The sequence below is a fragment of the Cydia amplana genome, chromosome Z (assembly GCF_948474715.1).
Source record: "Cydia amplana chromosome Z, ilCydAmpl1.1, whole genome shotgun sequence".
Taxonomy (NCBI): Eukaryota; Metazoa; Arthropoda; class Insecta; order Lepidoptera; family Tortricidae; genus Cydia; species Cydia amplana.
The window spans coordinates 30,440,883-30,501,830 of record NC_086096.1 but is presented as its reverse complement, the minus strand read 5'-3'; the positions used below and the strand labels follow the sequence as shown (position 1 = coordinate 30,501,830).

The following is a 60,948-nucleotide window of genomic DNA, read 5'->3' as shown; positions in this document are numbered from 1 at the left end:
CATGTTACATGGGTACATTATATCTATGGTTAATAAGTTAATTTATTTCTTTATAATTTAATAATTTTCATTTATATGTATTTTATCTTAAATTTTACAATAACACGTCATTTTTAATTATTCGTTAGCAATATCTTCCGATTTACGAAAGAAATTTCAGACGTTCGGGTAATTCTGTTTACACTACTGGCAACACAGGATAGCGCTGTCACATTTGACAATCCGCCATTTTGTCCCTGACCGACCGTCCTTGTCGAACGCGTGTTAATTGTTATTTCCTTCTCGCTCAGTGTCAGCAGTCGCAGTGTTTTCCAAACTTTTCACGTCGTAAGCTTCGTAATTAATGTTTTGTTACGAAAATGGTTGGCTGCTCTATTCGGAACTGTAAGAGTAGGAGTGAAAAGTGCAGTATAGATTTGTTTTATTTTACTATGTTTCTACATGAATAACTTAAAATTAATGCCGTTAAAATAATTTTCACTGTTGGTTAAAATTCTCCCACATTTTAAAGTTTGAGAACCTGTAAACAGCATGATGACGTAGGCAAGTGCCAGTTAGGTCATTCGCGAATCTCGGAAGAGAGTACCAGGCGGAGTATATTATTATACCATGCCCTCCATGAAAATAAAACTATGGAATTTTATTTCAGGATCCTGATGCCTATGCCACTTGCCTATCTACATGTAGGTACCCTAATATGTGCCTATATTTTTAACTGTGCTGTGTGTAAATAGAAGTACAAAGTCTAAGAAAAAATGTTTGAGAGCCGAAGTAAATGGCGCTATGCGGCACCATTATTATTTTGTGGTAACTTATTGTTGAACGTCAACTTATGACTGCCAAAATTACAGCATAATGTACCTACGGAGTCGTACAGCGCCATCTACATTACTGTAAAATCCGAAAACGAATCCGGGTTTCTCTTAGACTTAATACGACATTATTAATAAGTATAAACTAAACATTTGTGAAGAAATCGGCGTAAAATGAAGCTGATTATGTATTTAAGTACGTGATATCAAAAGTTTTAAATACATAACACTTAGATACAAGGTAAGGTCATACAACTTAGTACACGCTAGGAAAATGGTAAAAAGGTAGACAATCTCACTATATTTAGTAAACTAGCGACCCAAAACTTCCTCTTGAATCACTCTATCTATTAAAAAAAACCGCATCAAAATCCGTTGCGTAGTTTTAAAGATCTAAGCATACATAGGGACAGACAGACAGCGGGAAGCGACTTTGTTTTATACTATGTAGTGTAGTGATATAATATCCATGCCGAATACCCTAAATATAGCATAATACCTAATTTGGGTATCAGATACAATGTGCCTTGGTCTCACACGTAGGTACCTACCTATTTGTAAGTTATTAGCACTTAAACTCACTCAAGGATATCACTTGTCCCCTTATCGGATTTATCTAATTTTGGAGGACGAGTGTCTGGATGTCATTGGCATTTCAAACAAATGCGTAAGGACAGCTTATCGGCAATTTGTGAAACAAAGGCCCTTCAGCGGGGGTTAATCGGTTTTCCGAATCCCCGCGGCGCGCGTTGTTGGGTGTAGTACTAGATAACTCGAGTGTCGACATAAAACCACTTGATTTCGAAACTAGACATACTTAACGATTGTTTATATCTAATTAGGCGATCGACAGTCTTATCCCATTACAAGTAGCACCTACCTACGTCTTTAAAAACCCTTGGAGCAAAGATGCGCAGCGCAGTTTGGTTGGTAGCGTTACGTTAGTCACTTCTTTTCTTTCAGTCGAATTTGTACCCACTGAAAATGAAGCTGTTCATCTTTGTAGGCTTACTAACAGTCGTAGCCAATGCTGCACCTATACAGGAGAATATCAATAAGGGCGGTGAGTGTCATTGCAAAAAAAATAATTCAAAACTCTCGTAAGACTCGGACATACTGAACATATTATGTCACTATCGTTTTTTCGAAAATTGCTCGACATGTTTCATTTTAATGCGTAGCGTTCATTTTAGTTAATCAACGCAGAAGATGTTGAGCAATTTTTACCCGACTGCGTCAGAAGGAGGGTACCTAATGTTTTTGAGATAAATAACGTGAACTGTTTCTATACGTTCAATAAATAACAATTTAATAAAACGAGTACCTACTCAGTACCTACATACCTATGTAGGTACGGAATAACGAAATTTGACCAATTGAGATGCAGTAGGTTCAGCCAGCAATGTTTTTGAAAAATCGCGATTTTTTACGGTTGCCAAATATTTAAATAACAATATAGAGGCTTTGTTCTAGTAACTTTATCGATTCAAAACCTGATTTTTTGACTTTAAAATAAATTATTAACTCATCGATAACTTTTTATTTATTTTAAACTCACAAAAGTTAAAATTTCTAAAACTAGATATATAATCCGCAATACCCGGGCACGCACAGCCGTCTCGATGACGCTTAATTACGCTCAGTGAGAGTTGCTTCAAAAATATGGGCCATCCATCAGAAAGTATGAACCGTAGACCTTTTACCTTAAATACAATAGGATTTAACTTACTCCACTCTTATATATCACGATTTTAATTTTTTTAAGTAAAAACATAAAAATCACAACAAAATTGCTCCTCCTACTATGAGCTCATCTGTAAGTATTCGGTGGACCCCACACAAACACGGTAGGTACGGGTACGGGATCATTACAACGAACACTATTTGAATTGACAGAGGAATTCGGCGAGCACTTCGAAGGTGACATGGTGCTACTGCCTTGGCAGCAGCGGGCAGTGTCAACGGCTATCGACGCCCGCAACGGATTGAGGGGTGCCGCCAAACGGTGGCCGGATCGCACCGTCGTCTACCATATAGAGGAGGATGATTTTGGTGTGTAAACTCTATCTGTATTCTGTAGATAGGATTATTTTCAATTCGTTTGCAAAACTGAACTGAATGATGCAGTATATATTACGACTTGGCGGGGGCACTGCCGTGCCCCCAGATGATGATATCGAGCTGATGTTGTAGACCGATGGTGTGAGAATCAAGGCAACGTAATTAACCTTGGGTTCTTTAAAATCGGCGTGTAGTACTTACTGAAATAGGCTGTTTAAAGAAAAGTACAGTCAACGATAAAAAATTGTGATTATACAATATTTGACATTAGTAAACTGAAATTAGTGACGCGACGTTTCTTCCTATAAATGTGAGTTGATTAACTTAAGGTCTCATACTCAGATGAAGACCAAGTCAAACTGATCGAAGAAGGCATGGCTGACATAGCAAGAAAGTCTTGCATTAAGTTCCGACCCAGAAAAAAAGACGATGAACACGCAGTTGTTATACAGGTAACCTACAAACATATTGTTGCACTTTCCAAAATTGCATGATTGCATAATTTGTATAGGGCACTTTACCCAACTTAAATTGTTTTTCATAGGGATCAGCGAATGGATGTTTCTCTAACGTAGGCTTTAGCAGCCAGGACGACGAAGGCGATGTCAGCCAAGTTCTTAATCTTTCCAACGGATGCTTCAGGCACGGAACCGTGGTACATGAGATGCTTCACACGCTCGGCTTTTATCACATGCAGAGTACCTACGACAGGGACGAATTTGTCAAAGTCGTTTGGGAAAACATCAGGGCAGGTAATAATAATTGTAATTCCGTCCGAGTAAGTTAGATAGTGCAGCTCCTTAGCTCGATTTAGTATGGAGGTAAGTATGGCCCCATCCGGCAGAAAGCACGAAACTTGGCACGCATTTGTGTTTATAAGAATAAACGAGTAATAAACAGACGTAGAAACACGCCGAGCAGGTATTGTTTCTCTCCCTCCCCCCACTTCTATATATATCTCCAATTTTTTGTTTTATAAATTTTCATGAAAACTGATTTTCCATAAAATTCTCTACAATATTGTACATGAAAAAGTTAAAGCCAAAGGATCTATCTTCGGACGTGTGCGTGGATATTGTGAGTGTTGCGTGTCGGACTATTGACAATAATTAACATTATGTGTAGTGGGTGGTTTGAAAATGTGATGTCTACCCCAAACTTTTTCATACACTTTTCGTCGGGTAGTTGCACAAATCTCTGTTTTGACATTTTGCTGAGACTCTAGTTGGCCGCGACCATGACCAGTGAAACCTGTACGGATATGATGGTCGTTCTTGTCTACGTGACAGCGTGATAAAACGGTGTCCGTCACTTTCTTTCCCACGGTGTTAAACAGTGACAGTTATTTTATCACGTGGATAAAGATGGATAAAGCTATCCATAATAGGCTGGCTGTGTCGAAACGTCGGTATATAAAGGTAATTGAATAAATTTCGCGTTAGACCCGTCTATAAATGTGAGTTAATATTATGTGTTCAAAACGCGAAGGTTTTAAATATTATAGAGCACTTGATGTACAAATAACTAGGTACCCTTATGGACATGGTACGTATGTCTATATGTGGTACAGAACTGTACATGTTCGAGAACTCGACCGTACTACCTTCTATGCCAAACATTCGGGCTTGAAAATTCAGTGATTTTCTACCAAACAGCTATCTATATTTAATTTACCCTTGGCCGGGTAGTGACATAATATTAATGCGTAGTATTTATTTGTCCAGGTACAGAGCATAATTTTGCAAAATACACGAATGATACGGTAACCGATTTTGGTGTGCCATACGACTTTGAAAGTGTAATGCACTATCCGGAAACTGCATTCTCCAAAAATGGAAACAAGACGATAATACCGCTACAGGTAATGTATTTATTAAATAATGTTCCTACTTTGTTTGTTGGTTTACGTAAGTCGAGGGTCAATCAGCTTCCAATGGATCCTGTTTGTGGCATGCACGGTGACAGTGCTTTTTTTTGTGAGAAAAGCTTTAATCTTGTACCCAGTCTGTAAATTTATATTTTTTATGTGCAAAGGACTACTATGGTAGAAAATTACAACATACATTCGTAGTAGGTATTATAATTTTAATAAAATAACTTTAACTTGAATAAAAGCCGGACAAATGCGAGTCGGACTCGCCCACCGAGGGTTCCGTATTTTTTAGCATGTGTTGTTATAGCGGCAACAGAAATACATAATCTGTGAAAATTTCAACTTTTCAATCACGGTTCATGAGATACAGCCTGGTGACAGACAGACGGTGGAGTCTTAGTAATAGGGTCCGGTTTTTACACTTCGGGTACGGAACCTTAAAAAAAGGAATGTGTCAAAAACTTTCGGCAACACCGGCTTTTGTTGTATGATGCCCACGGTATGAAGTCGCATAACCTGGAACTCATAAGTACCTACCTACTAAAAAGTTTTTGACCCGAATCTGTTGTAAGTAGTTATTACCTATCGCTCATACTGTACTGTACTTATACCTACCTATAATTATTGTATTGTTTTAGGAGAACGTCAAAATTGGACAACGGGATGGATTGTCTGAAAGCGATATCCTGAAGTTGAATAAAATGTACTGCGACGAAACAAATACGCTAAAAATTACACATCGTTCCAAATAAAAAACTTTAAAGCCTTGAATGAAGTGGAAATCTGGAAATCTTAAAGCGTCTTTTGTATTTAAGTAGGTAAGTACCTAATTGACATTTAACCTTGTAATCGTTTCGTTGCGGATTTATCTTAATAGTCGTAATTATTATTTAGCTACCTAATGTAAACAATGTAATAATGTACATGTAAATAATATGTCATAAACTTTTTGAATATTTACTGCAATTAATGTCTAGGGCATTTTTTTTCTCTCTTTCATCCTAATACGTCTCGTATATTAGTACAAGCTTTTATTTAAATATTTAACTAGCTGTGTTGGTTAGTTAGTATCATTTAGTATGTAGGCAGGTAAGTACCTATTATGTGTATGTCAAATCTTGGAAGATAAAATAATACCGCCTCCTGAAGTTTGACTGGACCCCAATTTTATCACTGATACTTTTCAAATGCCGACAATTCTATATTATGTTTACATCGAGCTGATCTGATTGAATCGAGGGCATGGCATGAGTGGTGGGGATAACTGACAGAACGGGATAGTCTTATGTATCTTTCACTAGGAGTAGCAGAGAAAGCGCTATTACTGTTTGTCTTTGTCAGAGTCTCATATTTTTTTATTCCCCACCGTAGTTTATGGTGGGATACAAACAATGCGTAAACGTCAAATTGGTGTGAAACATATGAACAGTGCAAAGATTATCAGGAAAAATATTGAAATCAGTGTTTCGTGTGCATGTACTTAACAATTCAACAAATATGGTGAATTGCTCAGTTTTGCGCTGTACAAGTGACTGCAGGCAAAAACAGGACAACGTAATATTTCACAGGTAAATACAGTATTTTATACTTCGGTCACATTATCATGCTTAGTAACAGCATCCTACAATCTATATCAATTAAAATCTGAGTAGAAAAAGCATTTACAGTAAATAATAACTCGGGTAAAAAAATTAACCTATAAATATTTCCTGATAAATTTATTAATTAATTTATTTAATTAACCGACCAAATTACGTACGCATATTGACAATAAGCCGTCACCCTTTTAATAACGTGTATTCAATTTAGTCGCATTGCTATTATTCGAGGGATACCAGCCCGTGATGCATACAATTACCCCAAAATTCGGGTATTTTGTATTTTAATAACATTTTTATAAATAATTTTGCTGTAGAACTGGACATATACGAACAATAAAATTGAACTGTGTTTAAATTAGAATGTAAATTATATTTATTTAAGCATTACGGATTCTTTCTAACGTTATTGGGGGTTTTGCCACGACTCAGAGAATCTAATTCTATGATATGCTGCAGGCACTAATTCTTAATTTTGCAATAAGAGTGACAGATTACAAAATGAATATTTCGTTTATTATCTCCAGATTTCCACAAGATGCAGGCACGCGTGCTAAATGGATTTTAGCAACCGGAAGGAGAAACTGGGCACCGACGCAAAACTGCCGGATATGCTCAAAGCATATTACGAAAACCTACCTTTTCTATTTCTTCCTGTGGCAAACAGTATGCTAAAAATTCTTTCTTTAGGCGTACTTGTAATATGTATAATGAATCGCTTAATGATATAGACATTTTTGTTCATAGTTTGTCCGTTTTCAAGAACAAAGTTCGGCATATTTTGTTTACTAGTAATTGAAAAATAGTTTCAAGTAAATACTTTGCATTGTTTTCTTACTTTATTTGCGTGTTGTACTCACAACTATACCTACGGGTAATTTATAATTAAGTAACCTAGAGTAAGACCAAAGAAAGTCTGCAGCGCTAGATTAAAAGTAGTTTTTAAAAATCAGTATGCGACAACACCACAGAAAATGGATTAAATAGTCTTGATACTTGTGAAATTTCTACCATATTTACCGTCTATGAAAAAATTAAGCTGTATGCACAGCTTAATTTTTATGGTAAAATAAATTTCATTCCAACAATAGATGTCACTATTAATATGTAGACATATACTAATATTGATAAATAATATTGGGAGAATGTGACATTTGGCTTCATCAAAATTAATAATCTTTTGTAATATCCGCGACGGCGGTAAATAGGTACAGAGGGCCTACCGCGAACACCGAAGTTCTCAATATGCGAGCATAGAGATGGGCGGCGGGTAAATACCCGGGGTAGATATCGGGTATTTATCTGGTATTTACCCAATCTACCCGGTATTTACCTTTTCTACCCAAATGAGTGGGTATAAATAAAAGTTGGAAACGGAGTAATAAATTGAATTGAGATAATGTAAATAACAGTTTTTTTGATACTCATGTAGTTCTAGAAAATGTATAATATTTGTATTGACTAAGGAATTTGTCAAATGTTTAATATCTTAATACATACATTCTACAATACGTGTGTTTGTCACTATACTCCTCTTAAACGGCTGGAACGATTGGGATGAAATTTTGTGTGTATATTTCAATGGGCTCCTGAAGGGTTGGGAAAACAAATGAACCCGGTAGGTGGCGCTGCTATCGGTATATAGCCAATTTCGATTTACTGTAACCGATTTGGGTGAAATTTTGTGTATATGTATATTTCAACGGATACCTGGATTGTTTGAAATAACTATTGGACCCGGTAGGTGGCGCTGCTGTCGGTATATCACCTAATTTTATTTAATGAAACCGATTTGGATGAAATTTTGTGCATATATTTCAACCGGTACCTGGATTGTTTGAAAACACTATTGGCTATAGATATGAGCGCCACGCCGGCGCGCCGCCGCCTCCTACAAAATTTTCGCGCCGCCGCCGCCGACAAAATTTTCGCGCCGCCGCCGCCGACAAAATTTTGCGCCGCCGCCGCCAACAAAATTTTCGCGCCGCCGCCGCCGATAAAATTTTCGCGCCGCCGCCAGTTATTTACATTTACCGCGAATTTAACCATTGCAAGCATGGTTAAATGTCTTTAAAAGGTATAAAATGGGGTTAGTTTTGAGATATTAAGCGTTTCCACGTCCAAATGTCCGGCCGTTGGCTTCGCATGGAAGAACGTCGGAATCGGGTCTCAATTAAACTTGGCCACTGTTCAAATTTCAAGCTTTGCTTTCTCGCAGCTCAATCTTTGGCCTTGCATCGCTCGCATGGAATTAAGCCGCTATCTGAACCTGCAAGTTTTTGGCCCTGTTTGGAGCTCAACTTTCGGCCTGTTTTAAAACGCTTGAGCATTGGTCCTTATCCGAGCTTAGCTCCATTGCAGCTCGGCCTTTGGCGTCGCACGAATGCGCCCGCAGGAAAGCTCCAGATCTTTAACACTATGGCTTCAGTCTTTATCGGCCTGCGCCCTCGCTCTGCTCTCTTGCAGCTCGGCCTCGCACAGAAGCGCGCCGCAATCGGCGCTCCAGGCGTTCGGCCGTCAGCCAAGCTTACACTTGGCGTTCGATTCTTAGCTGTATGCTTACCTGCAGCTCATCCTCTGGCCTCGCATTGGGAGGCGTCGAAATCAAGTCTTCGGTGTTACATGGAGCTCGGCGTTGGGCCTCACTTTTTGACATAAATCGGTTTTGTTGAATCGATATTGGTTAATGACGGATCTCGATTTTCTTTGGACTGTCGACAAGAAGTTTCCCTGATACAGTCAATCCGCAATTTTTAACTTAGCACAAAAGATAAGGGCCTCGCTAAGATCTTCCGGAGAGTCTCGCCAAGATTAAGACCGCCTCTGATGCCGCGCGATACCGTTTATCCACAGTTTATACGATATCAATTTTTTTCGTACCATTATTCAATAAATTATCCTTGAAAATAAAAAATGCATTTATTTCATGACTTTCTTACAGCAAAGACATGTTTATTCGGTAAAATTTTGGTTTGAATTCTTTTTTCATTAATCGAAGGTGTTTCAAGGCCACGCCGCCGTTTCGCCGCCGCCGCCGACCAATTTTGACCGGCGCGCCGCCGCCGGCTAAATGCCTATCGGCGCTCATATCTAATTGGCTATATACCTATAGCAGTGCCACCTACTGGATCATATTGTGTTTTCAAACAATCTAGATACAGACAAAATTTCATCCAAACTGGTTTCAGTAAATCAAATTTGGCCATATACCTAACGATAAAATTACTGTATTAAACAATAAATAAAATAAAATGTAGAAATATCAAATCCAAATTATGAAAATAATTTAAAAATAGTAGGTAAAATAAAAATAAATGAAAAAAAAAGGAAAAATATAAATACATAAAATAATAATACGTACACAAATTAACAAAGAAATGTAAATAATACGGTATACAATAGCTTAATTAAATTAACATTCCTACAACACAAATTACACAAATCGGTGAACAAAATGCACTCGTCGAAAAAAATTTACATTAATTGTGTACAAAAAAGTTGTGTGATTGTGATTTATGTACTTTATTTTAACTTATTTTCATATTTATACCATAATAATGTTGATATATCTTATTTATATAATGAATTTCTTCAATTATACGAACAAATTTTAAATACCCAACAATTTGGGTAGATACGGGTAAATATCGGGTAGATTGGGTAGTTTTGGGTATTTTCCCGGTATTTACCCGCCGGCGCCCATCTCTAGGTGTGTTCAATTTGCTGTGAAGCCTTAGTCTAAACCAATATTATATTATCTAAGTAGGTACATATGGTGAAGTATTAAGATGTTTCATTCCACTTACCCGTCATCAACTCCAAATTTTGTAAACATTGTCGTTTTTCAGCTTGAATCGCCTCGTGCTGACTTTTTACAAGTGTAAAATTATTCGTCATGCGGAAAAGTAACTCCCGCACGCCGGTTTTGTAAGGTTTCACCATGTTTATTCCGTTCATCACAAAACACAATGAATATTTAAACGATTTTGACAAACACATACCATAGTGCATGACGTTTACTGACTGCTTAAAAAACATTGCCATATGTAGTTTTTTAATTCGATGTCAAATTATTGCGCTGCAGACTTTCTTTGGTTTGTCTCTATTTACTTTTCATTGTAATAGAGTCGGACCAATAAAAGTCTGCAGCGGATTTGATAGCCCACGCAGTGCAAGTGTTATATATACGTCATAATTTCATAGAAGTTTGACGTTTAAAATAACACTTGCACTGCGTGGGCTATCAAATCCGCTGCAGACTTTTCTTGGTCTGGCTCTAGTCAACTTAGTAACGTATGAAACTTTAGGCCTATTTTTAGTAATTTTTGTAAGACTTATTTGTAAAAGGCTGTTTGTTTTCTAAATAAATAAATAAAAAAAGAAAATTGGCCCATTGATATTTTATTTATCGCTGCGTCTTACGTAGGCGAACAACTCGCGAACGTGATTAAAATTACCCCAATATTTGATAATATTGGGGTAATTTTTACCTATATGGTATCCCCGGGTTTGTGACGTCATCTATGTCTATCCCTTACGGGGGCACGCGGTAGGCCACATCTATAGAAATACTACCATCTATGGATTGAATGAATAACAAGGGTGGTCATAGAAACTACGAGATATAAGATAAGACAACCCAATTTCATTCAAATTTTAGGAGACAACCCAATTTCATTCAAATTTTAGGTTGAAATTTTAGGTTCGTAAGAACCGCCTCGGAACTAGGTTACGTACATAAATCAATTGAAATTTTTGACAAAATTAAATAGTTATTGAAGGATTTGAAGGTAAACTCGTAGATCACACATTTACTATTTTTAGATATTTACCTACTGGATAAGTGAACCAAACTTTAGAAATTTCCATTCAAAAGCTACTTATTCTTATTCCAGCTTTCTAGGTCAGATATAGGAATATTAGGTATGCATTTAACGCGTCTGACAAACAGACCTACAGCCATTGCGGTGAATCCAGAAATGCCTGGTTTTGCCAACTTTGGAACAGAAAACAATACATTTCCGAGCAATTGTGGTATTTCAATGTCACTGTCGCTCTAGAACCGTGTCGAAAAACTATTTCTTTTCTTTCGTAATAACATTCATCCCATTACAGAAAAAGTGAATTGTAGTTATTGTTGCATGAAAAAATATCGTGGTCCGATGAGGTGGTAAAGTATCTGGGGCGTTTAAGAGTCCGTTCACGAAAAAAGTTGAAAAATGTAAAATAGGTAATTATCATCGTTGAAATTTTACAGTTTTCTTTTACTAATAGAAATCAACAGTACTTGTTCCATTTAGCGCGTTTTCTTATATTTCCTTTTAATAGATCACAATTTTGAAAAAGGAGTCTTTGAATTAATACCTACTGTTTTTTTCCTGATGATCGTCTAAGAAATTCCGCGTAAAGCTCTGACTTTAGAGCCCTTATTTATAAATTTTGAAAAATTTAGACTGCTACGAGGGCATGGCATGAGTGGTGGGGATAACTGACAGAACGGAATAGTCTTATGTATCTTTCACTAGGAGTAGCAGAGAAAGCGCTATTATTGTTTGTCTTTGTCACAGTCTCATATTTTTTTATTCCCCACCGTAGTTTATGGTGGGATACAAACAATGCGTAAACGTCAAATTGGTGTGAAACATATGAACAGTGTAAAGATTATCAGGAAAAATATTGAAATCAGTGTTTCGTGTGCATGTAGTAGTACTTAACAGTTCAACAAATATGGTGAATTGCTCAGTTTTGCGCTGTACAAGTGACTGCCGGCAAAAACAGGACAACGTAATATTTCACAGGTAAATACAGTATTTTATACTTCGGTCACATTATCATGCTTAGTAACAGCATCCTACAATCTATATCAATTAAAAAATGAGTAGAAAAAGCATTTACAGTAAATAATAACTCGGGTAAAAAAATTAACCTATAAATATTTCCTGATAAATTAACCGACCAAATTACGTACGCATATTGACAGTAAGCCGTCAACCTTTCAATAACGTGTATTCAATTTAGTCGCATTGCTATTATTCGAGGGATACCAGCCCGTGATGCATACAATTACCCCAAAATTCGGGTATTTTGTATTTTAATAACATTTTTATAAAATTTTGCTGTAGAACTGGACATATACGAACAATAAAATTGAACGGTGTTTAAATTAGAATGTAAATTATATTTATTTAAGCATTACGGATTCTTTCTAACGTTATAGGGGGTTTTGCCACGACTTAGAGAATCTAATTCTATGATATGCTGCAGGCACTAATTCTTAACTTCGCAATAAGAGTGACAGATTACAAAATGAATATTTCGTTTATTACCTCCAGATTTCCACAAGATGCAGGCACGCGTGCTAAATGGATTTTAGCAACCGGAAGGAGAAACTGGGCACCGACGCAAAACTGCCGGATATGCTCAAAGCATATTACGAAAACCTACCTTTTCTATTTCTTCCTGTGGCACACAGTATGCTAAAAATTCTTTCTTTAGGCGTACTTGTAATATGTATAATGAATCGCTTAATGATATAGACATTTTTGTTCATAGTTTGTCCGTTTTCAAGAACAAAGTTCGGCATATTTTGTTTACTAGTAATTGAAAAATTGTTTCAAGTAAACATTTTGCATTGTTTTCTTACTTTATTTGCGTGTTGTACTCACAACTATACCTACGGGTAATTTATAATTAAGTAACCTATTTACTTTTCATTGTAATAGTCAACTTAGTAACGTATGAAACTTTAGGCCTATTTTTAGTAATTTTTGTAAGACTTATTTGTAAAAGGCTGTTGGTTTTCTATAAAAAAAAAAAAGAAAATTGGCCCATTGATATTTTATTTATCGCTACGTCTTACGTAGGCGAACAACTCGCGAACGTGATTAAAATTACCCCAATATTTGATAATATTGGGGTAATTTTTACCTATATGGTATCCCCGGGTTTGTGACGTCATCTATGTCTATCCCTTACGGGGGCACGCGGTAGGCCACATCTATAGAAATACTACCATCTATGGACTGCTATAAGTGGTATTTTTGTATTAAGTATTTATAACCTGTCATTTATCTTTAATAGACACATCGTTACGTCACTATAATTGCTTAGCAGCCGTCTATGGAAAACAAAGAAATGCCATTTTGTCGGTGAAATATTGCGTTTATGTAAGTATATGTGTAGTTGCCATACAATGTTTTGTTTAATAGGCTAGATGATAAATTTTCATTTATGGTGTCAATCAATCAGGTTTGTTTTTAGGATCAAACGTCTATATGGGACCCATTGCATTAAAGCATTACAAAAGTCAGAAATGATAGTCAAAGTTCGACCGTCGTACTACACTCGCGAAACGCCCCGAACAAAACGCTATATGAACGTGACGTCAAGGTCACTGAGATCGCATCTTGAAGTATGAATAATACAAATAAACTATATTTGTACTAGCTGTTGCCCGCGACTTCGTACGCGTGGATTTGTATATTGGTGGTTATATATTTATTCTACATTAGCTTAGAACATTATGCAGCAAAATATAGCAGTAGGGACTGTTAATCATTTGTTAATTATTATACACAACCTGGTTACGAAGTTTCAAGCCCCTAACTGAATAAAATTGTTCTCGATATAATCCCTCTCAACCCCCAGCATATTTTCAAGTCCACTATTTAGTAAAACCTACTACCTAACTACCTATTTACGAAGTTTGAAGGTCCTAGCTTTAAATACAATTTGAACTCTCTATCAACTTTCAACCCCTTCTTAATGATGGGGATGAATTTTTAAAGAAGCTGAAATTACTTTTCATGTGTGTTGTTTCATGCCTTTATACAAAGATTCAAGTCCCGCACACAAAAAAATGTTTGATCTCAATACAAACTTTCAACCCCTATTTAATCCTTTTAAGTGATGAATTTTTAAAAACGCTGAAATCGTTTTTCTTGTTTATTCTTATAATATGGCCTTATACAAAGAATCAAATCCCGCACTCAAAAAAATATTTGATGTGGATACAAACTTTCAACCCCTTTTTCACAACCTTGGGGGATGAATTTTCAAAAACGCTGAAATCACTTTTCGTGTATTCTAATAATATGCCTTTATGCAAAGATTCAAGTCCCGCACTCAAAAGAATGTTTGATCTCCATACAAATTTTCAACCCCTATTTCCCACCTTGGGGGATGAATTTTTAAAAACGCTGATATTACTTTTCTTGTATTCATATAATATGCCCTTATACAAAGATTCAAGTCCCGCACTCAAAAAAATATATGATGTGCATACAAACTTTCAACCCCCTTTTCACCACCTTGGGGGATCAATTTTCAAAAACGCTGAAATTACTTTTCTTGTATCCTTATAATATGCCTTTATACATAGATTCAAGTCCCGCACTCGAAAAAATATTTGATGTGCATACAAACTTTTAACCCCTTTTTCACCACCTTGGGGGATGAATTTTCAAAAACGCTCAAATTACTTTTCTTTTATTCTTATAATATACCCTTATACAAAGATTCAAGCCCCGCACTCAAAAAAATATTTGATGTGAATACAAACTTTCAACCCCTTTTTCACCACCTTGGGGGATGAATTTTTAAAAACACTGAAATTACTTTTCTTGTATTCTAATAAATGTCTTTATACAAAGATTCAAGTCCCGCACTCAAAAAAATATTTGATGTGCATACAAACTTTCAACCCCTTTTTCACCACCTTGGGGGATGAATTTTCAAAAACGCTGAAATTACTTTTCTTGTATTCTTATAATATGCCCTTGTACAAAGATTCAAGCCCCGCACTCAAAAAAATATTTGATGTGCATACAAACTTTCAACCCCTTTTTCACCACCTTGGGGGATGAATTTTCAAAAACGCTGAAATTAGTTTTCTTCTCTTTTATTATAATACCTTTTTACGAAGTTTCAAGTTCCTAGCTTACAATAAAATTTGAACACCAAGACAAACTTCATCCCCTTTTTAACCCCCTTAGGGGTTGAATTGCCTAAAACGTCGCAATTACTTTTTTTTGTAATCGTCTATTATGCCTTTTTAAGAAGTTTCAAAGCATTTGTAATGGATTCAATCTTTCAACCCCTTTTTAACCCTGTTAGGGGATGAATTTTTAAGAACGCTGAAATTACTTTTCTTGTATTTTAATAATATGCCCATACACAAAGTTTAAAGTCCCGCACTCAAATTTTTTTTCGATCTACATACAAACTTTCAACCCCTTTTTCACCACCTTGGGGGATGAATTTTCAAAAACGCGGAAATCACTTTTCTTATTTTTTAATAATATACCTTTTATAAAATAAAACGTGTTCCCCATACAACCTTTCATCCCCTTTTTAACCCCCTTAGGGGTTGAATTTTTCAAAATCGCTTCTTATCTCTTGTACACTTTATAAATGCAACCTAGTGTGCAAATTTCAACTTTCTAGCTTTTGTAGTTTCGGCTCTGCGTTGATGAATCAGTCAGTCAGTCAGGACACTTGCATTTATATATATAGATTATATCATATTGAACAAGAGGAAATGAAAGTTAGACGAAATCTATTTTCACCAGAAATTACTTCAAAAGAAGTGACAATTTCTCGTGAAAATCGACTTAATTTCAACATAATTTTGATAGGTACTTAAACAGTCTACAACATTTCCTAAAACTGTTCTTATATAATTTACCACCATCATTTTTTGATGTTTTTTTTTTTAAACTGCCCCTTCTCGTCATATATGTATTACCAGTGACGCACGCTCGCGACCTCATTATTAAAAGGCAAGATGAGAAGACGTGCTAATAGAAACCAATACTTGGTATTATGGTAAGTATGGTTACGTAACAAAAGGTGTTCAATTTCAACGACTAAATCTATCAATTTTAGATTTTTTGCTCTAAAGTCGTTAACGGGCTCTTAAGTTTGGCAACTGGGTGTTGCAGTGCAGCGCAGGAGGTACACGGCACGGCGCGCCCGTGCCGCGGCGGTTGCGCGGGCGCGCTGTCGCAAACCTCCTCGCAGTTACGCGCGAGCGCCACTTGTGAAATGGTCGTATCTTAAACTATTATAAACCCTTTCTTACCCCGATGGGTTTCGTTGTAAACAAAAAATCGCGCGATACGAACGGGACTCAAATTTATTGAAGCGACACTAATTTAATAACATACTTAAGTATTGGTGCTGACATCGTTTATAGTGCGCGACTGCATGTCTGAGGTCCTGACCGTCAATTTTCGGCATCGGACATAAATGGTTTACCTTTATTTAAACAAAAAAAATATCGGACTTCAAATATGAAGTGCATAATTATTCCTGTGTTGGTGTTTGTGATTAGCCTAGCGATGTCTTTAGCAATGTCTATTGATGAACTGGAAGATTTTAGTAATTATCTAAAGGAAACATCTCTGTTGGATCAACCACTGAAAAGTAAGCTTTTTTCAGCATTTTAAAAATATAACTAAGTGCTGCCTAAGCGTTATTTTTATTTACTTTTCAATGCAACGCGAATTTTGTTTATACACCTGGAGTATATTTCTTTGTAGAATATCCTTCAGACGATAGTGACGACGACGCGCCGATTTCTGACCACGCCTGGGAAGAGAGTGGTCGATTCGAGGGTGACTTGATCCTCAACGACCGACAGAGGCAACTTATAGTGCAAGATATCGCGGAGGGGCTCTCCAGGAACGGTCTCAAAGATAGCACTAAACGATGGCCAAACAATGAAGTTGTTGTTTACATTCAAAGAGAGCATTTTAGTAAGTATATTTTGTAGTAATTCATTTTACACAGATGAGAGTAACTTATGGACAACTTTTTTTTTTGTTATGTGTAGTGTCTAGTATTCTTTAAGCCAGTCTTGTTGTGCATAATTTAGCCTAATAAATATTTAGATTACAACCTATTCTCAATCAAGAATCACAAACGTCAATATCTTGTACTTACTGTAATTTTGATTTCATATTTTATTATAAATATAGGTACTATTAGGTACAGTCACCTTCAGGTATAGGTATCGGAGCGGCCAAGGTACTCACAGATATCTATCTGAACACGCCTCTATTGTCAAGGCGCTAGGCCGCTTCGATATATCTGATGACGACTGTACTATGAACCATTTCTGATAAACGTACGCTTTGATCGTATTTCAGCTGGCGATCAAGTTCAAGCAATACTGCAGGGCATGGAAGAGCTTAGCCAAGCGTCTTGCGTTAAATTCAGGCCGTATAAGAAAGGGGATCGAGATGCTGTAGTGGTACAAGTAGGTATCAACGTGGTATCAACTAATGTTTGATTATAAACCTTGCAGTTTAGTGCATTAAACAGACTTTTACTAGGTACGAAGCTAAGACCTACCGTTTAACTGATAGAGTGATAACTTTATGTCATAGATGTAAATATTATGGTCAATTCATTAAAAAAAATTAACTTCCATAAAAGTATTATTCATGAAGCGTGAAGACTGTTACGTCAGATGTAAACAAACCTGATAGATACACAAAAAACATAAACGAGGGTAGTTTGCAGTTTAAACCGCTGGGTTTACTTAGTCGCTCGTCGGATCTTGCCGGGATGGTAATGTGTGCGCGCGCGCGCTAATGACGTTGTGTGGTTTAGTCAATAAAATTCAAACCGCGAATACTTATTGTGAAGTGGTGCGATGTTACTTTTCTGACAAAAGGTATTAATAGGGAAGATTTTATTTTTTGTTACAGACGCCTTATTGTCAATGACAATTGCGATTTGTTTTAATTTAGACGTCTTTGCATTTTGACGGTAATAAGTCCGTTAAAGGTATGAAAAAAAAAAATGGGCAACTTCCGTACACCTTGCTTGCGTATCTCGTTGCAATATGGTTTACCTAAGGTCATATAAACTCTTCCAAAACTTCGAGTTAATGACTGCTGATGATCGGATAAAAGGAGGGTAGGGGCAGAGACGAGCGTACTTGGCCAAAAAGTACAGGTTTTCGAGACAACTAAGTGGTTCCTTTTCTCAAAAATTGTACTAGATGATATTAAAAAAGAAAACACGTGTATCAATTTTTAATTTTAGCGATTTGCTTATGTTTCAATTTGAACAGTGATAACGATTCCACGGTTTATGTTGGTCGAACAAGGTTGGCCAGTTTAAAGATTCATCATCACACTTGATGACTTGATTAAAAACTACGATAAATTAACACTAAAATGACACTTCAGTAGATTTTTATGTTTTGAAGTCCCTACCCTAAGACTACGACGTGCTGAGGCTCATCGTCATATTCATGACTAACCATTAATACTTATTTAATTACATAACGTGGAGTTAACTTAGATTTTAGAGTTTTAGTAGTAAAGCAAACGGATAGCTGCCAATTTACTCCAGGTAATAACGATTTTAATAGGATGTTATCTAGATTTACCTAATTATGGATTGTGAGGCAATGTTACTCTCACCATGTAACACATTATCGTAACATTAACGATTAGCGCATTCCAGGGTAGCCGCCGCGGTTGTTTCTCGCAAGTGGGCTACCAGGGGGGCTACCAGGTGCTGAACCTGTCCGGCCGGCACCCGGTGGGCCGCGGCTGCTTCCGGCACGGCACCGTCGTGCACGAGTTCCTGCACACGCTGGGCTTCTACCACATGCAGAGCAGCCCCGACAGAGACGACTATATAGACGTCCTCTGGGAAAACATCGTGCAACGTGAGTATCCAGAAACACAGACGTATTTGGTAGCGGTAGGGCAGTCGTGAAAGGACAAAATAATAAATCCAAACTTTGCGATCATTTGATATTAACAGGGCTTAGAGTCGGACTCGCCCTCCGAGGATTCCGTGCAAATTTAACTTATATTTTTATTTACAAATTTATAGTTTTGTGATTTTTCCCTGTAAGTACTTCTAGTGTAAGACGATATTACTTGCCAAATTTCATAGTTCTAGGTCCACGGGTCCCTATGAATTATGATTCCCTCGTGTGTCAAAATATACGTTTTTTCCTTTTGAGATACGGAACCCTAAAAGACAAGAAAATGTGACTAATTTTGATTTATTTTCAGTTTTATATTGTTACTCTGCATACCATAGCAATACATATATAATTTTAGTATAAAATATGCTTTGCCGCGGAATCTAACCAACAAAATTGTAAACAGAAATCCATTTTCAGAGTAATTAAGATAAAAAGATAAAAACCCACACGATGTTCATTAAATATATTTCTTCTTTTGTCCCCTTCTAATTTCCTGGCTCTACGAGTACGCCCCCTAGGTCTTTGCGTTGATGTATAGTCGTATTCATTACCATATTAATTTGAAATATTTATTTAAGTTGTATTTAATTTGGACATACCCATGTTCATAAGTTCGTAAATTTCATATGCCGATTTTTGCATGTAGTACTCGTAAATGACATGTTCTAGTTTTTATTATGTACTTATTTTAATTTGTTAATAACCTGCATGCTCACTCATATTTTATGTTTTGTCTCGTATTTTCTCTATTTAAGCGAAATGTTAAATTTCTTTTTTGAGAAAATACTTAACTACTTCCGGTTCGTTACACCCTCTAAAATAAAATTAGAGTGAAGAAAGGATGCTTAAAGAAGTGAAAAGTGTTGTTGGTTTAGTCTGATTGACAGACACAACGAATACCTAATCATTGGTAGTGCATGTATAGTGCGATTCACAGATATGTACTAGAAAACATCGTGGGAAAAGTAACATGCTGCTGAGCTACGTGGTGTCATGGTGTCACCGACCCACCTAACGCAACACACTACCCTGAATACAAATTAACTAACTACGCGTATCATGCTTACTCGCTAGTTTCAAGTATGAGGAGGTTTAGAAATGTTTTAAAACCGCCAATATTTTAAGAGTCATTATTTTTAGATAATGTAGGTACATAAATGTAGTTATGTTGGGATTCACGGTTTATTTTTTTACTTGACCCTTGTAAGGATTCTTCGAAAAGTTAATGCTTTTACTAATTACTTTGCATACAGTATATTATTTATTGTATCATAAAATAGGTAAATCAGTGTTTTAAATTTTTTTGGCAGGGGTAAACTGATGCGGACGTTCCCTACTATGTTCCAAAATCTACCATATTCGCATTAGACGCATGATTTTTGGGAATTTTAATCCGCCTATGTGCCAATTAAAGATGTAATGACAGCATATTCTCGAAAATCGAAGAAATTAACTAGAAATAAAATATTTACTTCTTTAATTTCCGTCCGCACTTTCCGATATTTAAATAAAGGAATGAAAGTAGTTATCAAAATGTTCTAAGAAAAATATGAAGATATCGCAGCTTGTTTCGAAGTTTGTTAATGAGGCAATTAAATTAAATTTATTTAATTAATTTTCCAAAATTTAATTCCTTCATCCTGATTGGTATAAAACCTAAATATTTTGAACCATTATCGAACGAGCGAGCGAAGCGAAGTGAAGAAGTTACATTCAACTTGGAGCACACGGCTGGCTAGGGGCACGTCCCGGCATTTCGATGTTTTTAAGCTGAACTATTAGAGGATAGTTTGATACACAATAACTTAAGTAAATTTGTTCTAATTTAAATGAAATTGGGTAAACGTGTAGTGGAGGGCATTATATTTTAGCCATTAAATTATGAGCAGACTCGATCAAGCGGTTATTGAGCTAGAAGAGCTTAGAAGGCTAAAAGCTATTTGTGAGGGGTCTTGCTATTCTGGGCACCTTTTTTGCAAAAAAGTATGGTCGAGTTTGGTATCAAATGAAAGTGCTCGGCTTACACATTTATAATATAGTTTTTAAAGTAAAGTAAATTCTTTATTTGCATTAAATTTACAATTTTAAAATAATGATCTAACATTTTGGCGAACCGCGAGTTCTCAGTTCGGGGCGAACTACTAGTTAAGTTACATTAAAGACTAACTACTACCCGACGCTACGCTACTCGCAACTCTTTTTTTTACAGCGGCCAGACATAATTTCCGAAAGTACAATCTGTTCTCCGTGTCGGACTTCGGCGTTGGATACGACTACGACAGCGTGCTGCACTACAGCCGTAAAGCGTTCTCCTCGAACGGCGGCGACACGTTGGTGCCTAAGAAGGTACAAATTACATTAATAGTTATACTTAACATTTTTTTATCAACATTTATAGTCAAGTCCTACTTATGGATTAACATTGAAATCGCTAACGAAGCGTTTGATGTTCCATTTAGACTGTCTGTCAGTCGTGTTTATTCACCTCGAGGTGGGACCAGGACTATAGTTCGTTTTTTTTAGCATTAGAAAGAAGGTAGAGTTAGACCAAGAAACGTCTGCAGCGATTGTGATAGCCCACGCAGTGCAAGTGTTATTTACACGTCATAAATTCATAGAAGTTTGACGTTTAAAATGACACTTGCACTGCGTGGGCTATCAAAATCGCTGCAGACTTTTCTCGGTCTGACTCTAAGCGATCTTGACATGTCTTTTAATTGAAAAACGCTTTTTAAAAATCAATAACTTATATAAGTACTTATTATGAAAGCAGAAGAATATAAATGATCGTATTAGATTCATCATTGTTACATATTTGCCGTGACTTATTTTTAAAATATGTTTTTCAATTAAAATACACATCAAGATTGTTTACCTTTTTTCTAATGCTAAAAAAAACGAACTATAGTCGTGAAAATGAATACCCCGTACCCCGTACATTATTTATAAATATTTCATTTCGTTAAATGGGTTTTACTACGTAGGTACATATACTGGGTCAACCAAATCTTGTCAGTAAATAGGAACAAAAAAAACTATACTCACCCTTTTCTTTTGGGTGCTAGAACTAGTGTAAGACAAAGATAGTACCTATGATTTTCTCTGTCTATGTTTGAAATCAAACAGACCTTTGACACACTATACCTACCTATATTTTTATTTTTAACCGACGAAAAAAACGGAGGAGGTTCTCAAGTCGACGCGTATATATTTGTATTTTTTTTTATGTATGACCACGCATAACTTTTTACAAAGTAGTTCGATTTTGATAATTATTTTTTTATTGGAAAGGGTATACCCCGAAGTTGATCCCATATAAATTTGGAAACCGACGAAAAAAACGGAGGAGGTTCTCAAGTCGACGCGTATATGTATATATATTTTTTCTTTTTATGTAAGACCACGCATAACTTTTTACAGAGTAGCTCGATCTTGATAATTATTTTTTTATTGGAAAGGGTATACCCGAAGTTGGTCCCATATAAATTTGGAAAAAAGAAATCAGCTTTATGGCTATAAATCCCATTTTTTTGACTCGTATTGTTACTACTTGGCTTGGCACCGACTTCAAACATATCAGTTGGTAACGCATAGACTTCAAAAAGGATAATATTTTATTTCATCCTTTTTGAAGTCGGTTTTATTTTTTTTGTAAAAAGTTTTTTATTTATTACAGAGTGGCGCTGAAATTGGGCAGAGGATAGGTCTCTCAGAGAAAGACAGTGCCAAGTTGAACAAGATGTATTGTGATGCGGACTCGAATAACTTCGAGGCTGCGGACGACGTGTCACATACTGTCATTAAAAAGAAAAAGACTCCTAAGAACAAGCCTTTTGAAGGGCATGGTATAGGATATCACCAAGGTAAAACTGTGGTTTTTAAACTGCCTGCAGCTGAAAGTTTTCGATTACCGGAACAGCCGTCAAATGTCCTGTTTGATTATTTCAGTAAAGCGCCGCAAGCTATGCCACCGACGCTTATTGAAGGATTTGGAGTTGGACAGGAAATAACTTATTCATACAAATTGCCTGCTGGGTACCATATCGCTGAACACAAAATCCCATCGTACCGATATCCAACACTGTTAAATAGAACGTATACTGCAGCTGAACCTATATTTAGACAACATAATGTACAAAATAATAATGAAGACAAGAAGCCTTCTACTAATGCCGATATTGGGAATAAAAATAAGGAGACAAGAGAGGATTTTGACGAGAAAGTGATTAAAGTACAAACAACCAAAAATACAGATACAGGCAATGAAAATGACTATACTAGTATATACCAGCCTAACACTGAATATTCAGAATTTTATAATCCCGTCAACAAGCAAAGAATCGGGACCATAACTGGTTATTATCTCAATTACTCGCCAAAATCTCATGAAAATCATGAGCAGGATATAAAAGAAATATCAAATTTAAAATTAACTAGACAGTTTATAGAAACACTCAGGGAACCGAAATCAATGCATTTCCGTTATCATAATAACAAAGAACCAGAACAGTTGCGTCAGAATGAATTTAACAATAAACGTGACATTATAGATAAATCAAAACCAGTCATAAACGAAGAAAATACCCCAGGAGATGATTCATCGTTTGGTTATGTGCACCCTAGCACAAAACTAAAACAGACCAAAAATATTTATTTTGTCAACCCAGAACACACTTCTAAAAAATATTTGAAAAATAAGCACGGTTTCAGTAGCCTCTACCTTCCCAACGATAATATAAATAAAGACGATGCATCCAGAAATGCGCAGTATAAAATATTCGGCGAAATTGTTCCATTTACTATAAACTATAAATACAAACAAAATAGTCCAATTATCCACGGGGACACACTAAATGTTCATACTAATTTAGATGACGATGAAAGAATAAACGAGAGTGTGAAATATCCAACCAAAAAGCCGATGTCTAAGGAGAAGACCGACGATAATCCTGACGAACAATATAGTTATGAAGATTATGAACCCCATGACACGACAAAAATTACTGACTACCCGCAACCAATATCTAATGAAGAAAACTCGTCAAAATCTTATGAAGTGACGGAGAAACTTTCGGAACAGGTAGATTTAGTCACAGAGAAATCGAATGTCTATTCTAACTCACACAATGATGAAACAAGGTTGGAAAAGCGTCTACCTAGCATTCTGGAAAAGTATGTGGATCATGATAATTACGATATAACTGCTCCGATTTACGACAGCGAAGAATATTATAAAAAAACCTAATATACATAAATATAAGTAACGAGGTTTGATTGGTTAATTTCGTAATTCAAATATAACACAAAAAAAACATGAGTTCGTGTAAAAATGTAAACTCACTTAACATAGAGAACAAACACGAGTGTTTTGTGTATTAGACCTACACCCTACACGTATAGCACATCTTGCCGCAACTCGCGCGGTGTTACATATGTACCTACCTATATCACATCTCTACATCATACATCACATATGAAGTCGCAGCAATACTCTTTTGTGGTGCGCGTGCCGCGACCGCTGCAGGGGACCATCGAGTGCGCTGACTTCTGGCCGAAGGGTGTCGTGTTTCGGAGGTTCTGGGGCAAACTGCCGAATCCGACACAGGAGCAGCCGATGCAACGGAGCCACGCCGTTTTATCGACTAAATAACTAGTGTTTAGTTTTAAGTTTATAAAATGCATATGTATGTTAGTCCGTTAGGTATTTGTAATATGGGCCTTGTTGCCTGAATTAAATTTCTAAATAAATAAATAATTAAAATACGTGTACCTACGCTTACCTACACGTATTGCTGCGACTACACGTACTGCATATGTCCCTACTTGCTGTAGCATTTAGTTAGGTAATGTAATTCAATGCACACCGTCGCGTGATTTTGTATATTATTTAAATTATGGTACACTACTTTTAATACCAACAGTGCCTATTTAGTGTACAATATGTACATACGTATCTAATAGTTAAAATTATAATAGAATATAAAATAATATTTTTTAAGTAGTCAGTAATGTTATGAAGGGGTTCGGATGTAAGTAATGTTAATATCTGTAAATTGCTTTTATAATAATATTAATAATAAATAAAACAGCATTTTAGGCATTTCATGTCAACTATTCACTTGATGGTTTGTTAGGGATATCGCCAAATAAAGTGCAGTCCAGACGAGACAATTTTTCGCCAATCAGATGAAATTGTCCGATCGAATCAGGCCGTGCGGACGCAAACGCCAATTTGATTCCCCGATCAAATCAGCAGGTGCGGACACAAAAATGCCAATTTTCGAAGTTAGTATAGATGGTCAAGCAGATCTTGTCAGTAGAAAACGGCGGCAAATTTGAAAAATGTAGGCGCGAATGGATATAATATATCGTCCCATAGAAAATTTAAATTTCGCGCCTTTTTTTACTGATAAGATTTGGTTGACCAGCTATATATTTTTACACAGCATCGTCATTTTTAATTTTCCCACTAAGTCAGTGTAATCAAAGCTTAAAACATTAGCAAGGTCATTAAATCCATTGTGCAAAACATTTGCTAAAGGCGTGTTCAGACTAGATGAGGACGACTTTTCACCAATCTGATGAAATTGTCCGATCAAATTAGGACGTGCGGAGTTGCGGACGCAAACGCCAATTTGGCTCGCTGATTTCAATCGCCGATGATGACCAATATTACTGATAAAATGGAGGTGAGGACGCCAATATCAATACCAATTTGTGCCTCCAGTATTCGCCTTTGGGGGCACTTTTTTAATTTAGAACGCTCCAATAACCTTATATTTTAAAACTGAAATTGGTGATTCAATTGGAGATCGACGCCAATTTCTTTTCTGATCAAATCGGACGATTTTATCACCCGGTCTAGACTTCACTTAAAGATCTTGTAGCCAGGCATTAGCCAGGCCATAAAATAAAATGAACTTGTGCGAAAAAAACAACAATCATGGAATTCTGGAACAGAATGAAAATATCATACCAAAGAGTCAGTAAGTATAGTTGGTCAAACCAATTTGTCAGTAAATAAGAACAAAAAAAAACATACTCATTCTTTTCTTTTGGGTGCTAGTACTAGTGTAAGACAAATATATATATAGATGGTCAAGCAAATCTTGTCAGTAGAAAAAGGCGCGAAATTCATATTTTCTATGAGTCGATATCCCTTCGCGCCTACATTTTTCAAATTTGCCGCCTTTTTCTACTGACAAGACCTGGTTGACCAAGTATAGTATGATTATCTCTGTCCGTGTTTTAAATGAGAAAGTCCTTTGACAAACTATATATACTTGGTCAACCAGATCTTGACAGTAGAAAAAGGCGGCTAATTTGAAAAATGTAGGCGCAAAGGGATATTGTGCCACAGAAAATTTGAATTTCGCGCCTTTTTTTACTGACAAGATTTGGTTGACCAGCTATATATATTTTATTCCTACTCAAGACAAGGCAGTATGGCTTAATGCTTTAGCCTGTCCAGATAGATGGATAGAAAAAAAATACATTGACAACTTTGACAATGACAAGATTCATTTCATTGAATGAATCGAACTGCATCGAAAGAAACAATGTCGTTATTTCATTAACTCTCCTTTGTTCTATTTGTCCTATCTATAGTGGTTCAGCTCAGTTATTTTTTGGTGAAGTGTTTATTATAGGTTTTAAAACTGAATATAATCCGTTGGAGAGTTCGATAAATAACGAGGAAATAACATAATTGGCTGTCTATTTTTATGGGCTGTTCTGTGTCATGTGTCCACCGAGCGACGATGTCGTTGTTTGGTAGGCACCCCAGCACCTCTAACGATGCCAGAGTCATAATGGAGAGAAAGCTGTACCTCGCCAGGGAGTCCCCCGAACCAGATTACGATGTATCCGGGTGTGAACTACGACAAGTGCCGTCCGGTATCTATTCAATATGTAAAGTGTATAGAAAAACCCATCTCCACCTGCAGTCAAATAATTTACAGTCCTTGGAAGAGGGTGGTCAGCTATCAGACTTGCACCTTATTCAATATCTCAATATCAGCAGCAACAAGTTTGTAAGCTTACCCAATACAATCCGATATCTCATCAACCTGACGGAATTATATATCCAAAACAACTATATTACATACTTGCCTGAAAGTATACATTTCTTGAAACATTTGAATATCCTGAATGTATCAAATAATAGACTTAAAAGTTTAACTCCATCTTTGGGAAAGTTGAAGAATTTGAGGAAATTGTCAGTAACAGAGAACAAGAATTTACATCATCTATGTCCAGAGTTGTGTTTTGCATCTAATATCAGTCAATTAGAGTTAGACGGAGAACTTTTTACTTTTCCTCCAGCAGATATTGCTTCCAAGGGTACCACAGAGATAATGAAATTTCTGTGCCATGAAATGAAAATAGATTACACTCCACCTTTACCTTTGGAACATGAGTTTTCATCTGTACCTGTAATAGACAGTGTTAAGGATTCTTTTAAGGATAGTGGCAAGAGTATGTCATGGGAGGAGCAAGAAGCAGCCATAACTGAGCAAGAACATAAGGTCCATGAAGCTGCTAAACAGCAGAGGGAGCGGTTTCTGTCACAAGTTTTGCAGGATCGTCTTGAATTAGACACTGAGATAGCAAAAGTTCATGAAGCAAAAGAGACTGAGCGACAAAGACTGATTAAAGCTATTCAAGAGGATGAGAAAGAAATTGAATGTTTGGTGAAAAACTTCATTCAGACTGATCAACTTAGGCCTGAGGTCATCCAGCAACAACTTGCCTACGATATTGCCGAGCATGATAGACTCTTAGAAATAACTAGGCAGAATTATGACAATATCAAAAAAGCTGACATCTTAAAGGCCATGGAGAACCTCATAACAGAAGATTACTTCATTCAATATGCACGAAAAGAATACGATGAATGCATTCATAATACAAAGAAAAGTATGCTCTCACATGAATTACAAAGTGTTGAGAAATTAGAAGATTTATTAAAAGCTAAAGATCAATCTCGCACAAATTTAGTTGAGCAACTTCTGGAGGACCAAGATGTGCAGAAAGCTGTGGTGGCATCTCTAGTTGAGAGAGTTGATGCTAAGAGTTGGAGCTTAAATCAAGAAATATCTTTAATTTCTCGCCATTTAGCTCGGCTAAGTGTCATTGAACAAGAAAAAAATAAGCTACATGTGGCATGCAACTACAATGATCTACTGGTTCAAAGAATGCAGCTTGTCACTCTGCTAGATGATGTTCTGCATCAGAAAAATAAAAGACGGATAGAATTGATAGAGACCTTAAAAGAAATGGAAAATGAGACAGATAAGACTACTGATTTCTGGCTTAAAAATTATCAAAAATTGATTGATTTTGCTCCTAAGACATTATTAGATGTTAGTAAGAATTTAGATCCCGTGTTGGCTAATTATTTATTACAAGAAGGTGTAATACATTGTCTGCCGTTCTTAGTAAAGTTTTTATTTTCTGATAATAATATAACTGACATAACATCAGAGAAATTAATTCAGTGTGGCATATCACAATCTTCAGATAGAGATGGCGTTATTAGAGCTATAAATTATTATGTTGCTACTAAAATCAACAGTTCATTCTACAGCAGTGGTGTATCTGCAGTTGAGCCGAGTGCACCATCAAAATCAGTAATAGAGGATCAAAAATGCACAGGGGTTGTGAGCACAGCAGAAACAGAGAATGCAACAGTAGAGTCAGAATGTGTGGTGTGCATGGATTCAAAATGTGAAGTAGTGTTTGTTCCATGCGGGCACATGTGCTGCTGCCACCGGTGTGCCGACCAGGAGATGGATTGTTGCCCCATGTGCAGAGGCAATATAGAAAGGAAGATCAAAGTCATGGTTGCAACATCACGTTAATATAAAGGTAAGCAACAATTATTTTATAAAATCATTTAGATTTCTACCCCTGAGATGCCTTAGTAAATTAGTATTGCTTTGTAATAATTCTGCATATAATATCTTTAGCTAGTATTAGTTGAAATTTTTTAAGCTGACCGTTTAGGGTATTAGGGGAGCTTATACTCATACTCAGCTTGTATTCACATATTTAGTACATACCTACTTAGGGTTCTATAGTCAACTTACAAACTTTACAATCCATATAGTTTTGCGATCTCTGTCTGTTTGTCTGTCCATCCACAGCTTAGCTTAGTGATTATTAGTACCAGAAAGCTGAAATTTGACATGGGTATAAATTATTAATCATACTAGGCGTACCAAAACAGCTTAATAAATATTTTCCACGCCTAAATTATTTTGAACATGGTCAGCCATTAACCTTTTAACCGCATTAGACTGATATATAAGACATACAAAATCGGGCTTATATCGCCGCTGTCTGATAAATAAGACCAAACTTAGTGTAACTTCGTACCCCCGGCGACACAAGGCGGTTAAAAGGTTAATGAGATTTTTCTCAAATATACTTAATTGTTACATATCGTCATTCGGTATGTAAATAATTGTCTGTTATTGAATCTATTACTAATTTATCTAACTTAGCTATTGTGATAAGATTACATTATCCTTTCAGGTGACATGTCAATTACAAAAGCGACCAATCAATGAGGCTTTGAAGATTACCTACTGGTATCTATAATAATTCCATGTAAGTACCTAGCTTAGTGTTATAACTTATAAATAACGGCATTGTTAACTGTTTTTGAATGTTTTGCACATATATATTAAGATATGCCATGGAAATTTTACGATACCTTTGAATAGGTAATTGTAGATACAGTAAAAGTGTAAAAATTAATTTAAGAAAATGATATTCTAAAATTGAACTACTTGTAAACATTATATTATCTAGTTATACGTTTTGTATAAAAGTACATGTTACATGCATTCAATTATAAACGTAATTTTTTGCATTGCTTTGTATTATATTATGTTATTAAAATTACATTACATATATTAGTAGTACCAGTATATTCCTGCATTTACAATTGACTAATTAAACATCTTTTGCCTTAAGATTTTGTTGGGGTACTAAAATGTTCGGCTAATTCTAAGTTCGACTGTACATATTTTCTACAAACGCATAGCTTCTTTCATTATTTTTAGGTCAAGGACTATGACGGTTTTTGTTTGATTACTAAGCAACGACAATGCTTTATAATGTCTTGCCACTGATACCATGATGGTTTTATAAGGCTTTTGCTATTAATAGCGTGTCTTATTTTTAAATAGTCTTTTTATGATGAAACATTCCTTAAATAAACGAATTCCCAGTTCAAGGCGTTCGTCAGTGTCCGAGATACATACGAGAGACTTCTTGTTTTGAAAAACATTAGATTTATTTAAAACAATAAAATAATTTTTATGAGATGCATAGGGGAAGCCGGGACATGCAATATTATGTAAAGTTTAAGCTCAATCAATCGAATAATGGGATGTGGATCTAATTTAGCTTAGAAAATTTTAACCCGAATCCGAACAAACATTGCAAGGTAAATAAAAGCTTGTAAAATTAGTGCAGGTAGGGGAGGCCGGTTATGGTTGTCGTAGCGTTTCGTTGTCACACCAGCCATAATAAACAACTAAATCTATCTATATATATAAATGCAAGTGTCCTGTACGGATATGATGGTCGTTCTTGTCTACGTGACAGCGTGATAAAACGGTGTCCGTCACTTTCTTTCCCACGGTGTTAAACAGTGACAGTTATTTTATCACGTGGATAAAGATGGATAAAGCTATCCATAATAGGCTGGCTGTACGGATATGATGGTCGTTCTTGTCTACGTGACAGCGTGATAAAACGGTGTTCGTCACTTTCTTTCCCACGGTGTTAAACAGTGACAGTTATTTTATCACGTGGATAAAGATGGATAAAGCTATCCATAATAGGCTGGCTGACTGACTGCCTGACTGATTCATCAACGCAGAGCCGAAACTACAAAAGCTAGAAAGTTGAAATTTGCACACTAGGTTGCATTTATAAAGTGTACAAGAGATAAGAAACGATTTTGAAAAATTCAACACCTAAGGGGATTAAAAAGGGGATGAAAGGTTGTATGGGGTACAAGTTTTATTTTAAGCTAGGAATTTGAAACGTTGTAAAAATGTATTATATTAAAAAACAAGAAAACTAATTTCAGCGTTTTCGAAAATTCATCCCTCAATGTGGTGAAAAAGGGGTTGAAAATTTGTATGGAGATCAAATATTTTTGTGAGTGTGGGACTTGAAACTTTGTATATGGGAATATTATTATAAGTCAGGAAAAATAATTTCAGCGTTTTTGAAAATTCATCCCCTAACAGGGTTAAAAAGGGTTTGAAAGTTTGAATCCATTACAAATGCTTTGAAACTTCTTAGAAAGGCATAATAGCCAATTACAAAAGTAATTACGACGTTTTTGGAAATTCAACCCCTAAGGAGGTTAAAAAGGGGATGAAAGTTCGTCTTGGGGTGCAAATTTCATTTTAAGCTAGGAACTTGAAACTTCGTAAAAAGGTATTAAAATAAAAGAGAAGAAAACTAATTTTAGCGTATTTGAAAATTCATCCCCCAAGGTGAAAAAGGGGTTGAAAGTTTGTATGCACATCAAATATTTTTTTGAGTTCGGGACTTATTATTATAAGACAACAAGAAAAGTAATTTCAGCGTTTTTAAAAATTCATCCCCTAACCGGGTTAAATAGGGGTTGAAAGTTTGTATGGAGATCAAACATTTCTTTGAATGCGGGACTTGAATCTTTGCATAAAGGCATATTATTAGAATACAAGAAAAGCAATTTAAGTGTTTTTGAAAATTCATCCCCCAAGGTGGTGAAAAAGGGGTTGAAAGTTTGTATGCACATCAAATATTTTTTTGAGTGCGGGACTTGAATCTTTGTATAAAAGCATATTATTAGAATACAAGAAAGTAATTTCGGCATTTTTGAAAATTCACCCCTCAAGTTGGTAAAAAAAGGGTTGAAAATTTGTATGGAGGTCAAACATTTATTTGAGTGCGGGACTTTGAATCGTTGTATAAAAGCATATTATTAGAATAAATGAAATTTCATTTCAGCTTTTTTTTAAATTCATCCCCTAAAAGGTTTAAGAAGGGGTTGAAAGTTGGTAGAGAGTTCATATTTTATTTAAAGCTAGGAACTTCAAACTTCGTAAATAAGTAGTTAGGTAGTAGGTTTTACTAAATAGTGGACTTGAAAATATGCTGGGGGTTGAGAGGGATTATATCGAGAGCAATTTTATTCAGTTAGGGGCTTGAAACTTCGTAGCCAGGTTGTGTATAACAATTAACAAATGATTAACAGTCCCTACTGCTATCTTTTGCTGCATAATGTTCTAAGCTAATGTAGAATATATAACCACCAATATACATCCACGCGTACGAAGTCGCGGGCAACAGCTAGTTAACGAATACGTTTATCTACCTACCGGTGTCGAATGAATCGAATGATCGCAAGAGGCCTCCTTCTAATGAATGAGTCGATGACTTTCCTTCATTTAGTGGTTTATTATGGCCGCTGTGACAACTAACCTCTGAGATAACCATACCCGGCCTCCCCTAACTGCACTAATTTTACTTACTATTTAACTTACAATGTTTGATTGTAACTTGTTGGTTCTCGGGCCAAATCTTGTAAGTTAAATTCGATCTAAATCCCATTATTCGGTTGAGCTGAAACTTCACAAGATATTGCATTGTCGTCAACTTAGGTACATTTATATAGGTAGGTTGGGCGACAATGCAATATTATGGTACCATCGAGCTGATCTGACGATGGATACAGGAGGTGGCCATAGGAACTCTGTGATAAAACGACGCAACCTATTTGTGTTTGGGTTTGTTAGAATTAATTAGATGAGTATTGCCTGTTAAAAAAAGTACAGTCAGCGATAAAAGTTTGTATCACATGAGTTTTTTTGACAAAAAAACTTATTTCGAGTAAGTAACATTGTACATCATGAGCATTGATCATGAATTATGATATATGTAAGCAATGGTGCCGGTGGTATACGGTTTAAAATAATTTTGTAAATGTCATTGACGTTTATCTCAGGACTGGCCTTATGGGCAATAAGAATGGGGCATAATTGGGGCCAGTACAGCGGTGTGACACCGCTACAACTCGATTGGTTGTTGAGTTTGCTTCACGCGCGCGATTTGTCGTAACTAGTTGCGTAAGACTGCACGATTGGCTCGAAGACGTGCGTGACACCGCTGAACTAGTACCATTTTTAATGTCCGTAAGGCCCGTCCTGAGATATATAAGTCAATGGTAAATGTATTGTTACTTATGTATACAAAAACAATTCATACCGAGCTTGTTCTGGAAGAACATCTATTTTGTGATTTTAGTGGTATCAGTGGTGGTATCCGTTATTTTCATCAAATGAATTAGTAAAGGCTTTTTTGATCTTGATTCTTAAGATGCCACGACTGTTCAGTTACTCAGGCTGTTATATTACTGGTAACAATTATAGAATTGATCTATAGATCTTCACTATATATCAGAAATTAATGTTTCGGTCTGGGAAGCTGTTTGGTATAAAAAAAATGCATGTGTATGATGAAGTAATTAAGGTGCCACAACACTATACAGCCGTAACAGCCGTGATGGAAAGCCATAAAACATTGCAATAACATCATATTTATATATAGTGTTAGAAAGTTATAAAGATGGTATTTGTTTGATATCTCTCTATATCTTGTATCGCATTTATATGTATTTAAGTGGATTGGTATCACACATTTGAGTATCTCAATTATCTGTCTTATTTTCAATTGATACGTGCCATCTTGACCTATTAGATATAAAATACACTCCTTTGATATAATTCATGTGCAAGGCTAAATACACGTTTAAACTAATTAAATAAAGACGTTAGATTTTAAACAATCAGTCTTAAAAATTAGTCCACGTAGGTGTTAAGTGTTTAACGTTAAGGTTACCTAAATGATAACTACAATAAGGTTTTAACGTCAAGATACGTTCTAAATGACTGTGCCTTCTAGGTATTGTTGGTTAAATTATTCGATATTGCTTTATGCCTACACTGAGTTTTATATCTAGCATATAATTGTATTATTATGGCTGTGAATTTGTATTCTCATTGTTTAAACATGGCAAGTTTACAAAAACTAATGCCACAGATTGATCACACTAAACCAGATACGCCACTCTCGTAGAAAACGAATACTTATAATTGCTGGATTTAAAACATTAAGTACATACCTAACTTTAAACTAACAAAAATGTCTAATTTAAAATATCCATTATGTAGCTATTACTGCCTTGTTGGTACCCCTGCGTTGAATACTATATATGTATAGCTTAGCATGAATAGCTTTTAAATCAAGTGTAAATACCAGTATTCTATCAATAACACATCGGTCATAGTAAATAATAACATTAACATACGTTTTTTCGAGAGTGGCTAGAGTCTGGACATTATGCACAGATAAGGATCCTGATTAACTGGTTCTGCGGTTCAAGACAGCTGAATCATTAAATTACGTATGTCAAAGTTAAAAAAAAACCGTTACCGCACTGCGAAATAACTATTATAAATTAACAGTTACAAGTGTTCTCACTTATAATATAGAAATAAAAATATGCAAATAAGGTAATCACTATGTTTTTAAATACACGCAACTCCTTATTGTCCATATTAGTGTAAAATCTCTACCCGTAGTAAAAAGTTACACCACGATTACATAAAATCCCTGTTTATATGTCTTTATGTGTAAATTATCGACAATAGTAATCATTGATGTTTGTCTATTGATTATATTGGAAACTTTGGAGTAACATCTATCAAACAAATTTAAAGTTAATATGTACCTACCTATATCACATAGAGAAGTAACGCGATTAAACTAAGGGAAACTGCAACGAAGGCCAAAATGGTTTTTTTTACGAGAGGTCTTAAAGTTGTGGTGTTATGTTAGGGATATTTTAAAATATGTTTGGTATAGTTTTATTTGGAGATTTATTAACCCATTCATGGCCACGAACCGCCGAGCGTACACAATACGCCAGGCCACCATACAAATCGTTTTTAGCTAAAACGCATGACTCAGCTTATGGGTCTCGAGCCTGGCGCGAACGGTAAATAAATCGCCGCTTATGAAGCCGGCCAGTTGGACATCATTATGCAACATTTTTACTAACCACCGATTTTCTGTGCCTATCAAAAAAGAAACTAATTATTGCAGTTTGTAGGAGTGAATATTTTTACTTTCTACAAGCGTTTAATGTCTGACCAAGCTAAGTTGGTAGCAAATTTTATAGCCCAGCCTGTGCAAGTGTTAATTTAAACGTCATAATCTATATATATAAATGCAAGTGTCCTGACTGACTGACTGACTGACTGACTGACTGACTGATTCATCAACGCAGAGCCGAAACTACAAAAGCTAGAAAGTTGAAATTTGCACACTAGGTTGCATTTGTAAAGTGTACAAGAGATAAGAAGCGATTTTGAAAAATTCAACCCCTAAGGGGGTTAAAAAGGGGATGAAAGGTTGTATGGGGTTCAAGTTTTAGTTTAAGCTAGAAATTTGAAACTTTGTGAAAATGTATTATATTAAAAAACAAGAAAACTAATTTCAGCGTTTTCGAAAATTCATCCCCCAAGGTGGTGAAAAAGGGGTTGAAAGTTTGTATGGATATCAAATATTTTTGTGAGTGTGTGACTTTAAACTTTGTATATGGGTATACTATTATAAGACAGGAAAAGTAATTTCAGCGTTTTTGAAAATTCATCCCCTAATAGGGTTAAAAAGGGGTTGAAAGTTTGAATCCATTACAAATGCTTTGAAACTTCTTAGAAAGGCATAATAGCCGATTACAAAAAAAAGTAATTGCGACGTTTTAGGAAATTCAACCCCTAAGGGGGTAAAAAAGGGGATGAAACTTTGTCTTGGGGTGCAAATTTTATTTTAAGCTAGGACCTTGAAACTTTGCAAAAAGGTATTAAATTAAAAAACAAGAAAACTAATTTCAGCGTTTTTAAAATATCATCCCCCGAGGTGGTGAAAACGGGGTTGAAAGTTTGTACGGAGATCAAATATTATTGAGAGTGCGGGACTTGAGTCTTTGTATAAAGCCATATTATTAAAACTCAAGAAAATTAATTTCAGCGTTTTTAAAAATTCATCCCTTAAAAGGGTTAAAAAGGGGATGAAAGGTTGTATGGGGTTCAAGATTTATTTTAAGCTAGGAATTTGAAACTTTGTAAAAATGTATTATATTAAAAAATAAGAAAACTAATTTCAGCGTTTTCGAAAACTCATCCCCCAAGGTGGTGAAAAAGGGGTTGAAAGTTTGTATGGAGATCAAATATTTTTGTGAGTGTGGGACGTGAAACTTTGTATATGGGTATGTTATTATAAGACAGTAAAAGTAATTTCAGCGTTTTTGAAAATTCATCCCCTAACAGGGTTAAAAAGGGGTTAAAAGTTTGAATCCATTACAAATGCTTTGAAACTTTTTAGAAAGGCATAATAGCCGATTACAAAAAACAGTAATTGCGACGTTTTAGGAAATTCAACCCCTAAGGGGGTAAAAAAGGGGATGAAACTTTGTCTTGGGGTGCAAATTTTATTTTAAGCTAGGACCTTGAAACTTTGCAAAAAGGTATTAAATTAAAAAACGAGAAAACTAATTTCAGCGTTTTTAAAAATTCATCCCCCGAGGTGGTGAAAAAGGGGTTGAAAGTTTGTACGGAGATCAAATATTATTGAGAGTGCGGGACTTCAATCTTTGTATAAAGCCATATTAATAGATCTCAAGCAAAGTTATTTCAGCGTTTTTAAAAATTCATTCCTTAAAAGGGTTAAAAAGGGGATGAAAGGTTGTATGGGGTTCAAGATTTATTTTAAGCTAGGAATTTGAAACATTGTAAAAATGTATTAAATTAAATAATAAGGAAATTGAATTCAGCGTTTTCGAAAATTCATCCCCCAAGGTGGTGAAAAAAGGGTTGAAAGTTTGTATGGAGATTAAATATTTTTGTGAGTGTGGGACTTGAAACTTTGTATATGGGTATATTATTATAAGACAAGAAAAGTAATTTCAGCGTTTTTAAAAATTCATCCTCTAACAGGGTTAAAAAGAGGTTGAAAGTTTGAATCCATTACAAACGCTTTGAAACTTTTTAGAAAGGCATAATAGCCGATTGCAAAAAAAAGGAATTGCGACGTTTTAGGAAATTCAACTCCTAAGGGGGTAAAAAAGGTGATGAGACTTTGTCTTGGGGTGCAAATTTTATTTTAAGCTAGGACCTTGAAACTTCGCAAAAAGGTATAAAATTAAAAAACAAATAAAACTTATTTCAGTGTTTTTAAAAATTCATCCCCCGAGGTGGTGAAAAAGGGGTTGAAAGTTTGTACGGAGATCAAATATTTTTTAGAGTGCGGGACTTCAATCTTTGTATAAAGCCATATTATTAGATCTCAAGAAAAGTAATTTCAGCGTTTCCAAAAATTCATCCCTTAAAAGGGTTAAAAGGGGTTGAAAGATTGTATGGGGTTCAAGTTTTAGTTTAAGCTAGGAATTTTAAACTTTGTGAAAATGTATTACATTAAAAAACAAGAAAACTAATTTCAGCGTTTTTGAAAATTCATCCCCCAAGGTGGTGAAAAAGGGGTTGAAAGTTTGTATGGAGATCAAATATTTTTGTGAGTGTGGGACTTGAAACTTTGTATATGGGTATATTATTATAAGACAGGAAAAGTAATTTCAGCGTTTTTGAAAATTCATCCCGTAACAGGGTTAAAAAGGGGTTAAAAGTTTGAATCCATTACAAATGCTTTGAAACTTTTTAGAAAGGCATAATAGCCGATTGCAAAAAAAAGGAATTGCGATGTTTTAAGAAATTCAACCCCTAAGGGGGTAAAAAAGGGGATGAAACTTTGTCTTGGGGTGCAAATTTTATTTTAAGCTAGGACCTTGAAACTTCGCAAAAAGGTATGAAATTAAAAACCAACAAAAATAATTTCAGTGTTTTTAAAAATTCATCCCCCGAGGTGGTGAAAAAGGGGTTGAAAGTTTGTACGGAGATCAAATATTTTTTAGAGTGCGGGACTTGAATCTTTGTATAAAGCCATATTATTAGATCTCAAGAAAAGTAATTTCAGCATTTTCAAAAATTCATCCCTTAAAAGGGTTAAAAGAGGGTTGAAAGATTGTACGGGGTTCAAGTTTTAGTTTAAGCTAGGAATTTGTAACTTCGTAAAAAGTTATTTCATTAAAAGAGAAGTTTTTAAAAATTCATCCCCTATAAGGATCCAAAAGGGGTTGAAAGTCTGTATAGGGTTTAAATTTTATTTAAAGCTAGGAACTTGAAACTTAGTAAAAAGGTATTTTATTAAAAAACAAAAAACCCTATTCAGCGATTTTAAAAATTCATCCCCCGAGGAGGTGAAAAAGGGGTTGAAAGTTTGTATGGAGATCAAATATTTTTGATAGTGCGGGACTTAAATCTTTGTATAAAGCCATATTATTAGAACACAAGAAAACTAATTTCAGCGTTTTTAAAAATTCATCCCATAACAGGGTTAAAAAGGGGTAGAAAGATTGTATAGGTTATAATTTTATTTAAAGCTAGGAACTTGAAGCTTTGTAAAAAGGTAAAGGTAAAGAAAACGAATTTCAGAGTCTTTGATAATTCATCTCCCAAGGTGGTGAAGGGGGTCAAAAATTTGTATGGAACCCAAATATTTATTTGAGTGCGGGACTTGAATCGTTGTATAAAGGCATATTATTACAATACAAGAAAAGTAATTTCAGCGTTTTTATAAATTCATCCCCTAAAAGTTTAAACAGGGGTTGAGAGTTGGTAGAGGGTTCAAATTTTATTTAAAGCTAGGAACTTCAAACTTCGTAAATAGGTAGTTAGGTAGTAGGTTTTATTAAATAGTGGACTTGAAAATCTTCTGCGGGTTGAGAGAGATTATATCGAGAACAATTTTATTCAGTTAGGGGCTTGAAACTTCGTAGCCAGGTTGTGAAAGACAAATCTCATGTGTTGTATAATAATTAACAAATGATTAACCGTCCCTACTGCTATCTTTTGCTGCATAATGTTCTAAAGCTAAACTAATGTAGAATGTATAACCACCAATATACAAATCCACGCGTACGAAGTCGCGGGCAACAGCTAGTTTCATATAAGTATGACATTTAAATTACACTTAGGTACTCAGCCTGTGCTATCAAAATCGCTGCCAACTTAGCTTAGTCTGATTCTATATAACTTGCCGTGTTTTTTGTTGTTGTTTTTTGGGGCAAATCTTGGAAGTTAAATTAGAACCGTTTCCCGATTTAGATGAAATTTTGCATACGTATGTAAAATGTTCATATTTTAGTTAATTACAATTATTAATAATTATTATTATTATCTCAAAACGATATAAATATGTATAATAAGATATTTAGTGTAGTCTTAATATTATGCATTTTTTTTAGGAGGCCGTAGTCGATTTGTAACCGAAAACGCCAAAAATTAAGTAATTAAAGCAAATTTATTTCTATATATCTGCTCAGAAGAATTAATTCTAAAGGTGCCTAAAAACACCGCTTTAACTTCGGCGTTTTTTCTTAAATTTGCCATTATAAGCTCACAAAATAGAAAATGGAGAAAAAGTTACATTTATTATTTTATACCGGTGTGGTGTGATATAATTTATACTATTAAAAAACGTACTTCCTTTACCTTGGTAAAATAGCTATACCTTCAGTCGTTCGACTGAGAAAAATGGCTTAGAAAAAGTATCTAACTCATTTATTCAGTCCCCATTACAACAATCTTCCATTATAGGTATATATGTATAAATCCAGTTAATTACTGCAAAATAATGTAAAATTACTACAAAAGTTTCGGGAAATTAAGAAATTTGGGCTACAGCTTCTTAATAACGAGAAAAAAATATCAATATTAGTTACTCAGCAGCACATCAAGCACATGTTATTTATGTTAACAGAAGACTGGGAACCGACACGATAACAAAAAAAAGTCACTGATAACAACACGCACAAGCACTAATGATGTTCCAGGTAGACGACCCAAAGGCGACTGAGCGAAAATCTGATAACAATTACTTTAAAACATACAAATATTTACCCTTATTCCAGTCAGGAGGCATGCAGGTAGCTCGTTTTAATACTGTTACTGTTACTACTGTTTAGTTTAAGCAATATTTGTATTTATTTTATGACGTTATCGCGTACCAATAACGCGACCAATGCAATATTTAACGGATCCGTGAGATCCGAAATATCCGGATCCTATGAGACGTTGGATCCGGATCTTAGATTTGACGGATATCCGGATATTTCGGATATCCGGATCTCGAACCCTATGCACAGATATTTTAATTTGTATTGATATTATAATTTTTAATATCATACGAGGGTTGGTCCGAAAGTTAGCTGCTCCGGCTCTACTCATGCTACTCAATATACCATGGTGATTTTTACTTAAAGTGTCATTCTATGGAACTTGCTAACTATAAACAAAAGTCACTAGAGTTAGACCAAGAAAAGTCTGCAGCGATTTTGATAGCCCACGCAGTGCAAGTGTTATTTACACGTCAGAAAGTTATAGAAGTTTGACGTTTAAAATGACACTTGCACTGCGTGGGCTATCAAAATCGTTGCAGACTTTTCTCGGTCTGACTCTAGTAAATTCATCATTCAGAGACAGTTTCAATATGGTGATTTGTTTACATAGTTAGCAAGTTCCATAGAATGACACTTTATGCTAAAGGCTAATCTGTTAAATGTTTTTACTATTTATAACTCCGATAGTTAATTAATCAATTAATTAATCCAACCGCTCTAACCTGTGAAAGTCAATGCCTAAAATTAGGGTTTGCAATCCGGATCCGAAATGTATGAAATTATCCGGATCTGGATCCGGATCCGCGGATATTGCCATACATTTCGGATCCGTCGTGCAAACCGTACCTAAAATCCATAAATCAATGAATGAGTAAATAACAGACTGGATCTAATACCTAAATTTTTGCAGACAGTTATTGCGAACAAAGAGTGTGATGCAAAACTGAATCATTAAAATGATGTATAGAGCGGACCAGACCACCATTAATTAGTACACAACGCGGGAGTTTTAAATGTTATATGTCCTTAAGATGTATGTGTGTATAACTCAAACATAATTAATTTCTAACAAATTTCACATATATTTAAGATACAATACCTTACCCAGCGACCACGACCTAGGCCAAATTATTTTATTTATTTTAAGTGTTTTTATTAAATAAATTCTGTAGATATTTAGTTGTGCATACATAAACATAACTGTAAATAAAGATACAATATGAAAATAGTAGAATTAGGTTCGGTGGAATGGTATAAATAATATTGCAATCGCATCAGTTGACCCGGAGCAGCTAACAACTTTCAGAGTAGCCCTCGTACCTAATTATTTTATATAAGATCTTCTATCTATGATTCTTTTTTAATATATTATATGCAAATGTAATCAGAGTTTTAAAAACAAAAACAGATTATTCGTCCAGGAAGAAGTCATAATCATAGTAATCAGGCAGGACAACTTCTGTTTCATTTTGGTTTAATAATAGAGGAGCTTAACTAGAAATTACCTAAGATCACATATTTGACACTTGAAGTTATTCGTCTATCACAATTCACAATAGTGCAGAGATGAGTATCGTGTACATAACAAGCAAAAAGCAGCCCTTACGTCTTTTTACTATATGAAGGGAAGATTTTTTTGCGAATAGTCAAAAACGGCTAAACCGATAAATTACTTTCTAAAAAAAATATCTTAATTTATGTTATTAGTGTTAGCTTTGGATACTGGAGGCTTTGGTCATTTTTTCCTTCGAATATGACATTTACTTCGGTTTATGGCTTAACCGATCTTTAATATACTTTACTTACGCGATTTTCACATCGGACTCATGGTTATTTTTTTCCATTCGGAGCGATTATTTGCGAAAACATTATCTATATAAATAGTATAGACTTTATCAAAAAGAGGTTTTTGAAGACCTTTATTCGTAATGAAAGACAAATCCAACCAAAAAAAACATCCGCACTCAACGTGAAGGGGAGTCAAATTATGTATTTGTAGTTTTTATTTTAGCAAGTAAGTAGGTATATTAAAAATATGCCTACTTATACACTGTAACAATAGACGCAAAATTTACTGATGTCTAAAGTCTATTTTTTTATTCGGTAGACTGAAATGACAGTTAATAGTATGAAATGACATTTCATGTTCATACTATTAACTATCATTTCAGTCTACCGAATAAAAAAATAGACTTTAGTTATAACTCAAATAACAGCTCATACAAGGCGCTGCGAACACAATAAACGACTGTGCATCTACCCAATAACAGTTGTATATAAATTGACAAGTAGGTATAATTTTTAAGGAAATTTAGTGTAAGTCATAAATAATTATTTATAGAACAAACCAAAAATTCTAAAATTGATGTAAGTAGAGTAAGCTCATTTACCGTAGTCTGTAGTTACCTATGTGATAAGGACTACTTGTATAATGTATGTATTATAAAGAATTTGTGCAAAACGCCGAAATAATTTGTTACTTGGATTGGTTCTGCAATATTTATTTATTTGCCTATTATGTTGTTAATTTTTAAAACATTGTTCTGCTTATAGTCCCTGGTGTAGACTTAATTATACGGCAAATGATGATGATGGAATTTCCTTTTGCAGAGTTGCTCCTTTTGACTCACAGATTGATTTAGGAAGGGGAGCAAACCGAATTTTTGATCCAAAATTTTGACTTCAGGGGGCACCCCCCCCCGAAATTTGTAATAAAATAAAGTTTTGCTATTTGGTCAAGTTTGGTATCATTTTCGTGTAACTCAAGGATGCTAAATTCATTTCTGATATTTAATTTATATGGTTTCATATAAATTTTTTGAAAAAAATTAAAAATTAAATTTGCTAAATCAATCTGTGAGTTATAAGGAGCAACTCTGCAAAAGGAAGTTCCATCATCATCATCATTTGCCGTAAATCGCACTTTTTGTCGTGTGCGCCAGGGACTATTAAATATTTGTCTTACCAAAGTGTTCTAATTATACTGTCAAACACGTGCAATGTAGTCGTTTTATTTTATATTGGCTAACTTAAAATTCACGTGATCGTAATCGTATAAAACCGACTTTACTAGTTCTACAATATTTAAGTAGCTGAAATTCGAATAATTCATGTACTAGTAATACCAAAATAAGTAAGACCAATGCATTCTAATCCGTCTGCTAAAATTCCGCACCGCAGCGTACCTATTTTAAGTGCTCCGTACTTCGTACAAAACTTTGTTCACGAAAATCACGAAACACTTACGGAATCACTTCGGTCTTGCTAATCTTATCTTGCTTTGTCGATGAAGTTAACAATTGGGCGTTTTTTTTAAGTTGTCCCCTGCACTTTATTTTCAAATTTGGGAATTTTTATGTTCTTTCTACTCAGAATTACGAGCTCTTTCTATCCTAATAGGAGAAAAAAGTGTCCTAAGGTTTTTATTTCCATTCCGTCACCATTTTTCATAGACTTTGTAGGCGGTCGCGGAATGGAAAGACCGAAAAATTTATGGAAATTTTGGGACACTTTTTTTCTCCTATTAGGATAGAAAGAGCTCGTGATTCTGAGTAGAAATAACATAAAAAATCCCAAATTTTAAAATAAGTGTAGGGGACAACTTTAAAGAAAAAACGCCCAATTATGTACTGTTGTTTGAAAAATGCGCTCGTGTGCGTAATTTCCGCAGACAGAGTTAACCCCATTTGGCCTCAGCTAAAACTCGATTTATATATGTATAAAGTGTATTTTTTTATTCGGTAGACTAAAATGACATTTCATAGTATGAAATTACATTTTATGTTCATACTATGAACTGTCATTTCAGTCTACCGAATAAAAAAAATAGACTTTAAGTTTATTAGTTTCTCAAACTATCTTTTTAGGACTGAAAAAATTGAGGTTTTTGTTATGTTGACTATCCTGCAGTATGCATTTAAAGGGGCCCAAAGGGGCCTGTGTCAGTTATTCGGAGCTGACAAAGCGATTTCCATCTGACTTTCCAACGCAGAGGGTAAACTAAACCTTCTGACGATGTTTTCCTTCACCGAAATACACTGGTAAAACAACGGGTTGCACTCCGGGAGTGCCGATAGAAGTGAAAACTCAATGACTAGTCCAAAATGTCTGCAGCACTATGTATAATTCACCCATCCTCCTTTCTATTGAAAAACTTTAGTTCCGAAATTGCTGGTCAGTGATCTTGTTTAAAATTCGAAATTCAAATTTGTAGCGTTAATTGTTTAAAATTCGAATAGAAATTGTAAAGTTACCTTGCAGACCTCGCATCTAAATATATTTGAGTTGAGTTTTATTCACCAGTACTAGACTTTTATTTTTTCTAGCGATTTCATCAAGATGTAGCTTTATTGAATTATGTCATTGAGTTTTTCTTTATTGATTTAAATGCCATCTAAATGAGTGGCCATCTAAACCTTAAAGTCACGTGATCGCCTTACGCTGTCTCGAGTTTATCATTTTTTCCTCACCTCAAAAAGTGCCCAGCGCAGCTAAAGAATTTTTCACTTCAAAAACCAGGATAGACCAGGATAGGAGTGGCAAGAATAAGTTGATTCATCCTTCAGTTACTTGTGCAGTTACAGTTAGGTACCGCTACCGACTGCTTGCCCGCAGATAGTTGGCAGTATAAAATAAAAACGGCCTTCCACCAACATCGATTAATTTTAAATCGTTATCTGTCTCTTTCGCTCTTGCATATTCGGGCGGAAAAGAAGCAGAGCCATGATTTATTTAGGTATATGTCAGATTTTGATAACAATTGGTAGGTTTGAAATGCTCCTTAATCCTTATTCTGATCGGAATAAACACGAAATCCAAATTTGGGACAATTTTTTTTTTATGAAAATTCGTACGTTCGTTACGTATAGTATACCGTACCGTATATTTCCGTAACTCAGTGGAATATTTCGTAGGACAGCTATCTAACAGCTGTCTATCCAGCAAATATTATCAAAAACTGAGGAAGATGAAAAAAAAAAAACGAAAAAGAAAAAAAATACCCAGATAACATTTTTGATGTTGGCGGTAGGCCCTCGGGTATTTGGGGGCAGACATTTTTGCCACCAAAAACTTGGTTTCATCCGAATCTTATCAGTGATATAATGATATTCATCTGCATCCTGCATAGCTCTGAACGTGACTATGACGTCATCCTGGCGATTGTGGTCACTACTGTGACTAGTTCTTTATTCAACGCGCACATGTGGCATGGCTGGCGCCCTCTATCTGTAAAGAGTGGAAGTACAGAGCTATCCCAGTTTCAACGTTTACTCGTAGGTACACAACAGCGACATCGCTAGTCACAAACCAGTCAAGAGTTCGTTGTTCGACGAGTGTGGAAGTTAATCTTAATTTATCAGTAGAGTAGATGTCTTTAGTAGTCCTCAAAATGAAGACTTAACTTTATAAGTTTATAATGTTTTAAACCCATGTTCGTGTTTTTTTTCTATAGAGCGAAAGTCTCAAAAATATGGATTCGAATCGCTGATGTCCCTAGAGAATATCCTCAAGATTTTTGGCAACCGTATACCGGTAGGTAGGTACCTACTTATTTCGATCGCTGCCAGTATAAATACTAGAATTGGACAATGTCCAATGGACATTCAGCGATCAAATTATTAATATTTTATTTACAAACTTATTTTTCAAGGTGGAAGGGACACAAAAAATCGCCCGTTTAATACTTATTGTGAATTTTTACCTAGGTTGCCGCCTGTCGGTGATAAGTTTAAATTTTAGAGTAATGAATCGACACATTTTTGTCCGACTACGGTGAAGCAAAAGGAGAGATTATTTCGACCGATATGTAGTATTTGTATGTAAGTATTGATTAAAATGTACTCGTACTCATCTTGGCCATGAAAAATTACTCAAATAACACTTAGCAGTTCCGAATTTTTCGAATCTGGGGTGGGCAGAAATGTGTGATATTATATAGGTAGGCGTTGTTAAATAATATATTATGATTTCATTATATGTAGGTACATTTGTGCCTATGACAGCGACTAGGCAAGTCAGTATTACCTTTCAGAGTATTTTAAAAGTAGGTAACAGTTTTCATAAAACACGTCGTAAATAATAACAACGATATGACACGTACGTATTAAATAGTCTCTGGTTATTGCAACATGCTAAAAAGGGCAACCGATGATCACTGAAATATGTTCCGTGTAATGACACGTTTAATACATACCTATACAATGCCGCCAATACGTAAAACAGGAACTATTCTGTCTGCCCGGTGAGGATATTTTCTCTGCTTCGTCGCTGATCCCTAGCCATCTGTGGTTACAAAAGAGAGGGTAATTGGGTCGAACGGCTCCATAAAATAAAGTGTATTAACGTGTTTCTCAGAAAGCACAGTCGGCCCCGTAACTGCGTAGTATAATGTATAGTAATATTAATAATTCGACGGCTTTAACACTAACGCGCGATTGTGACATAAACCTATTCTCACCAATTTGATTACTTGTAATAATAATATCGGCATTAGGTATTTTCGAGATCCTGCGGGCGAGCCGCCGCGTAGTCATGACGACGAACCGAAGAGGAAATTGCTACTCCCCCGCGTTTCATAAATCAACTCCCAGGTAAAATTTAATATCATTGCACGGATCGGCCCCGTCCCACTAGGTGACACCATCTTTTAAAATTGGCAGCCGGCCCAAGTTTTACAACAGATTTCGCTATTTTACAGATCACACCTCAATTATGGTCAGGTATTCCTGTTAGGTGACATCTTTCCACTAGTATATTTATAAGTATTATCAATTTACTGTAACTAATTTCGGATACAACGGTAGTGGATATTTGCTTGGTAATGAGTGTAATGACCCCGAGCCCTCCGATAGTGTTCCGAGATCGAAACTTATTACATTATGCACGATACATAATAACAAATCCTACAGATACCATGCCAAGGCTAGCAGGCCTTTGATTTGAAGGCATTAATTAGCCTACTCAAAGACTTATTGGTTTCAATTAGAAAGAAGAATTCAAAACTTTTACGAAAGAAACTTAAGTTCATAATAAGGTTAAGTAAATGCAACGGACGCAACGAATTGAAGTGAGATCTTGCAAACGCGAGTAGGTAGTGGTAAGTGCCCGAGTTGCACGACTTCCTCGCTCGGAAACTACCGGGACGTACTTCAACTGGCGTAGACTTGTCTCTAGCACCCTCGGCGCATGCACACACCGCCACGCTGCTTCAACATCTAATATTTCCATAAAGTACAATAGTTGAAAGCGTTCGGAAAACTAAAGGCTCTTTCCATCTTAGTGCATGGGTTTTAGTAACATGGAACCCTGCATATATACTCGTACCTGCCGAAAATAGAATAGCTGTCGATGTCATGGTTATTAGACATGTGTCGTCAAGCTCACCATACTTATAACCCTATCGAATGAGCTGATGCCATTACTCATACTGGAAAGCGATATTTAAACATACTACATCCTACGAGGCCGGACGTTAGTGAGATGACGATAACTCATTGCTGGTATCCTACTTTATTACTTATAGGCCGGTTACTAAACTTTAAATTGTTCGAGAGCATCACATTATATCCTACAGTATATTTGTGTTTGGAATATAATAGAACACTATTTTGTGAATGTATGTGTAAAGTAATCTCTAAAAAATATATTGAGATTTTTGGAAAAAAAAAATTTAAAAATTTAGTTTTTAAAAAGATGTAAACATCAAATTCTACAGTAGCGATTTTTTGTTCAAAAGGCATAACTAAATATTTTACACTGTAAGTAAAATATGCACCACTTTTTTAGTGGTGCATACGTCACGAGCAATAAAAATGTTTGAAATAAATAATCACAATACAACATTAATTAAACACTTGGTGATATTCCACTATATTGTTACGCCAATTATTCTACTCAATCTAATAAAATAAAAAACCAGGGGATTTTATTTTTACTATTTTTTAAACAATTATAACGTATTTTACCCCACGCGCATTAATTCTACAGTATATTTTTTTAATGCACCATACAGCCTGTAATTAATGTTATCACAACGTCAAAGAATCTCCTATTAATACAATGAGCTTTTGTCACAATTGTAAAAATGGCTATCGTTTAATTATTTAAATGATCGGCGCGGGGCGGGAGGGGAAGCGATGGCGATACCTCAAGGCCGCACGGCCGCAAAGCAACGGATTGGATAGGATGAAGGTATCTTAGGGCGGTTACAGAGTAGCGTTTTATACGAGCGTACGCGTACAGTCACCAGCAATTAAATGTCTGCTAGTGCACGAAAATACTAACGACCTTTTTTCCTACGTCCAGTTGACCTAAGTTTAAAATGTATAAATTGCGAAACTTGTAACGACATGTGTCCCACGTTTAGCTGACCTAAGTTTAAAAAGTCTACCGTACCGCGAAGAAATTCAAAGGTGTATGTGAAGTCCCCACAGACAATCCAACCTCTAGACATAGCATAGTCGCGCTACCCCCTCTGCCACACATACGGTAGCGTTACTCCATCTTCGAGTCAATCCCGTGCCGTGATTGGTCCGTGTCTTTGAACGGACCAATCACGGCACGGGATTCGCTCACCTCGTCCCCCCGCACCCCCGTATTTTTGGCAGCATCGGTTTCATGAAAGAATTGGCCTAAGCTCAGTCTAGAGGTTGGATTGTCAGTGGAAGTCCCCAATCCGCATTGGGCTAGCGTGGGGACTACCGTACGAAACTGATAATTTTATTTAACATCACGATTTTTGGTCGTTCATAAACTGTCAAAAGTGACGTTTCTTCAAATAAAAACGTCACTTTTGACACTTGTATGGATGGGATATGTCAGTGTCAAACAAGTGACTAAAGTGACGTTTTTTTTAGAAACGTCACTTGACACTTGTATGGATGGGATATGTCAGGGTCAAACAAGTGAGAAAGGTGACGTGTTTTTAAGAAACGTCACTCTTGACACTTGTATGGATGGGATATGTCAGTGTCAAACAAGTGACAAAAGTGACTTTTTTTTTAAAGAAACGTCACTTTTGACAAGTATGGATGGGCTATGTCAGTGTCAAACAAGTGACAAAAGTGGCGTTTTTGAAGAAACGTCACTCTTGAAACTTGTATGGATGGGATATGTCAGTGTCAAACAAGTGACAAAAGTGACGTTTTTTATGAAACGCCACTATTGACACTTGCATGGATGGGATATATCGGTGTCAAACAAGTGACAAAAGTGACTTTTTTTTTAAAGAAACGTCACTTTTACATGTATGGATGGGATATGTCAGTGTCAAACAAGTGACAAAAGTGACTTTTTTTAAAAGAAACGTCACTTTTGACATGTATGGATGGGCTATGGCAGTGTCAAACAAGTGACAAAAGTGACGTTTTTGAAGGAACGTCACTCTTGACACTTGTATGGATGGGATATGTCAGGGTCAAACAAGTGAGAAAGGTGACGTTTTTTTTATTGATATTGACTTTCAAAGTATTGTCATTAGGCTTTTTGAACGTAGCTATTTTGAGCGTAGCAATTTTAAAAGTATTGGTCTCAAATTATTTGTTATTTATTTTGATTTCTCGCAAAGCACTTGTTATTATTCCAATATTTTTTTGATAACACGTGTTAAATAAACAGATAATTGTAGAAATATACAATTTTCGAGTGTAGGATGAATAAACATATTTTTTAAGCATAAAATAAAAAATAAAAAATCATAATAAATAGATCTCACGGTATCCGAGTGGTGCAAATTTCCATATCAATTGAGATTAATATTATGACCTAATCATCAAATTTTCGAATTGTGTAGGAATTTTTAAGTTACATTTACGAGGGGCGTTCAAAATATTCTCGGTATTGATATCTTACGACCTCTTCTAAAATTTCTTTCGTTACTGGCCGCTAAGGTTTATTCATTGACATTAAAAAAAAGTATAATTCGAACCGAGATAGTCTTTTGTTTTTCTGCAATTGCTGAACAAACATGAACATCATGTGCGAATTGACAATGTTAACTAAATTAGAACATCGATGCGTGATAAAATTCTTGACAAAACAGGTTAAAAGTCAAAAAGCCATAAAAGAGGAAATGGATTGTGTTTACCGTGAGTCTGCTCCTTCTTTATCTACCATTCAAAAGTGGTCAAGCGAGTTTAAACGCGGAAGGGAGAGTATTGAAGATGACCCTAGACCTGGCCGGCCTGTAGTAGCTACTTCACAAGAAAATATTGATAAAGTGGAAAAACTTATATTGGAAGATGGTCGAGTGAAGGTAAAATCTATAGCACAAGTAACCAATCTCTCTATTGGTACCGTACATGATATTATACATGACCATCTTAATATGTCAAAAGTAAGTGCAAGATGGGTTCCGCGAATGCTGACTCGGCTTCAAAAAGACATGCGTGTAGCTTGTTGTTCCGATTTTATTGACCTGTGCGGTGAAAATCCTGATGAGGTGCTGCAAAGAATAGTTACTGGAGATGAAACCTGGGTTCATCATTATGACCCAGAGAGTAAACAAGAGTCCATGCAGTGGCACATTAAGGGTTCAGCTCATCCCAAGAAGTTCAAGGTCATCCCTTCAGCTGGCAAGGTCATGGCCACGATATTTTGGGATTGTGAAGGAGTATTACTAATCGATTATAAAGAAAAAGGTGTAAATATCACAGGACAGTACTACGCTAACATTCTACGTCAATTAAAGGATGTAATTAAAGAAAAGAGGCGAGGAAAGTTAACCAAAGGTATTCTGCTTCTGCATGACAACGCCCCCGTCCATACTGCTCATATTGCCAAGGCAGCTATTGTTGAATGTGGGTTTAAAACTGTTACTCACCCACCGTATAGTCCGGACTTAGCCCCCAGCGACTTCTTTTTGCTCCCCAATCTTAAAAAGGATCTGCGTGGAAATAAAATTTCTGACGATGAAGCATTGAAGGCGGCAGTGGAGGAGCATTTTTACACGAAAGATAAAAAATATTTTTACGAGGGATTAAAAAAAATAATTGATCGATCTTTTAAGTGTATGAACATAGGGGGGGAGTATATTGAAAAATAAAAATATCAAACTTTTCGTACTTGTTTGTTTTCATTCTCATACCGAGAATATTTTGAACACCCCTCGTATATCGATTATTTAAAAAATAACTATAGATTGAGCTTACTGTACACAGCTCAAAGGAAACTCGGGATTTCTTTGTTATTAATCATGAACTAACTTAAGACATATAATTGATACATTATCCCGACTGTATGACTTAGTCTGTATAGTGTTCTAGATATTGACCCTAGGGTCATTAATTTCATGAAGAGCTCAATTACGGTACTGGAGATAATCGTATCGTGGGCATCTGTAAACCCTAAATATTGATTAGAAAAAGCTTTCGAAACTGTACGAATTAATGCAAGCAAAATTTTTTCTTCCCCCGCCTATTATTACCTACATATAGGTAACATGAGTTTCACACATTTCACATGAATCACATGATTATCCACCTGGTTTCTTGAGCTTAATAGTCGCCTCCAAACTTCCCCTTATAGCGACCCAATTCCTCACACTAAGCAAGTAGAGACAAACCAAAGAAAGTCTGCAGCGCTAGATTAAAAGTAGTTTTTGAAAATCAGTATGCGACAACACCACAGAAAATGGATTAAATAGTCTTGATACTTGTGAAATTTCTACCATATTTACCGTCTATGAAAAAATTAAGCTGTATGCACAGCTTAATTTTTATGGTAAAATAAATTTCATTCCAACAATAGATGTCACTATTAATATGTAGACATATACTAATATTGATAAATAATATTGGGAGAATGTGACATTTGGCTTCATCAAAATTAATAAGCTTTTGTAATATCGGCGGTAAATAGGTACAGAGGGCCTACCGCGAACACCGAAGTTCTCAATATGCGAGCATCTTTCTCTTTTACTCCCATTAAAGCGTAATTAGATTGACAGAGAAATTGCCCGCAATTTGCGAACTAAAGTTTTCGGAAAAACGAAATAAACCATTAAAACAATAAACATATATTAAAAATTAATTTTAGCTTTAACTAGTAGGTACCCATGCTGTGAGCATAAGCATGGAGGTTGTGGGTTCGAGCTCAAAACCCGGCTAGTACCAATGAGTTTCTCGAAATGTTAGAGGAAGTTTATAAGTATGCCTATACCTATTAGGTGTGTTCAATTTGCTGTGAAACCTTTGTCTAAACCAATATTATATTATCTATCTTAATACTTCACCATATGTACCTACATATGGTGAAGTATTAAGATGTTTCATTCCACTTACCCGTCATCAACTCCAAATTTTGTAAACATTGTCGTTTTTCAGCTTGAATCGCCTCGTGCTGACTTTTTACAAGTGTAAAATTATTCGTCATGCGGAAAAGTAACTCCCGCACGCCGGTTTTGTAAGGTTTCACCATGTTTATTCCGTTCATCACAAAACACAATGAATATTTAAACGATTTTGACAAACACATACCATAGTGCATGACGTTTACTGACTGCTTAAAAACATTGCCATATGTAGTTTTTTAATTCGATGTCAAATTATTGCGCTGCAGACTTTCTTTGGTTTGTCTCTATCACTCCGAGTAGATTTGTTCGCACACAACCTCCTTTTCTTACTGTCGTTCGGGCGCCTACCCTCTTGTCTTCAACCAAAAAATCACAATAAGCTCCATCTACTCCATGACATTGGCAACTATTAGCCGGTTCGCGATATTCACGACAACATTGTTAAATCGTACTTTCTACGTTACCTACTTGACATGTCTCATGGTATAAATAATAAAATTCACTGCATGAAGTGCTTACAATTCCATTAAGACAGGATTGACAGGACCCAGTAAATAATAAGAATAACCGTAATTGAGTACCTAGGTATTTTTTTTGTGTTGGCGCTTAACCACATTAATTTCATGTAGCTCGGCGCGGTGGAATTTATTAAAGAGTTTTCATCATAGACTTGAATGAGCAGACAGCGGAACGAAAATGCAAGCCAACCTCAACGGAACCTGTCCGAAGTGGGCAGCACTTTGAATTTTGCTACAATGATTTTGAGGTGGTAGTTTTATTATGATCGTTTTATAGCCTTATAATTATAATATATATTTATAATCATTATTTTAAATATATTTAGAAATGTTCGTATAGCTTTGATAGCCAACTGGTATTTTTATTTAATGAAAATAACGTCGCTTATATGCAAATGCGCAATATGCAAAGAAAAATGATTTAAAATGTAAACGATAAAAGGCAGCTGCCACTCTTGTGACCTCATAATAGCAGGGCAGTAAAGGTAGGGATAATCTGAACCCACATACGCAACAAAATCTGGACCCTGAAATTTGTATGCTTTACAACGCATCGCATGACAAGTATATTTCTAAGCAAAAATCAAATATTCAAAACTTGTATGCACACCACGAATTTTTATAAAAGCACATACCTATGTGCACCTACGAGGGCTGTTTGATAAGTACCCGTTTTCCAAATGTATTAATATCACGGGCCGAAAATATGTATACAATCGTTTTAAGCCATTTTTCAGAGGTGGGAAAATTTAAAAAAAAAACAGCATTCTTTTGTTTTTTTCTCATTTGACAGCGATTTAGTGAAAGCGTGAACTTAAAATTGTGAAAATGGAGAAAGAGCAGTATCGGTCTGTAATTAGATTCTTGTTTTTGGAAGGAAAAACATGTGATGAAATAAAAGTAAGAATGCAAGCGGTTTACCATGAATGTGCTCCTTCTATGACAACCGTCAGATACTGGTTTAACGAGTTTAAGCGGGGGAGAACAACCGTCTTTGATGAGGATCGCCCAGGCCGCCCAATTGAGGTGACTACAGACGATATGGTTAAGAAAATTGAATATATCGTTTTAGCCGACCGCCGAATTGAACTTTGAGAAATCGTTGATGCTGTAAATATTCCAATCGAGCGGGTACAAAACATATTAGAAGATAAATTGGGTATGAAGACAGTATCGGCGAGGTGGGTGCCGCGTTTACTCACGGAGGAGCAAAAACGGAACCGACTGACTACTTCGGAGCAGTGTTTGGCCGTGTTCAAACGTAACCCGAAGGAGTTTCTGCGTCGTTTCGTGACCGTAAACGAAACGTGGGTCACCACTACCCTCCGGAAATGAAAGGGCAGTCGAAGCAGTGGATTTTACCGGGTGAACCTGCGCGAAAGATAGCAAAAATCGTTCCATCGGCTGGAAAGGTCATGGCGACCGTTTTTTGGGATTCGCAGGGTATTATACATATTGAGTTCTTAGAAAAGGGGAAAACGATAACAGGGCAGTACTATGCCAATTTATTAGATGAATTTGACGCTGTGTTGAAGGACAAACGACCCCATTTAAAAAATAAAAAAGTACTGTTTCATCACGACAACGCACCAGCTCATTCGTCTAGAGTTGTGATGGCTAAATTAACACAATTACGCTACGCCCTATTGCCTCACCCCCCGTATTCTCCAGATTTGACCCCATGCGATTTATTTTTGTTTCCCAACCTGAAAAAATGGCTCGGTGGTAAGCGATTTGGATCAAATGACGAAGTCATTGCCGCCACAGAGGCCTATTTTAATGACTTTCCGAAATCATACTTTTTGGATGGTTTATTGAAGCTTGAATATAGGTGGAACAAGTGTATAGAGTTAAAAGGAGACTGAAGAAAAATAAATGCATATAAACAAAAACAACTGATAATTTTTTTCATAAACGGGTACTTATCAAACAGCCCTCGTAAGACGGTTAATAAAATGTTTAGGGTGGCAGATTTGCTGTATGTATAGGTAGTTAGATCTATAGGTAGGCTTAGCTCCGGGCCACGACTAAGTACGTCCACGTAGAAGTCGGTCTCTCTAAGCTAACTTTGCAACGACTTGAATGGAACAAAGTGAAGTGGTGTCATTATAACCGTTAATAACATTACCTAATGATGACATTGGCACACTTCGTCATTGCAAATGCCATTCATAGCGTGGGCCGTGGTCAGATTCTAAAAAAAAACAACATTTTCAACTAGGATTGGATTAAAAAAAGCTTTTGTCGTGGGCGTCTACAACATTTGAAGACTGTACATACATACATTTCAAGATCCTACCTTCAACGGTTTAGGTTGTTTGTTGTCTGTCAGTATCTAAAGAACGGATTTGCTTACTAGTTTCAATATCTTTTATCACTTTCCCTATTGAAGATATCTTAATTGAGATACATTTGATTTCTTCAGCAAATTAATCCTTAACTTTTCTCTTTCGGTAAGCATATTAAGTGTAACGAATAACGTTGAAAGTATCGTGGTAGCGCCAAAGGAGATACCTAAAATTAAATGTTGTTTGGTAAATTTATGAGGAAAATCTCAAACGAAGTGGGCTACGAAACAATAAAGGGAGAACTGGAGAAGGCACCGCCGGATTTATTTTGTTGAATCGGCATAGGACGTTGATAAATGAACCCCTCAATCAATCAAGCCGAATTAACAGGTAGCTTGGAGAGCAGTGCTTGTAGTAGGTACCTACATATTATTAAGTAATTTAAATTTACGAGCGTGTTCATTTTTGTGTGTGAATTAGGAAGTTCTAAACGAGATAATAATAGTACAATAATAATTGTACAGTATACCCGGCGATTAGTATTGTACATCGGTAATTGGTGGGGAACAATTGGCTTATTACTTTTCTAACTAAATATCGTTTCATATCAAATAATAAGATCGATGTGCAATACCTATTTATCGCCGGGTAATGTAAACTAAGTAGTCTATTAGTAATAGCTAGGTTATTCGAAATAGGTAAGAGTCAAATGGTCGATTAGAAATTGTATCTCGAATACCACTAGACTCTAGAGGAATTAAATTTTCATATCAATAAGTACCTACTTATGATATTATAAAAAGTACTTATGAAAACTACAAATGCAAAAGTAAACTTAAGTAAAAAACTAGGTTATTAAGCACTGTCGTATTTATTGCTTGAAAACTAATAAGTAAGCTATTTTCCTTCGCTTTGGCCGATTATAGGCAAACTTTCCACGTAACCAAAATTTTCAGGATTTCCCTTTATACTACAAATAACTACAATAAAATAATAGTAAGAATATTTCGTGCATGAATATTACCAAATAGTAACTAGGTACAACTTTTGGTTATACAAGATGATGACTGACTACTTTTTTGTTTCCTACAGTAAGCAAATCGAAAAAAATAGGTACCTATTACCATAGAGAAAAAAATACATAGAGTGCTCACTCCATACATCAGTTCTAGTACCAAAAAGACTATTAGCATCTAGCATCGAGTAGCGGAACTATCAGTACTGCTACTTGACAATAGATGTAGCACCGACCGGAAAGTCTTATCTCAACTGCATAAGACTTTCCGGTCGGTGCTACATCTATTGTCAAGTAGCAGTACTGATAGTTCCGCTACTCGTTGCTAGATGTAGACACTGAAATTAATAGTCTGAACTGATGTATGGAGTGAGCACTCTTGTCTTACTTATTTCTCTATGCTATTACTTACAGATTCTGTTTGTACGTGTTAGGAATTTAAATTTATTGACTTAAAAAAAGGGACTTCACTCCGTCAGGAATTTTGTGTCACGACGCCAAGTTCATTCCAGTTTATAAATTTGTAAATGCAATTTATCTCCAAAGTTGCGTAATTTTACAGGTTGAACTTTTCGTGACAAGTCTGACGTAACGAAATTTACGTCGATCGGGCGGAAACTTCTTAATTAGCACTGGTTCGCAGGGTAAGGATTCCTGTGACCGTACTGCCTTGGGGGAACTCACCGCTACCTTATTTATTCATACTTCTAGCAATAATGGTTGGTAGGTACCTGCTAACTGTTACCATTTATTACTTGTTAATAATTAATGTATATCTAAAAAAGCTTATATAATATAATATTTATGATTACGAGATAATTTACGTTTCATCGAAACTGACGTACTTAGGTATAGACAGGTACCTGAATAATTTTCTATTGAAAACATCAAAACGCTTAGTAATTTATCTTTTAATATAACCATATAAAATAAAGGACAACAACTACAAATCCAAATAGGAATACTTCGCTTGCTTATTGCAGACCGTTCACTTGTTCAATTGGTGGTACAATTTGATTGTAGCATGCAATGTGGAAGAGTTAACTACGGGCCTGATTCACAGCATTCCTCTTTTACATTTCCCAGGGGCGCGGCTGGCGCTGAGATTCGTGTGGACTCACATACGCCATTTAGCGTGGAATACTTAGCTTCTGATATTGGCATATAATATTTGACGTTGAAGGAAGTTATGCTTCAGTCAGCATTGAAAAGTTAATAACTGACCAAGAAAAAGGTACCTACCTACCTCGAATTTATAATAATATGTAGGAGGAACATCCATAAGTACAATTGTCCAGTTATCAAATTCAAATCTAAGAATACTTACATACCTATTTTTTAACCTTCAGTGATATATCAATCCTGCTAAATTGTGTTTGTTAAATTTGTGATAGGCACACAAAACATTTGGTTCTCACTATTGATATTGAAAATATCAGAGTTTCCAAATTCCGCTGGCAGTCAGACCATACCCAAAGCTAGCAACGCGAGCAGCGAGCCTAATCAAATGAGCGCCATGGCCACGTCTAAAGGCCCTGTATTCTAGCTCCTCACAGATGCGGCTTACTGACAATAGTTAAGTAGCTTTAGATGGATACAGTCAGAGCCTCAGAGGTGTGACTTACTTGAAATTCAATTTACATTTAAAATGCAAAATACGTATACCTTTTTGTATTTTATTTGAGATTGTTTTTGGGACCAAAATTATCTAAGTATTTTCAAAATATTAGTACTTTTTAGTAGGTAGAGGTTACAGTCAAATACTTTGAGATCAAAAGTACCTACCTACTCAAAGTACTAGTACTACTCGGAATTTCAGAGACGGGGGAGTTTGCTTTATATTTTGAAAACAGCGTGTCAATCTCTAGAGTTCAAATTTTGAGTTAGAATGGACTTTTAGTAAATGATTTATATAATGATAAATATTTAAAAGCATTAATTTATTTTGATTTGACCCATACAAATAGGTAGTAACTACATAAGTAATTTAAATAAAAGCTTGTAATAAACACAAAACTTCCCGTACTTTCTTCTTCGCACGAATACTTTCAGAGATTGGGAATTCAGGATCTAGATATCTGCTCGCATTTCCGTTGCAGAATATTCTACAACATTCCGACACATCCGGTCCCGAAGGTTGAAAAGGATTACGTAGAACGTAAATGTTCTAATCCTCTTAGCATTCGGGTTCCAATAGTTGTAACATAATTCAGAACCATTCTGAGAATGGAATAAAAATAAATAATTGGAACTGCCCATAGAATGACAGAGTATCTTATACGTAGGTAGTATATAGTTGGTCAAACCGATTTGTCAGTCAATAAGAACCAGGAAAACTATTAAATTAAAATTAAATTAAATAACGTTTATTTCAAGCTCGTGGCTCATAAAATGTTAGTTATGTACAATAAAAATAACTTAAAAACTATGTTAGTTACAATAAATACCTTAACTAACCTAACCTAATAGTACACCGCTACTGGGCCCATGAAGCCCACAACAGTGCACCATGTACGGACAGTCAACTCTATCCGCAATCGTAGATAGGATGGTGTTGGGCCTGACGCGCACGCGCCGTACTAGCGATGCGGCTCGCAGGCGCATTGCAGCTTTAAAACAGGTTACGCGTGCCTCAGCGAACATCTGTGACGCACTGCAAAAGCGCGGCAGCCCCACCAACACCCGGAACGCATTATTATATTGGACTTGTAGGGCCTTGTACGATGCTTTTGTAAATTTGCTCCACAGGCTGCACGTGTAAAAAGTGGTACAAAAAGCCCTGAATAGGGTTATTTTACTTTCATTAGAGCACCGTGCAAACCTGCGGGCAATCATGTTTGCTCTTATCGACAAGGCCCTACGTTCACGTTCGATGTCATCATTGTCCTTGAGGTCGGCGGTGAGTACATGCCCTAAGTATTTATATTTGAACACTCTTTCGAGGTCCACCGAGTTTATACGAATGGGTGGCACTGCAGATGGTAAAATAGCACCGACCCCAAAGACCATATATTGGCATTTGCTGACATTATATCTTAGCCCGTGAGCTTGCGCATAGTCCTCACAGACCTGCTCACTCGTCGGCGTAACTCAGGTTGTTAACGTTTATGCCATCTACGTGACAGCCTATATGCATACTGCTGAGCGCGACAATCAGCTCATTTATGTACAGGTTGAACAGCGCCGGCGAGCTCAATCCCCCCTGCCTCACACCGCATTCCATGCCATACGATTCAGATAGCGTACCAGCCCACCGAACATAGTTGATCTGGTTTCCATACCAATATCTGAATAAAAATATGAGTTCCTGAGGTAAGTTTATCGACCCAAGTTTTTTCCATAGTAGATCGTAGGAAACCAGATCAAATGCTTTCGATAGGTCTAGGTAGCATGCATATACTGGCGTGTTTCTAGTAACATAGTACGCAATAGTGTGCTTAAGGCTCAAAATGGCACTTTCAGTCGACAGTCCGGGTCTAAACCCAAACTGGTTATCGTGCAGTACAAGTACTTTGTTTAACTGAGCGTTAAGCACACTGTCGAGCACTTTTGCAACAATAGTCGCTAGTGATATTGGTCTATAGTTGCACTTATCTGATAAATCCCCGGTTTTATTTTTTACAACTGGTACAACTATAGTTTTAATCAAATCTGGGGGTAGATAAGAATGTGCAAGACAGAGAGAAAAGAACATCGCCAGCACGCGTGTTATATGTTGAGCAGCGTGGCGCAGATGCTCGACACTGAGGCCATCATGACCTGGTGATTTGCCTCCCGATATTGACTTAATGGCATTCGCCACTTCGCGGGCCGATATTGTCATCACCTTTCTGTTATTCACAGCCCCAGTGTCGGCATCCTTCACACAAGAGTTTAAGGGCTTGACAATAAAGTGTTCCCTAAAAACGTTGGCAATTTCTCTAGGGTCATTTACACCATTGACACTCACGGGAGGGCCAGGCCGTACATTTAGTTTACTGGTCGACTTCCAAAAGGCAGAAAAGTCATTATTTGAATGATGTGTAGCCAATTTATCCATTTTAATTTGTTGTTGATGGTCTTGGCACCATTTTAATTTAGATTTAAATAAACGCCTGTTTTCGCACATTTCGTCAAACTGAATACCTTCTGTCGGCTTCCCAGCATAAACCCAGTCTAAAAATGACTGTCTAGCCCTCCCATGCATCTGCATGCTAGCATCCTTGACATATTTGTTCCAGCCAATAATACGATGTTTAGATTTTTTGTAGGGTTTATTATGCTCGATAGACCTATTACTAATTCTTGAGGACTCACTAAGGGCAGATATAATGTTACAATACAAGTTATTTAAAATTAGTTGATGACATGGTTCGTTACAGTATCTGTCGCTACATTCTATTAAATTGAGAGGGGAACCGAATAACTTTTAGCCTATTACATTCCCTCGTATACATCGCTACTATACTACTACGCATAGTATACTCATCCTTTTCTTTTGGGTGCTAGTACTAGTGTAAGACAAAGATAGTATGATTCTCTCTGCCTATGTTTGAAATGAGACAGTCCTTTGACAAATTATAGGTAGGTAGGTTAGGCAGGTAAGCTAAAGGGCCCCAAGTTTGCGTTAGTACGTTATTTCGTTAGTTTTGTTTCTGGCGCAAATAATAAGGAATTCAAATATTTTTTAT

At 35.9% G+C, this 60,948-nt stretch overlaps 3 protein-coding genes across 3 annotated transcripts; all 3 read left to right on the top strand.

Moving 5' to 3' along the window:
- The first annotated feature begins 1,478 nt into the window (after positions 1–1,478).
- LOC134661019 (seminal metalloprotease 1-like) lies at positions 1,479–5,510 on the top strand. Its single transcript, XM_063516916.1, has 6 exons — positions 1,479–1,875; positions 2,709–2,864; positions 3,216–3,325; positions 3,418–3,625; positions 4,598–4,734; positions 5,385–5,510. The coding sequence occupies exons 1-6, from the start codon at positions 1,797–1,799 to the stop codon at positions 5,496–5,498; spliced, it is 804 nt and encodes a 267-aa protein (XP_063372986.1). The 5' UTR covers positions 1,479–1,796; the 3' UTR covers positions 5,499–5,510.
- An 11,083-nt stretch (positions 5,511–16,593) lies between these two features.
- Positions 16,594–24,325, top strand: LOC134661651 (uncharacterized). The gene is made up of 6 exons (XM_063517798.1): positions 16,594–16,769; positions 16,886–17,101; positions 17,495–17,604; positions 18,825–19,032; positions 21,290–21,426; positions 22,757–24,325. The coding sequence occupies exons 1-6, from the start codon at positions 16,637–16,639 to the stop codon at positions 24,323–24,325; spliced, it is 2,373 nt and encodes a 790-aa protein (XP_063373868.1). The 5' UTR covers positions 16,594–16,636.
- A 2,296-nt stretch (positions 24,326–26,621) lies between these two features.
- Positions 26,622–29,908, top strand: LOC134661928 (E3 ubiquitin-protein ligase LRSAM1-like). The gene is made up of 2 exons (XM_063518181.1): positions 26,622–28,950; positions 29,620–29,908. Exon 1 carries the CDS (start codon positions 26,805–26,807, stop codon positions 28,941–28,943), a length of 2,139 nt encoding a protein of 712 aa, XP_063374251.1. The 5' UTR covers positions 26,622–26,804; the 3' UTR covers positions 28,944–28,950; positions 29,620–29,908.
- The last annotated feature ends 31,040 nt before the right edge of the window (positions 29,909–60,948 follow it).

Excerpts from the sequence above, each read along its gene's own strand:
- LOC134661928 (XM_063518181.1), top strand. The coding sequence starts at position 26,805 with ATGGGCTGTTCTGTGTCATGTGTCCACCGAGCGACGATGTCGTTGTTT.
- LOC134661651 (XM_063517798.1), top strand. The coding sequence starts at position 16,637 with ATGAAGTGCATAATTATTCCTGTGTTGGTGTTTGTGATTAGCCTAGCG. Across the intron at positions 17,102-17,494 it reads CATTCAAAGAGAGCATTTTA|CTGGCGATCAAGTTCAAGCA; the intron begins GTAAGTATATTT and ends ATCGTATTTCAG. Across the intron at positions 19,033-21,289 it reads CTGGGAAAACATCGTGCAAC|CGGCCAGACATAATTTCCGA; the intron begins GTGAGTATCCAG and ends TTTTTTTTACAG.
- LOC134661019 (XM_063516916.1), top strand. The coding sequence starts at position 1,797 with ATGAAGCTGTTCATCTTTGTAGGCTTACTAACAGTCGTAGCCAATGCT. Across the intron at positions 3,326-3,417 it reads AACACGCAGTTGTTATACAG|GGATCAGCGAATGGATGTTT; the intron begins GTAACCTACAAA and ends TGTTTTTCATAG. Across the intron at positions 3,626-4,597 it reads TTGGGAAAACATCAGGGCAG|GTACAGAGCATAATTTTGCA; the intron begins GTAATAATAATT and ends TTATTTGTCCAG.